Genomic DNA, 63,743 nt, shown 5'->3' on the forward strand with positions numbered 1-63,743 from the left:
TAACTTCAATCAGTGCATACAGCAAGCTGAATATGAATTTCAGGCAATGGCAACACGTCAAGATACACGAATAATAGGGAAGCTCAGAGCAAATTCAGGCATCGTTTTGCCCTCTTGATAGACCAGGAAGTTCAAATGAAGTTTCTTTTTTACGATTCTGTTTACTTATTTATTTTTTGAGACAGAGTGTCACTCTGGCCCGGCTGGGGTGCAGTGGTGCCATCTCAGCTTACTGCAATGTCTGCCTCATGGGTTCAAGTGATTCTCCTGCCTCAGCCTCCTGAACATCTGGGATTGCAGGCGTCCACCACCATGCCAGGATAATTTTTGTATTTTTAGTAGAGACAGGATTTCGCCATGTTGGCCAGGCTGGTCTCGAACTCCTGACCTCAAGTGATCCAACCACCATGGCCTCCCAAAGTGCTGGGATTACAGGCATGAGCCACCGCTCCTGGCCCGTCTTTTTTACTATTCTTTATAGTTTCTGAGAAAAGTCTTTGGTTCCCGTTCATTATTTTTTAAATGGGTACATGAAACATTTTATGTCTCCTTCTTCCAAAAAGAAAATAATTAATTAAGTTGCTCTTTATATATGATTATTAGAGGGGAGCATCAGGGCCTTTACTAAAAACAAAACATAAAACCTTACCTGTCCCTGCTGAAGGGGTTCCCTGCTGTACACCAGACATTCGCATGATCACGGAGCTCACCTCAAGGCTCTCCTAATTCCCAGCATCTCTGATGGCCTCGACTGCCTCTCTTCTTGTTCTGATCATAAACATCTCCAGCTCTTGGATTACGTCGGGCAACATAACAGGAGGCACTGAATTCTCTCTGCTTTTTAGAACCTAGCCCAAAGCAAGCTTTTTTGTGGTTAAGCCAAAAGCGAAACTGGAGAGGGAAAGCTGAGGGTACAATAAGAGGATTAAAGATTAGCTATGACACATGGCTTGGAAATTAACCTTTAACCAAACATCTTATAAATAACGCCAGCGCAGCTTCTCCTGTGAATGTGAAGAGATCCTGGGGTCTTGGAGAGGCAGAAGTCACAGCCAGCCAAAAAGTTTGAAAAAGCAAAGGCAGAAACGGCATCAGGAGAGACAGAGATGTGAAGGAGGGAAGGAGCAGGAGAGCAGGAAGGAAACGCAGGAGGAGGGAGCAGCAGCTCCTTTGAACACAGAGGAGCATCTGTTTGCTGTTAAAATCAGTCTCCCTCGGCACCCTGAACGATGGATATAATATTTGGCAGGAATAGGAAAGAACAGCTGGAGCCTGTGAGGGCCAAAGTGACAGGTGAGCATTCTGATAAACACTGGGCTCTTTCTTCTGTTTATTTTATTTTATTTATTATTTTTTTGAGGCAGAGTCTCGCTCTGTCACCCAGGCTGGAGTCCAGTGGGGTGGTCTTGGCCCACTGCAACCTCTGCCTCCCGAGTTCAAACCATCCTCCCACTTCAGCCTCCCAAGTAGCTGAGATCACAAGCGCCCACCACCAAGCCCAGCTAATCTGTGTATTTTTAGTAGAGACGGGGTTTCAGCATGTTGGCCAGGCTGGTCTCGAACTCCTGGCCTCAAGTGATCCGCCTCTCTCCGCCTCCCTCCGCCTCCGAAAGTGCTAGGATTACAGGGGTGAGCCACTGCACCTGGCTTCTTCCTTATGTCTAGATGGACACTTTTTTTCCTGATTATATAATACTAATTGTAAATTACTTTTGGAAAGTCCAGAAAACCCTACAGAGAGGGGATACATTTTCTGTGAAAATGGTGTGCTTTTACACATTATAACTCTGTTTCCAAAGGGAGGAGAGTCAGTCTCACTGTTTCCAGGAAAAAAGCTTTGGAATGCCCCAGTGGGTGCATATACAACGGGATTAATCTGCGAACTGCTGCCTGTCTCAGATGCATGATGTATTTGTGCAAATGTATGCATTCTAAATTAGTTTCAAAATGCTTAGAGGGGCGTACATGAGCTCCCACGCGTGCACATCCACCATGCACACTTGCAGGGGATTGCAGTCTGATGTGATTTTCTGTCAGAACTCACAGGTGTCAGCACCTGTAGAGCCTATAGGAGTAGGACTTTCTATCCTTTAGAGGCCCTGTGTCTCACTTCATCTTTTGTATCTCTTGCTTTTTCCTCCTCGAACCATCTTGTTTGTTCTCTAAAGGACAGTTCCTGGTTCTGGACTCCCAGGTCCCCAGAGTGGTACTCGCTCAGTTTTTTTTTTGTTTTTTTTTTTTTTGAGACGGAGTCTCGATCTGCCGCCCAGGCTGGAGTGCAGTGGCCGGATCTCAGCTCACTGCAAGCTCCGCCTCCCGGGTTCACGCCATTCTCCTGCCTCAGCCTCCTGAGTAGCTGAGACTACAGGCGCCCGCCACCTCGCCCGGCTAGGGTTTTTTTGTAATTTTTAGTAGAGATGGGGTTTCACCGTGTTAGCCAGGATGGTCTGGATCTCCTGACCTCGTGATCCGCCCGTCTCGGCCTCCCAAAGTGCTGGGATTACAGGCTTGAGCCACCGCGCCTGGCCTCGCTCAGTTTTAAGAACAGCTGAGTCAGCTCAGGCCCGCAGACATTTTCATCTGCTAGATGGACTTCAGTTGCTCATAAGGAGAGGACAACTGTGAGTGATTTTTGTGAGAACACCAGATTGAAGCTTTTCAACTGAGCAATTGCCTTGGGAGTCTTTTGAAAGAAAAGAAACAGCTTTTATGTATATTTTTTCCTGTTTACAAAGGTAAGGCACAATCTATAGCTATCAATCTGTATATACATATATAGCTGTATGTATATTATATATAAATTAATTAGGAGTGCAATTGAAAACATGGAAGGAAATAAAATCAGTTGTATTTCCAATCTCTTAAACACTATTAATATTTGGGTATATTTCCTTTAACTTTTTAAAACATAGCTAGATGAATCGATAGATAACTTTACTATATTTGTAAATACTTTTTGCAAAAGCAAATGTATACCGTTAAATTTATTTTTCTCAGTCTGACTTTCATCTGTACATTTTTTATGTTTTAAAAGGACACCCAAGGCCAGGCGCAGTGGCTCATGCCTGTAGTCCCAGTACTCTGGGAGGCCAAGGAGGGTGGATCGCTTGAAACCAGGAGTTTGAGACCAGCCTGGCTAATATGGCGAAACTCCTCTCTACTAAAAACACACAAATTAGCAAGGCATGGTGGCACGCACCTGTAGTCCCAGCTACTCAGGAGGTTGAGGCAGAATGGCTTGAACCCCAGAGGCAGAGGTTGCAATGAGCTGAGATAGTGCCACAGCACTCTGGTCTTGGCAAAAGAGTGAGACCCTGTCTCAAAAAAATACGTAAATAAATAAAAAACAGGCACCCCAACCTGGCCAACCTGGTATGGTAAAACCCTGTCTCTACTATTTGGTTGGTGCACAAATAATCACGGTTTTTGCCATTACTTTCAATGTATTTTATTTGAAATGTTGTTTTAAATAAAAACACAAGAATTAGCCAGGCGTGGTGGTGCATATCTGTAAACCCAGCTCCTCAGGAGACTGGGCTTGAGAATCGCTTGAACCCAGGAGGCGGAGGTTGCAGTGAGTCAAGATCGCGCCACCGCACTCCAGCCTGAGTGACAGAGTGAGACTTTGTCTCAAAAAAAAAAAAAAAAAAGGCACCTATGATACCTACCTTTTCCTGCCCTGGAATGTTATGAATATTTTGTACCTTTTACACCTCATGTTTAATGACTGTATGAAATCATTGGAAATGTTAGAAAACACGAATTCTAGAACATGAGAGGCTGAATGAGCCCCAAAGATCAGCAGCAGTTCTCAAAGGGGTGTCCCCGGACCTGCAGCGTAAGCACCACCTGGACACTGGGTAGAAATAATCATCCTTGGGCCCCACCCAGACCCATGGCATCAGACACTCTGGGGGTGGAGCTCAGCAAGCTGTGTGTTCACAAGCCTTCTGTGATTCCAAGGGTGAGAACCATTCCTCCACATCAAGCCTCCCTATTGACAGATGAGAAACTGAGGCAGAAGAACAGTGACTTGCCAAGGCCAGGCAGCTTACAGAGAACAGACCGCCTCACCCTCCGTCCAGGCCTGGGTTGAGCCTAATCAGTTGGTAACATCCAGGGGCAGACAGCTAGCTAAAAACTGTGCCTGGGTTGACGCATCCATGCAGGGAACACATGCAAAGGTTCTGGCTTTGTAACTGGCTGTGCCAGCACACATGTGTTCTGAGACCTCTTTGGCAACTTAAGCATTTCCTGCCTCAGTGTTCTTTTCTGTCTGATGAATGTAGCCTGGCACCTCCCACACAGGGTTGCTGCAATGATTAAGTGGTTTAATCCACCTAGAACACAGTGGCTGGTGTGTGAATGTGTATAAATTTTCTTGTCCTATCTAGGGCTTTAATTATATTCTCAGATGCCTCTCTCCCTGCTCTGTCTCAAGCCTGCCCCCTCTCCTGTGCCCTGGGTGCCTGTGCCTGGCGCCACGATTATGTAGGTGCCCAAGGCAAGAGACTTGACTGTCCTTTTTTTTTTTTTTTTTTGAGACGGAGTTTCACTCTTGTCGCCCAGGTTGGAGTGCAATGGCACAATCTCAGCTCACTGCAATCTCCACCTCCTGGGTTCAAGCGATTCTCCTGCCTCAGCCTCCCAAGTAGTTGGGATTACAGGTGCCCACCACCACGCCCAGCTAATTTTCGTATTTTTAGTAGAGACGGGGTTTCACCATGTTGGCCAGGCTAGTCTCAAACTCCTGACCTCAAGTGATACACCCGCCTTGGCCTCCCCCTCGTGCTGGGATTACAGGCGTGAGCCACCGCGCTGGCCTCAGCTGTCATTTTTCAGTGTTCCACTCCACATCCTCCCATACTTAATCAAATAGAGGCCCATCAGTTCTGTGTCTTCCATTTATCTTTGTTCATCCATTTCTCTCCATCCCTGTGGAATCCCCGGGTCCTCTCTCTAGTCTTCCTGCCTCTCTCAGGGAATTTCCCAGTCCACACCACGGGCAGAGAGAACCTTCGAAGCTCCAAGATCCTATTCCATTTATATCAGGGGTCCCCGACCCTCGAGCCGTGGACCAGTACCAGTCTGTAGCCTGTTAGGAACCGGGCCGCACATTATTACCACCTGAGTTCTGCCTCCTCTCAGTTCGGTGGCATTAGATTCTCATAGAAGTGAAAACCCTACTGTGAGCGTGAACCCGGTTGTGAACGCGCATGTGAGGGATCTAGGTTGTGCGCTCCTATGAGAATTGACCCCCCAACCCCACCGTCCATGGAAAAATTACCTTCCACAAAACCAGTCCCTGGGGCCAAAAAGTCTGGGGACTGCTGATCTATATGGAATCCAGAACAGGCAAATCCATAGGGAAATAGATGGGTGCCTGCCAGGGGCTGGGGGTAAGGGCAGAAGAGGTATAGCTAATGCATAAGGGGGATGTCTTTTTGGAGTGATGGAATGTTCTGGAATTAGGTGATGGTTGCACAACATTGTGAATTCACTAGAACTCCCTGAGCTGTACACTTTAAAATGATGTTTTATCTCAATTTTTTTTAATTGCAGAAAAAATCTGGTCCTGTCCTTCCCTATTATAACCATCAAATGTGCCCCATTCTTCTGAGGATTAGACCAGGACCCTTAGCGTGATCCTGCTGACCTTTGTCCTCTGGACCCTGTTATTTCTGCAGTTTCATTGCTCACAATTTTCTTGCTTGAAAATGATGGTCCAGTCTTACTAAACAGCTTGCCCGTCTCCTGGTCTTGATCATTCATTCATTCATTCATTCGTTTATTTATGAGATGGAGGTTTGCTCTGTCACCCAGGCTGGAGTGCAGTGGCGTGATCTCAGCTCACTGCAACCTTCCACTTCCGGGTTTCAGCAATTCTCCTGCCTCAGCCTCCAGAGTGGTTGGGATTACAGGCACCTGTCATCACACCTGGCTAATTTTTGTATTTTTGGTGTGGGCGGGGTTCCAGACCTCAGCCTCACCTCCCAAAGTACTGGGATTACAGGCATGCCTCACAGTGCCCGGCCTCCTGGTTTTGATCTTCTTGTTCTGGGTTCCTCCAGAGGCAAGAATTCAAGACTAAGTGGTTTATTTGGCACGTGATCCCAAGAAACATCAGGAGGAACTCAGGGAAAAAGAGAGAAGGAAACCAATAAATGGGGCATTGTTGAGCCATTGGCTGCTGAGGCCATTGGAGCTAAATCCCCTGGGCGTGGTGTAAAACACGCCTCTCATGTTCCCAACTGAGGGCAAGGCAATGGTGGGATTTGTCCCCAAATTCTGCATCCATCACTGGGTGAGAGCAGCTTCCAGGGCATTACCTCTCCGAGGTGCTTCCCGCTCTTCCTGCCTGTAGGCAAAGCCTGGCCCACCCGCAGTCAGAACCAAGAACTCAGGCAGGGAGCTGCAGGCATTTGCAGAAAGCCGCCTGCAGGAAGAGAGGAACTCTGAGGAGACTTGGGTGTAGGCACCAACAGCTTCAGCTGCAGCACCCTGTCTCTACAGCAGGGCTGTACCCTAGAAAGAGAACCCATGCCACACCTGCACTTTAAAATTTTCTAGTAGAAACATTGGAAAAAGTCAAAAGAAACAGGTGAAATTATTTCAATGGTATATTTTATTTAACACAACAAATCCAAGATATTATCAGTTCAACATGAAATCAATATTTTAAAAATTGCTAATGAGATGGTTCACTTTTGTTCGTACTAAGTCTTTGAAATCTGGTGTATATTTCATTCTTATAGCACATGTCATTTCAGACCAACCACATTTCAAGTGCTGATAGATATCATATTGGACAGTACAGCTCTAGAATGTTCTTTCCTTTTGCCTTTGTGAGGCAAATACCTACTCTTCCTCAAGACTTAGCCAGGTTGCCTCCTCCAGGAAGCCGACCACACCCTCCTGCTCTTAGCCCACCCCAGGGTGGGATTCTGTTTCACACAGAACCTTTTGCTATGTCTGTAGCATTGCCCTTTTTTTTTTTTTTTTTTTTTTTTTTAATTTTTTGAGACAAGGTCTTGCTCTGTTGTCCAGGCTGGAGTGGAGTGATGTGATCACTGCAGCCTCGAGCTCCCAGGCTCAAGCGATCCTCCCACTCAACCTCCCAAGCAGCTGGAACTACAGGCGTATGCCACCACAATGAGTTATGGTTTTTTTTGTTTTTTGTTTTTTGTTTTTTGGTGTGGGGAGGGGGGCGTTTTTTGTTTTTTTTTTTTTTTTGAGATAGAGTTTCGATCTTGTTGCCCAGGTTGGAGTGCAGTGGCACAATCTCAGCTCACTGTAACCTCTGCCTCCCGGGTTCAAGTGATTCTCCTGCTTCAGCCTCCTGAGTAGCTAGGATTATAGGCACCCACCATGATGCCCAGCTAATTTTTTGAATTTTTAGTAGAGGTGGGATTTCATCATGTTGGCCAGGCTGGTCTTGAACTCCTGACCTCAGGTGATCCACCCACCTCGGCCTCTCAAAGTGCTGGGATTATACGCGTGAGCCACCGCGCCTAGCCTGTTTTTACCCTAAATCCACACATTTATTCTTTATTATTTTTTGAGGCAGAGTTTCACTCTTGTTGTCCAGGCTGGAGTGCAATGGCACAATCTCAGCTTACTGCAACCTCCACCTCCTGGGTTCAAGCGATTCTCCTGCCTCAGCCTGCCGAGTAGCTGGGATTACAGGCGCCTGCCACCACACCTGGCTAACTTTTTGTGGTTTTAGTAGAAATGGGGTTTCACCATGTTAGCCAGGCTGATCTTGAACTCCTGACCTCAGGTGATCTACCCACCTAGGCCTCCCAAAGTGCTGGGATTACAGGCGTGAGCCACCGCACCCGACTCTGAGCTACATTTTTTATTTTTTGTAGAGACAGTGTCTCACTTTGTTGCACAGGCTAGTCTTGAGCCCCTGGCTTCAAGTGATACTCCTATCTCAGCCTCCCAAGGTGCAGGGATTACAGGTGTGAGCCAACGCACAACCAGCATTGCCTCGACCACAGTGGATCTTGGGTGTCTGTTTATTCATCTGTCTCCTTAATGGTCAGTGGGCAATTTGAGGACAGGGACATTGTCTCCATCCGCCCAACATATTATACATTTTCTGGAAACGACTGTAGAGTAAACGAACAGATGCAAGGAGTGGTACTGGGACTACAAGTCTCCAATTCCTTTCCTTGAACATTTCTTCCAGTATTTTGGTTTGCAGGTGGAAACAGGAAACTAAACATTCTCTCTTTTCACAGGCAAGATTCCAGCATGGCTGCAGGGAACCCTGCTCCGCAATGGGCCTGGGATGCACACGGTGGGGGAGTCCAGATACAACCATTGGTTCGACGGCCTTGCCCTGCTTCACAGCTTCACCATCAGAGACGGTGAGAACACCCAGGAGTGTGCTGCCACTGCTGCAGCAAAGGACCCCAAATGCAGTGCCTTAAAACAGCACACATTTATTCTTTTAGGGATTGGAGGTCAGAAGTCTAAATTGGGTCTCACTGAACTGAAATCAAGGTGTTCACAGGGCCACATTCAGTCCTGGAGGCTCTAGGAAAAAAATCCATGTTCTTCCCTTTTCTATCTTCTAGAAGCTGCATTCCTTGGCTTGTGGCTCCATCTCTGTCTTTTTTTTTTTTTTTTTTTTCCTGAGATGGTGTTTTGTGCTCTTGCTGCCCAAGCTGGAGTGCAATGGTACAATCTCGACTCACTGCAACCTCCATCTCCTGGGTTCAAGTGATTCTCCTGCCTCAGTCTCCTGAATAGCTGGGATTACAGGCATGTGCCACCACATCCAGCTAATTTTTGTATTTTTAGTAGAGACGGGATTTCGCCATGTTGGCCAGGCTGGTCTTGAACTCCTGACATCAGATGATCTGCCCACCTCGGCCTCCCAAAGTTCTGGGATTACAGGCATGAGCCACTGCGCCCGGCCTCCATCTCTATCTTTCAAGTAGCAGCAGAGCATCTTGTCTTGCAATTTCTCTGACTCTTTCCATCCTCACACCTCCTCCTCTGACTGACTTTCCTTCCTCCCTCTTATAAGGACCTTTGTGATTACATTGAATCCACTCATAATCTCTGGATAATCTCCCATCTCAAAATCCTTAATCACATCTACAAAGTCCATTTTGCTACGTCAAGTCACATATTCAACGGGTTGTAGGGATTTGGATGTGGAGATCTTTGTGACGGGTACATTATTCAGCCAACCACAAGCACAGACTTTCCTAAAAAGGAGGCCAAGGTTCTCTTTCAAATAGTTAATCTTGCAAAATAATATACATCCTCAATCAGGTAGGCAAGAGCAGGTGGAATAGTACAGGAATCAGACATGCCTAAAGTTGACACAGGAAATGGACAGAGCTGGTGGCCCGGCGCGGTGGCTCATGCCTGTAATTCCAGCACTTTGGGAGGCTGAGGCAGGCAGATCACTCAAGGTCAGGAGTTTCAGACCAACCTGGCCAACATAGCGAAATCCCATCTGTACTAAAAATACAAAAATTAGCTGGTCATAGTGGCACACATCTGTAATCCCAGCTACTAGGGAGGCTGAGGCCCGAGAATCGCTTGTCATCCCATCTACTAGGGAGCAGAGGTTGCAGTGAGCTGAAATTGTGCCACTGCACTCCAGCCTGGGAGACAGAGTCAGACTTTGTCTCAAAAAAAAAAAAAAGAAAAGAAGAGTACAGAGCTGGAAAGAGCAAAGCTTCATATATCGCCCATTAAGCAAGAGAGAGCCAGACCCCTTATACAACAAGCCGAGGGGTCTCCCCGAGTGGAAAGGGAAATGGCTAAATACAGGCATCACATACGGCAAATTCTGAGTTCAGGTGTCTGGCTCATGAGGTGGAATGTAAATTCTTTGCTGTTGACCACTGAGCCAGTTTATGCCATAAAATCATGAACTGAGTTCTTACAGAGGTCCAGGATGGATTTAGAGGGCTCTGGGTCACACAGTGGACAGATTTGTGTCCAAACACTCCAGACTTTGCAAAATTTTTCTTTAATTTCTGTGTTCTGATATGGGCAAACTGTGATCATGTTAAGTCTCTCAGCCTCAGTTTCTTCATCAGTAAAATGAGCTTGTTCATCCTTCCTTGGAGAACTGTTGGGATCATTGAAAGTACTGGACGTTCTAGCAAGGGCCTGACACCTGGTAGATGCTTAATAGATTAAAAACCACCATTGACCAGGCACAGTGGCTCATGCCTGTAATACCAACACCTTGAGAGGCGGAGGCAGGAGTGTCGCTTGAGCCCAGGAGTTCCAGACCAATCTGTGCAACCTAATGAGACCCCATTTCTATTTTATTTTATTTTTTATTTTTATTTTTATTTATGTTTTTCAGACAAGAGTTTCGCTCTTGTTGCCCAGGCTGGTGTGCAATGGTGCAATCTCTGCTCACCACAGCCTCCACCTCCTGGATTCAAGCAATTCTCCTGCCTAAGCCTCCCAAGTAGCTGGGATTACAGGGATGCGCCACCACACCCAGCTAATTTTGTATTTTTAGTAGAGACAGGGTTTCTCCATGTTGGTCAGGCTGTTCTCAAACTTCCAACCTCAGGTGATCCGCCCACCTTGGCCTCCCAAAGTTCTGGAGTTACAGGCATGAGCCACTGCACCCTTCCGATCCCATTTCTATTTTAATTTATAAAAAAAGAATAATCAATTAAACATAAAAATAAAACCCACCATCACCATCTCTGGGTTTGAATCCCAGCTCCACCATCCTAGCTAACATGCATCTAAACTGTATAACTTTGGCCAAGGTAATGACCCTGTCTGTGTCTCAGTCTCCTCCTCTGTAAAATGGACATATTGGTAGTATTCCTCATAGAGTTGCTATGAGATCTAAATGAATGTGTAAAGAGCTCTGTGTTATGTCTCGCACACAGTACCTGCTCAATAAGCATTTGCTCTTAATTTCATATAGCTATTGGCCAGGCACGATGGCTCACACCTGTACTCCCAGCACTTTGGGAGGCCGAGGCGGGTGGATCACCTGAGGTCAGGAATTCGAGACCAGCCCGGCCAACATGGTGAAACCCCGTCTCTACTAAAAATACAAAAAATTAGCTGAGTGTGGTGGTGAGTGCCTGTAATCCCAGCTACTCCGGAGGCTGAGACAGGAGAATCACTTGAACTTGGGAGGCAGAGGGTGCAGTGAGCTGAGATCGTGCCATTGCACTCCAGCCTGGGCAACAAGAGTGAGGCTTCCTCTCAAAAAAAAAAAAAAATTATATAACTATTAATTTATTTTGAGCTAGTCAGCAATTATTTTTTGAATGCGTATTCTATGCCAGTGAGTTGCTCTAACATTTACACATGAATAGAGACACCATGGATGAAAGGCGCGCGCGCTCCAAGTTTGCAATACCTTGCAGATTTTACTGTGACTCAGCTACAGAATGGGTGGTTCCATATTTTGCTGATAGCACTAAACCTTAACGATTCGTTTCTTTTCTAAACAGAAGTTCCCGATGATTCTTGGAAATAAATAGTGTTCTGGATGAGGAACACAGAAGGTAAATGCACCAGTGGTGCCCGGGCGCGGTGGCTCATGCCTGGAATCCCAGCACTTTGGGAGGCCGAGGTGGGCAGATCACCTGAAGTCAGGAGTTCAAGACCAGCCTGGCCAACGTGGTGAAACCTTATCTCTACTAAAAATATATAAATTAGCCAGATGTGGTGGCAGGTACCTGTAATCCCAGCTGCTCGGGAGGCTGAGACAGGATAGTTGTTTGAACTCGGGAGGCAGAGGCTGCGATGAGCTGAGTTCACGCCACCGCACTCCAGCGTGGGTGACACAGTGAGACTCCGTCTCAAAAAACAAAGCACCAGTGGCTTTCCTTCCATGAGGCATTGCTTCTCCAGGCTGCCAGCTCCTCCATGGTCTCTTTCTTTCTTTCCTTTTTTTTTTTTTTTTTGAGACAGAGTCTTGCTCTGTCACCCAGGCTGGAGTGCAGTGGCACGATCTCAGCTCACTGCAACCTCCACCTCCCGGGTTCACGCCATTCTCCTGCCTCAGCCTCCCGAGTAGCTGGGACTACAGGCACCCACCACCACACCCAGCTAATTTTTTTGATTTTTAGTAGAGATGGGTTTTCACCGCGTTAGCCAGGATCGTCTCGATCTCCTGACCTCGTGATCTGCCCGCTTTGGCCTCCCAAAGTGCTGGGATTACAGGCATGAGCCACTGCATCAGGCCCCGGCTAGGTTTTTTTGTATTTTCACTAGAGACAGGGTTTCATCATGTTGGCCAGGCTGGTCTCGAACTCCTAACCTCAGGTGATTCACCAGCCTGGGCCTCCCAAAGTGCTGGGATTACAGGCGTGAGTCACCACTGCACCAGGCCGAGTCAGTTTTATTAATAATCTGGAATTAGCTGGGAAACCCAGGAATTACGCCCAATGATTTGCTTTCCCTCCATCTTTCTCTTAGACCTAAGCTGGCGTCTGAGGGTTCATGCCCCGTTCTGCTTGGCAAGCATCATTTTGCCAATCTCTGGCATAGGGTGGGAAGGCCCAGAGTCTGGGGAGCCTGCCTGAATTGTTGTAGCTTCATCATCTAGCATGGGGCCTGGCCCAGAGGGGCACTTAGAAACTGTATATGGAGCTGAGATGGTACAGCGAGGCAGTCGTTGTTTTTGCAGACAGAGGCAATACTTTCCCAATAAAACTCTTCAATATTTACTACAAAGAGGGTTTGCTGGGCCCTGCCGCAAGTGTTTCATGCCCATCCACAACTCAGCCCTCCCTGTCACTCCTGAGGAGCAGAGCCTGGGGACTACCACAATTTTAGAGATGAGGAACTAAGTCCCAGAGAGGCCAAGTCACTTACCCAGAAGCACACAGCTAAGAGTTGGTAAAGATCAGATATAAACGCAATACTCTCTAGCTTCAGAATCCCAAGTCCTAACCATTGTGCAATTCAGCCCTGTTCCCCCTTCCCACTAGCTCCTGCCTCCCCGTCTCTCCAGCCCAATCCTCTCAGCGCTGCCAGCTTGCCAATGCTAGTGTGGCACAGCCTGGCCTCATCTAACCTCTCCTCTAGGACTGTCCGTGGCACCCCATGGTCTAACAGTGGGAAGATACACCAGAAATGTTCAGTTCCATTCTAGCGGATTCAGAAGAGAACACATGGGGAAGTTGGGGTCCCTGATATGCTGAAAACACAAAGCCAATAACTCTCAAAAGTTGGTTTGTGTGCCTCCTTTCTCAATGAAGCTTTTTGTTTTTGCTTTCATTTTTTTTTTTTTTTTAGATGGAGTCTCACTCTGTTGCCTAGGCTGGAGTGCAGTGGCACGATCTCAGCTCACTGCAGTCTCTGCCTCCCAGGTTCAAGTGATTCTCATGCCTCAGCCTCCCGAGTAGCTGGGATTACAGGCATGAGCCACCATGCCCGGCTAATTTTTGTGTTTTTAGTAGAGATAGGGTCTTGCTATGTTCTCCAGGTCGGTCTCGAACTCCTGACCTCAGGTGATCCACTCGCCTGGGCCTTCAGAAGTGCCGGGATGACAAGTGTGAACCACCGCACCCGGCCTTTCAGTAAAGCTTTGAATCCTGAAAGCTGCACAGGGCTTGAGTGCGTCATAGTCCTAAAAGATAGAGACAGTGTTGGTGTTTGTAACACTCTTCCCAGGTGACCCCGAGCCCGCTGAGGTTTGACAATCCCTCTGCAATGAGCCTCCAGCCTGGCTGCCCAGGCCTAACCAAGACCATGTTATTAATACTCATAATCAAAAGAACCATGGGCTAGTGAACAGCCTTTGGTAATTTTTTTAAAGCACCCAGGTGATTCCAGTGTAGACGCGGGTTAGGTGCTTAAGACCAAACATCTAACTTAGAGAAAAGACTTTGGAGCAAGAAACAAAAAGACAGAAAATAGCTTGTGGCCTTCAGCAGAGGCCACCAGAAGTGAATGCTCTAAAAAAAAAAAAAACAACAAAGAGGGGACCAGAGGTTGTGGTTCACGCCTATAATCCCAGCACTTTGGGAGGCTGAGGTGGGAGGATCCCTTGAGCCGAGGAGTTTAAGACAAGCCTGGGTAATATAGTGAGACCTGGTCTCTACCTAAAAATAAAAAAATTGGCCAGGCATGGCGGTGCACACCTATAGTCCCAGCATCTCAGGAGACTGAGGCAGGAGGATCATTTGAGCCTTGGAGGCAGAGGCTGCAGTGAGCTGAGATCACACCACTGCACTGCATCCTGGGTGACAGAGTGAGAACTTATCTAAAAAAAATTTTTAAATAAAAACATTTCAAAAATATCGAAGATGTGAGCCAAAAAAGCAGAGTACAGAGGGAGAAGCTGGGTGAAGGGTACAAGAACACTCCTTTCTGTACATCTAAAATTATTTCAAAAAAAAATTTTTATAAAGCAGGCATAGAGATTTATAAAGCAGGCATAGAGTGATTTCAAGTCTCCCTCATTTATGATATTTGTTAATTTTCCAATAAAATTAATGGGCAAAGTAATTGTCCCACCAGGATTGGAACATTGGAAAGTTTGCTTTTATATACACACACACACACACGTGTGTGTGCGTGTGCGTGTGTGTATGTATATATATATCTTCCCTTCTTCCCCAAAATGTCAAACTTGACCTAGTTCTAGAAGATCCCAGGCAGGAACACGTCTGTTTGCGTATGTCCCTTCAGAAGGAATGTGGCTAATTGGGCTCTCCCGAAAGCAGGCTGCTAGGGAATGCATGCAGGCTCCTTCTTTAATCTCAACCTCAAAGTCCAGGGTCAGCCTTGAGTAATGCCAGACACACATTTTCCTGTGGTCACCAGGCACTCCATGCTCTGGGGCTGGCTGTTTATAGGAAATGGGCAGCCTGTCCACCAACCAGCCTGGGTGTTTTTTCTTTTCTTTCTTCTTTCTTCTTTCTCTTTCCTTCCTTCCTTCCCTCCCTCCTTCCTTCCTTCTTTCTTTCTATTTTTTTTGAGATGAAGTCTCGCTCTGTCACCCAGGCTGGATTGCAGTGGTGTGATCTCAGCTCACTGCATCCTCTACCTCCCAGGCTCAGTTCTCCTGCCTCAGCCTCCCAAGTGGCTGGGATTGCAGACGCTCGCCACCATGCCTAGCTAATTTTTATATTTTCAGTAGAGACGGGGTTTCACCATGTTGGTCAGTCTGGTCTTGAACTCCTGACCTTAGGTGATTCACCTGCCTCGGCCTCCCAAAGTGCTGGGGTTATAGGCATGAGCCACAGCACCCAGTCAATATTTCAAGTGAACAGAATTCAACATTTTGGGTCAAGCACCTTAGCCAATGCCTTGTGGGTGGTGACTCCCAGCAAGAGTAACCAGTGAAAGGCAGGCTGGCTCAAGGGGGAGATCAGGGTAGCCTTAAGTGGGCCTCTGTCTCCGTGCAGCATGTAGCTGAGGACCAGTGAGCATGTGTGGCCTTGCTCACCCGCAGGTGAGTCCGCCTGCCACCCGGATTTTCTTGGACAATGCAGTTTCAACAGCCTTTGTTTACCAAGTGCATGCTGTGAGTCAATGCACAGAACACCTTACATCACCTCATCTCATTTAAAACTGCCCACCTCACCACTTGAGGTCAGGAGTTCAAGACCCTCCTGCCCAACATGGTGGAACTCCCTCTCTACTAAACATACAAATATTAGGCAGGCATGGTAGCAGGCACCTGTAATCCCAGCTACTGAGGATACTGAGGCAGGAGAATTGCTTGAACCCAGGAGGTAGAGGTTGCAGTCAGCCAAGATCGCACTACTGCACTCCAGCCTGGGTGACGGAGCAAGATGTCGTCTCAAAAATAAAAAATAAAAATGAAAAACTGCCCACCTAGAAGGGGAGGACTACGTGATTCCCAACTTCCAGTCAAGGGGACTGTGGCTCAATGAGATTAAGAGACCTGTCCAAGGTCACCCAACCTGGATGAGATGAAATGTAGAGCCGAAGCCTTGATCACTCTGTCTACTGCATCTCAATACTCTACACAGCTTTTCTTGAGCACCTACCCTGTGTACAGTGCTTTGCAAGCCTCAAATGTCACATGACTCTGCAAGGAATGTGTCACGATCCTCATGTCACAGTGCAGGGGACAGATTCTTGACTCTGACCAAGGTCAAGTGCATGGTTGGTACATGATGAAGCCAGGATTCATATCCATGTGGAGATTGAGCCTCCTCAGCAGCAGGAATCCTGGCCGTTTTGCTCATTGTTATATTTTCACTCTTGGCCCATCAGGGCACTTAATAAGTAATGGCTAAAAGTATGAACTCAGGGTCTGGTCAGCCGCAAAGCTCAAGCTCCTAACCGTTCCTCCATATTTCTTTCTGCTGCCCAGGAATAAATCTCCCCCTACAGAAATATCTCAGTGAGGCTGGGCACGGTGCCTTACGCTTGTAATCCCAGCACTTCGGGATGCCAAGGCAGGAGGATCACTTGAGTCCAGCAGTTCAAGACCAGCCTGGGCAATATAGCAAGATCCCATCTCTACAAAAAATAAAAAATTAGCCAGGCATGGAAGCACATGCCTGCAGTCCCAGTTACCTGGGAAACTGAGGTGGAAGGCTCACTCGAGCCTGGGAGATTGAGGCTACAGTTATCTGTAATTGCGCCACTGCACTTAGCCTGGTGACAGAGCAAGACCCTGTCTCACAAAGAAAGAAGAAAGAAATATCTCAGTAACAATTATTCACACAGTAACCACCCCTGGAAAGATGTCTGCATAAAGGGTAGATGATTATCTGTCTCTTAGGAACACAAATAACCTCCTGAAGACTGGAGGAGGAACTAGCAGGTCTTTCATGATGTCCCTCAATTTATTTTATTGTATTTTTTTTTCCTTCTTTGAGATGGAGTCTCCCTCTGTCACCCCGGCAGTAGTGCAATGGTGCAATCTTGGCTCACTACAACCACTGCCTCCAGGGTTCAAGCAATTCTCCTGTCTCAGCCTCCCAAGTAGCTGGGACTACAGGTGTGTGCCACCACGTCCAGCTAATTTTTTCTTTTTTTTGTATTTTTAGTAGAGACAGGGTTTTGCTATGTTGACCAGGCTGGTCTTGAACCCCTGACCTCAGGTAATCCGCCCGTCTTGGCCTCCCAAAGTGCTGGGATTACAGGCATGGGCCACCACACCCAGCATTTTTTTTTTAATAGATGAGGGCTTCCTACATTGCCCAGGCTGGTTTCAAACACCTAGCCTCACCTTCTTATGTGCCAGGACAACAGGCCTGAGCCACCATGCCTCCCCTCAACTTTCTTATAATTAGTGTTACTATTATTGTCATTGTGTCCATCCAAGTGCACAGGTGGGAGTCATTGCCACTGGAATGTACATTCAAATCCTTTGGCAATGGACATGGAAACACAACCCCAAGAACAAAACAAATTGAAACTCTTTAAAGCCAAGATAGCAGTTACCCTGCAGAGGGAAGAGGTTAGTGACCAGGTGGATATATGAGGCTAGCGTTCAGGGGCCTGCTGTGGTCCTGTTTCTTTTCTTGAGGCAGGGTCTTGCCCTGTTGCCCAGGCTGAAGTACAGTGGTGCAATCTTGGCTTACTGTAGCCTTGACCTCCCAGGCTAAGTGATCCTCCCGCCCCAGCCTCCTGAGCAGCTGGGACTACCACGCCCCGCTGATTTTTGTATTGTTTGTAGAGATAGGGTCTCGCCATGCTGCCCAAGTTAGTCTTGAACTCCTGGGCTCAAGTGATCCTCCCCCCGGGCCTCTCAGACTGCTGGGATTACAGGCATGAGCCACTGCACCTGGCCCTGGGTCCTGTTTCTTGATCAGGATGTAGTTTGGGTGGGTAGGTCCCTTTTGTGAAACAGCAGCAGGCTGGACCTCATCAAGCTGGACATTTCTGTAGGGGTGATTTCAATTGCAAGGTGCCGACAGAATAGTCAAACTGATTGTTCTTGCTGTGTTAGGATCTTGGTTAAGAGGGCCAGCTTTAGATGCTCATTTCTGGCCTTCGAATCCAGATTACTATTCGCTAGCTGTGTGGCTAAAGACAAGCTGCTTAACCTCTCTGTGCCTCAATTTTATTAGCTGGGAAATGAGTCTGCAGGGCTGTGAGTACCCAAGCCCTTTGTACTTCATTTGGTAAAAAAGTTGGAACCTGTAAGCACTGTTTAGATCTTGCTTTATTTTGCTGCTAATTAACAAATGACTTTATGTTATTTATTTATTTATTTAATTTTATTTTTATTTTTTTTTGAGATGGAGTCTCACTGTCGCCCAGGCTGGAGTGCAGTGGCGTGATCTCAGCTCATTGCAACCTCTGCCTCCTGGGTTTGAGCGATTCTCCTGCCTCAGCCTCCCAAGTAGCTTGTAGCTGGGACTACAGGTGCCCGCCACCATGCCCGGCTAATTTTTGTATTTTTAGTAGAGACAGGGTTTCACCATATGGGCCAGGCTGGTCTCGAACTCCTGACCTTGTGATCTGCCTGCCTCAGACTCCCAGGGTGCTGGGATTACAGGATTTATTAAATAAATAAGTAAAGGCTGAACCACCATGCCTTTATTTATTTATTTATTTATCTTTGAGACTGAGTCTCACCCTGTTGCCCAGGCTGGAGTTCAGTGGCATGATCTTGGCTCACTGCAAACTCCGTCTCCCAGGTTCAAGCCATTGTCCTGCCTCAGCCTCCTGAGTAGCTGGGACCACAGGTGCCCACTGCCCTAGCTAATTTTTTTTGTATTTTCAGCAGAGATGGAGTTTCCCCATGTTGGCCAGGCTGGTCTTGAACTCCTGACTTCAAGTGATCCACCTGTCTCTACCTCCCAAATTGCTAGGATTACAGGCATGAGGCACTGCGCATGGTCGATTTTTTTTTTTTCCCCAGCAAATGCATTTCTAGTTGGATTATTCTACTTGCTTCCAGTGTTGAGTATGAAACCAGATAACACACATAAAGTGCCCAGCAGTGTCTAGCATACCGGTGTTCGACCAATGGGGGCTCTTAGTACTCGTTTCCTTTTCCTAAAATATCAAAAGGCACTGGGCGAGAATTTCTTGGAAACATGTTGTTTCCTCTAAACCCATCCTGTGGCAGTCAATATATGATGCATATTTCTGAGGTCAACTTTTTGCTGATTGGAAGGCAATGTCACTATGTCCCAGCCTTGGCTTTTCCGTGTGTTATAATTATACCAACACTGGAAGCACATATTACACCACGAGAAAGAAATGTGTTCTGTAAAAGGAAAGAATCATAATGTCATTTGCTAATTAACAGCAAAAGACAATAAAACACTCCCTCCTTTGGACCCCACCCTGAGGTTTCAAATTGCCCACCAAAAAAGTTCTCAGGGCTGGTGCGGTGGTTCATGCCTGTAATCCCAGCACTTTGGGAGGCCGAGGCGGGCAGTTCACCTGAGCTCAGGAGTTCGAGACCAGCCCGGCCAACAGGGTGAAACCCCCGTCTCTACTAAAAATATAAAAATTAGTTGGGCATGGTGGCACGTGCCTGTAGTCCCAGCTACTCGGGAGGCTGAGGCAGCAGAATCACTCGAACCTGAGAGGTGGAGGTTACAGTGAGCCAAGATCGTACCACTGTACTCCAGCCTGGGCAACAGAGTGACTCATCTCAAAAAAGAAAAAAAGAAAAAGTTATCAGGCCTGCAAACCCAGTAGGACCCCCCAACCCATTTCCCAATTTCATTTCACTCCTGTCCTCCAAATCCCTCTCTAATGTTACAGCCCAGCTGGACTCAGTGCCTGCAAGAAGGAATCTGCATTTTCCCGACTCTGGGCCTTTGCTTACGGACCTCTTAGTGGGTGAACGGGACAGCTCTGCCCTCTCTCCCCAGCATATTGCAGTCAAATTCTACGCATCCTTTAAGAGCTATTTCATGCACCACCTCCTCCCTGAAACTTCTCCTGACTTATTCCCAGCTGGGAAGGACCTCGTCTCACCCCTGCCCCAGGAGGAATCCACGGATGTGGGTTTGTTGTTGTTGTTGTTGTTGTTTTTGAGATGGGGTTTCTCTGTGTCATCCAGGCTGTAGTGCAGTGGTGCGATCTCCGCTCACTGCAGCCCCTGCCTCTTGGGTTCAGGCAATTCTCCTGCCTCAGCCTCCTGAGTAGCTGGGATTACAAGGGTGTGCCACCGTGCCCAGCTAATTTTTGCATTTATAGTAGAGATGGGGTTTCATCATGTTGGCCAGGCTGGTCTCAAGCTCCTGACCTCAGGTGATCCACCTGCCTCGGCCTCCTACAGTGGTGGGATTACAGGCGTGAGCCATCGCACCCGGCCTAGATGTGTTATTTTACATAGCAAAAGAAACTTTGCAGGCCAGGCAAACACCTGTAATCCCAGCACTTTGGGAGGCCGAGGCAGGTGGGTCACCTAAGGTCAGGAGTTCGAGACCAGCCTGACCAACATGGCAAAACCCTGTCTCTACTAAAAATATTTTTTGAATTAGCTAGGCGTTGTGGCACATGCCTATAATACCAGCAACTCAGGGAGGCTGAGGCAGGAGAATCACTTGAATCAGAGAGGCTGAGCTTACAGTGAGCCGAGATTCCACCATTGCACTCCAGCCTGGGTAACAGAGTGAGACTCCATCTCAAAAAAAAAAAAAAAAGAGAGAGAGAGAGATACTTCGCAGATGTGATTAGGTGAAGCATCTTGAGATGATGGAGGTGATCTGACATTAGGAATGGACCCGATGTAATCCCAAGAGAGAAGCAGGAGGGTCAGCCTCAGAGGAGATGTGATACTGGGACAGGGGACAGGGGTCACAGTGATGCAGCCATGAGCCAGGGAAGGCAACAGCTTCTCAAAGCTAGAAAAAGTGAGGTACAGACCTCTCCTGGAGCCTCCAGAAGGAACTAGCCCTGTGGACATCTTGATTTTAGCTCTGTAATTCTCATTTCAGACTTTCTTCCAAACTCTGAGATAACGAATATGTGTTGTATAAAGCCACCAGGTGAGGGGTAAGTCATTACGGTAGCAACAGAAAACTAACACAGGTCTAGAACCATCTGGTATATTTTCAGATTGGTCTCAATGGACTGGTCAAGAGATTTATGCCATGAGTTAGACTCTCGGAAGAATCTGGATGAATTACACAGTGAACACAGGTCTGACCCTCTATTGGTATGCAGGACTGGGCATTAGGTCACCTCCTGGTTGCCTTCACTATCAAACGTTACTCTAGAGAGACTGAAATGATAAACTAGGCTTCTGGAGGCAGGGCTCTCAGGACTGAACGGGGCCCTGGGGAAACCCACCCCACATACGCAGCCTTCTAGATTAGTCCTCCAGCTCTGCCCCTTCCCTGGAGGGACACAAACAGGGTGGAAGGGATGAATGATTCCTGGTCAGCACTCTCTGACGGGTGACCCTGGGCAAGGCGATAGAATGTTTCCGAGCCTCAGTTCCCTCCTATGGAAACTGGAACTAAGAACAGGCATATTTTGCATTAGCACATTTTGCATTGCTATAAAGAAATACCTGAGACTGGGTAATTTATAAAGGAAAGAGGTTTATTTGGCTCGCGGTTCTGCAGGTTGTATAGGAAACAAGGCACCAGCCTCTGTTTGGCTTCCGGCAAGGGTCTCAAGAAGCTTTGGTTCATGGTGGAAGGCAGAGGGGGAGCAGGCATGTCACATGGTGAAAGAGAAAGAGAGAGAGGAGGGAAGGATCTTTTAAACAACCAGATCTTCCATGAACTAATAGAGTGAGAACTCACTTATCACCACGACAACACTAAGTCATTCATGAGGGACCCACCCCATCACCCAAACACCTCCCCCTAGGCCCACCTTCAACATCAGAGGCTTCAACATGAGATTTGGAAGGAACAAAACATCAAAACCGTAACACTTACCTATCCGGCCATACTGTTGTGAGTCAGGAGTGAGAAAATGTGTGTCTAAAATTATATTCCAGGCCGGGCACGGTGGCTCATGCTTGTAATCTCAGCACTTTGGGAGGCTGAGGTGGGCAGATCACCTGAGGTCACGAGTTCGAGACTAACCTGGCCAACATGGTGAAACCCCATCTCTACTAAAAATACAAACATTTACTGGGTGTGGTGGCACGTGCCTGTAATCCCAACTACTTGGGAGGCTGAGTCAGGAGAATCACTTGAACCCGGGGGGTGGAGGTTGCAGTGTGCCGAGATTGCACTATTGTACTCCAGCCTGGACGACAAGAGCAAAACTCAAATAATAATAATAATAATAATTAAATTTAAAAAATTATATTTCAAATGCTAATTGTATCAGCCCTGTGTACTAAGTGAGCTTGTCCTGGTGAAATAACCACCTCCTTCCCCCAATAAAACCCCTAACTGACATTGATTTCAAAGCCCTGTAAAGCTGTCAGCCTGAGAATATTCTGGTTCTTCTCTTGCAGGTGAAATCTATTACAGGAGCAAATACCTGAGAAGCGATACCTACAATGACAATATTGAGGCAAACAGGATTGTGGTGTCTGAGTTTGGAACAATGGCCTATCCAGACCCCTGCAAAAACATATTTTCCAAGTAACTGCCTGTTTTAAATCTGAGCAAATTTCATGCCTTTTGCTCTCCTTGATGGCTGAAATAACCAGCATTTCCTCCTCTAACAATTCTCGTTAGGGTGTACGAAAACTCCACATGACTGCCCTTTAACCAGAGGTGCTACACAGTTGTTGATCACTGACTGCCAGAGAGGCTAAGAGCATTTGACAGATTATTAGAAGCCCTCCCACATGGCTGGTGGGAAAGGAATTTGTAATCATCTGTCAATTACAAAGGCACATTCCCTTCAGCCTAGAGATCTATTGCTTGCATACAAAATGACACATGCAGCAGGTATTTGTCATTTATGGCTGCATCATTTGTTACAACAAGCAGCTGAAAACAACCCAAATGTTCATTAAAAGAGGAGTGGTTAAATCCATAACAGTAAAACTGTACAAGAAAATGCCATGTAGAAGTAAAAAGGAATGGGAATGTTCTCTTTGTGCTCTGCGGAAACATTTCCGAGATAGACTAAGTGGAAAAAAAAAAAAAAAAAAGGAAGGTGTAGAAAGAGCATGTTATAAGATGTACTTTGTGTGAAAAAGCAGGAAGAAAGCTAGATTAAATTTTGCTTGTACATGCATAAAGAAACTACAAAAGGATGCGTAGGGGACGTGGGGCAGATGGGTGATGAGGAGAGGGAGAGATTTTTTGCTGTATAAATTTTATTTCATTTCATTTCATTCATTTATTTATTTATTTAAGATGGAGTTTCACTCTTGTTGTCCAAGCTGGAGTGCAATGGTGCAATCTCAGTTCACCATCACCTCCGCCCCCCCTGGTTCAAGCGATTCTCCTGCCTCAGCCTTCCAAACAGCTGGGATTATAGGCACCCACCACCACGCCCAGCTAATTTTTATATTTTCAGTAGAGATGGGGTTTCACCATGTTGATCAGGCTGCTCTTGAACTCCTGATCTTAGGTGATCCACCCACCTTGGCCTCCCAAAGTGCTGGGATTACAGGCATGAGCCACTGTACCTGGCCACTGCATACATTTTAAATAATCTGGGTTAGGATCCGTAAGAATGTGTTACATATTTGACAATTAAATTATTGGCCAGGGAATCAGGCCTGCCATCAGTATCTTCTTTCTGAAACTCTCTAGACATAGAAGAGTTACGAAAGAGTTGAAGGGTAGACTGGCCCAGAGATGGAAGATTGCTTCTGCTTTTTAGAGAACTGAAGCCATCTCTCCCATTCCAGTATCCAGCTCTAGGGCTGGCTCAGAGCAAGCACTGAATTCACATTTGCAAATAGGAGGTGTGGGGCAGGAGCCAGTGGGAAAGGAGGAGGAAGGAGCAAACGAATTTCAAACAACCATACTTACCTGGTAGGGGAGATACCACAATCACTCATTTAAAACCAGGACCTGGAGGTCATAGAACCAGTCCTCCTTGTTGTTCCAGTATTTGCCGGTAGGAGGAGCACTCCCCAGTAAACGGATCCAGGATTTGCCAATTTCAGCACCGATAAACCCCTCTGGTTTTTCTTTCTTCTTGCTTTGAGTGTACCTTCTGAGCAAATGAGCTATGTGTTCTTAACTCATAATTAGTTTGTTTTCCTTTTTAAATTAAAAACTAATTTCCTGGATAAATTCGAGATAACCAGTGTGGACTCACGTTCCTGGCAAAGCCGATATCAGCTGCCTTGTTAGGCTTTGGGAGCCGTTATGGGTTCATGTATGATTTCCGTAGAGCTTCTTGACATACTTTGGAACAGTATGTCTTGCTGGCTCTGATATCGGAGACCTTTGGGTTTCAGGGAGCCCAAGAGGGATCAGCGGGTGACCATGGCATTCTGGCTGACTCACTTCTTAGCTGACTCAACCTGGGGGTGTCTTTGGGGAACTTGATATCTGAGTTCTTAGGATTCCTCAAGTGACCCATTGGAACCCAGTTGCTTTTTCTTTCTTAGTTGAAGTAAAGCATTTTTACGTTTTAGGAAAACTAAAGCCATCAAGGACAGACTTCTCTGGCTGGGTGGACACAGCCACTGACTCTGTTGATTTGCTTTTCTCCCCAGAGCTTTCACCTACTTGTCTCACACCATCCCCGATTTCACAGACAACTGCCTGATCAACATCATGAAGTGCGGAGAAGACTTCTATGCGACCTCAGAGACCAATTACATCAGGAAAATCAACCCACAGACTCTGGAAACCCTGGAGAAGGTATCAACACATAAGTAACCCAGCATCACTTCCTGAGTCAAGAAAGGGAGGGTCGGGGACGGCCGGGGTGAGGTCGCTCAGCCTGCAAGGAGCTCACCAGACGGGTCCCTCCTCTAACACCGTTGGATCCCATGCCCTAGTGCCACACTTAGTGCTAGATGCTAGGCAGGGACTGTGTTGTTTTTATATTTGTGTCTGTTTCAGTTTCCTGGGGCTGCTGTAACCAAGTCCTACAAAAAAGTTTGCTTTAAACAACAGAGATTGGCCGGGCGTGGTGACCTACGCCTGTAATCCCAGTACTTTGGGAGGCCAAAATGGGCGGAGCACCTGAGGTCAGTTCAAGACCAGCTTGGCCAACATGGTGAAACTCCGTCTCTACCAAAAATACAAAAATTAGCCAGGCATGGTGGCATGTGCCTGCAATCCCAGCTACTCTGAGGCTGAGGCAGGAGAATCGCTTGAACTCGGGAGGCAGAGGTTGCAGTGAGCCCAGATTGCACCACTGCACTCCAGCCTGCATGACAGAGTGAGATTGTCCCAAAACAAAAACAAAAGCAAACAAACAACAACAACCAAAAAAACCCAGAAATTTGCTGTGCCACAATTCTGAAGGCTAAAAGTCTGAAACCAAGATGTCAGCAGGCCATGCTCTCTCTGAAGGCTGTAGAGGAGGATTCTCCCTGGCCCCTTCCTGGTTTCTCGTGGTTGCCAGCAACCCCTGGTGTTCCTCAGCTTGTAGATGCATTCCTCCAGCCTCTGCCTCAGTCTTCATACTGCCTCTCCTTACAGGTCTATGTGTCCAAATGTTCTGCCTTTTCTTTTTTTTTTTTTTTTTTTGGTGGGGGGACAGTGTCTCACTCTGTCGCCCAGGCTGGAGTGCAATGGCGCGATCTCAGCTCACTGCAACCTCCTTCTCCCAGGTTCAAGTGATTCTCCTGCCTCAGCCTCCTGAGTAGCTGGGACTACAGGCACCCACCACCACACTCAGCTAATTTTTTGGATTTTTGGTAGACACGGGGTTTCACCGTGTTAGCCAGGATAGTCTTAATCTCCTTACCTCATGATCAGCCTGCCTTGGCCTCCCAAAGTGCTGGGATTACAGGTGTGAGCCACTGTGCCCAACCATGTTCTGCCTTTTATAGAGACACAAGTCATTGCTTTAGGGCCTACCCCACTGCAGTATGACCTCATCTTAACTTAATGACATCTATAAAGACCTTATTTCCAAGTAAGGTCACATTCGCAGATACCTGGGGTGAGGACTTCAACCTGTCTTTTTGCAAGACACGATTCAACCCATAACTGTGTTCATAATTCTTGGTACTGAGGGAGTTCAGTGAGAATTTGAATGAACGACTCTGTTGAAACACCTGCGATTCTCAGTGAAATCCTACCTTCTATTGACCTGAAGAGGGAGGCATTAGGCAAAAAGCTAGGGCACAAAAATAAGTGCCCAAGCACATACGTTTCCTGGGAAGAATCAAGTCAACATTTTGGTGAAAATCAATAGACCCACTTTCAATTTTCTCCAACTGGCTGTTCAAAAGTCCGATGTCTCCGCAATACGTTTTAACGATCTGTTAAAGAGATGAGGCTTTTCTTAGCCGTGAAATTATGTCCAGCTGCTTTTAAGCTAGATGGCATCAGTCCAACTGATGACACTTTCCACAAGGCTACAGAGAGGAAATGCTGGAAGAGAATGGAGTTATCTGACTCTGGGCTGGAGGTTGTGTTTTTCTAGGGAAGGAAGGGCAGACGGTTGGTCTGCAGCCACTCCATCATTCTGCAGCTGTGGATTGCAGAGTGAGGGTGATTATTCAGCTTGTTCATCGAGCTTCACTTTGACCAAGTGTTTTTGTAACCTTTCCATTCCCAGAATAATCCTCTAAGAGAGGCCTAGAGATTTATGCTTCTATGCAATGCAAAACAGCAGAATTTAAGCCAGAATGACAGAGCTGTGGCCAAGATTAGCTCGAAGGCTACCTCTCTGCCCAGGTCATTGCTCAGATCTTTCTGCAGTGAGGAATCTTGTTTCCATGTTGAGGATTCCAGTAAGGTCAAGCAGCAGGATTGGAATGATAGCCCCAGAAGCTTACCAGCTCCCTAACTCCCCTGCAACCTGTTAGCTGTCTGAGCCCCTCAAATCCCCATGTGAAGTCGTATCAGGTCACGAGAGTGAAAGTCTTTAAAAGCAAATTCTGTATCGTTTTCAGATGTGCAAAAATATCCCTCATCTCTCTGAAGCTAGAATCAGTCACGTTTTCACAGGATTTCAACCTTTCTCCTTTGAAAAACCAGTTGGTGTCATATCTTGCAGATTGATTATCATAAACACTTAAAAAAAATAGGAGGTGTCATATCTTGCAGGTTGATTATCGTAAATACGTGGCGGTAAATCTGGCAACGTCACATCCCCATTATGATGAGGCTGGAAATGTTCTCAACATGGGCACATCCATTGTGGAAAAGGGGAAGACAAAATATGTGATTTTTAAGATCCCTGCCACAGTACCAGGTAGGACACTCTGGGGAATCGAATAAAACACAAACAGCCAAGGGTGGCTCCTTCTGAAGAGTTCCATTTTTCGTTGATGACACAAGACTCAGTGTGGTACTTTCTCCCATGGATTATTCAGATAACCATGATCTCAGTACTTTCCTTTAGAAGAAAAGAGGAGTTGCTGGGATTCCTCTTGGAAGAAAGAAATCCCTTTACTATTCTAATTTCCTTTTGTTTAGGCTCCAGGTTATTATTTTATTAGTTTATCCACCCACCTACCATCCATCCATTCATCCATCGTCTACTTACCATCTAATCATTAATTCATCTACCATCCATCCATTCATTCATCTACTCACCATCCATCTATCCATCGTTCATTCATCTACTCACTATCCATCCACCCATCTACCCACCATTCATCCACCTATCCATCACGTATCCACCATCCATCCACCCCACCCATCCACCACTTATCTAGCCAGCCACCCACCATCCATCACCTATCCACCACCCATCCATCCATCCACCCACATCCACCCACCATCCATCTACCCACCCAAATGCCCACCCATCATGAATCCATTTATCCATCTACCCATTCTCCCATCCATCCCCCCATCTACTTACCCATCATCCATCCATCCATTGAGCTACCCACCCACCCACCCTTCCATCCATCATCCATCCTCCATCCATCCACCACCTATTCACCATCCATCCATTCATCCATCCACCCACACACCATCTACCCATCCATCCATTCACCCACTATCCATCCACCATCCATTTACCCACCCATTCACCCACCCACCATGAATCCATTCATCCATCTACCCATTCTCCCATCCATCGACCCATCCACTTACCCACCGTCCATCCATTTAGCCATCCACCTGCCCATCCATCCATCATTCATCCATCTACCCACCATCCATCCATCTATCCATCCACCATCCATCCATCCACCCACCCAACATCCATCTACCATCTGCATCTACCCATCTATTCACTCACCATCCTTCCATCCACCACCTATCCATCCACCCACCATCCATCCATCTATCTAGTATCCACCCATTCATGCACCCACCTACCCACTTACCGATTCATCCATCCATCCATTCAGTTTTTCAGTCTCCTGATAAACCTTTCTATGGTAAGGTTATGCTACCTACTTTCATTCCCAGCCCCTGCAGCCAGGGTTCCAGGGCTGTTTAGGGAGCTCAGCCCTGCTGGGATCCACTCCAGATCTCTGTCCTATTCTCCAGGCCTTCTGGACCTCTTCCATGTGGGGCTGGGACCTTGGAGCAAAGCCCAGACTGACTGTGATTGCATGATCCTGAGGGGGAGGAGGCGGAGGTTCTTAGCCCATGTTTGTCCAGGACCCTCCTGGGAACCACACCCAGGAGACTTAGGCCTGTGAAGACAGCTGACAGGACTCAGGAGACAGTGCAGAACTACAACAGTGCTTCCTCTGACCTTCTAGTTTAGGAAAAACTAGTTTCTGCCTGTGATCCTTGCTGCTCTCCCATCCCCCATAGTCTTGTAGAGCCCCCTGAGCAAATTACCAGGCTCTGCCTGGAGAGGTGAGCTTCTGAGGTCAAAAGGTACACGGAGTGTACTTGTTAAATAGAACTCTCATTAATTAGGCCGGTAAAGGGATACAGGGGTCAAGCTCAGAATCCTAGAATGCCATACCTGGGGATTGTCTAGGCATTTGCATTTGCCACCTTGTATTACAGAGAAGGACTGTGAGGCTCAGGGGATCAGGTGACACACCCCAGTCACATAGCTCCCAGGAGCCACTGACATCCTGCAAGCAGAGATCCTCTGAGCACCTGCTCCATGCTGGCGGTGGCGCTGGGACTCATGCCGCAACCCGCTCCTCCCAGGCCACAGTGCTTTTCGTTTCAGTTTGCACTGTGTTCCATTTGTTTTATAAAGAAAATAACTATCCCACAACCCCACAGCATCCCTCCCACCAGCCAGCTGTTTACAGGGTGCACAGGTGGCCACAAGAGAGGTGGGGAAGTTTGCAGATAACTCATTATAAGCCAGCCGCAGGCCTGGGTGGGGAGGCCTTTTGACCAGCGAGTGACTCATGCTTGCAGAGGAATAAGAAAACTGAACATGTATTGAGCACCTTCCGTGTTTGGGTGCAGGGTGAGGCACATGGATGACTGCTTTATTTTATTCTGTTCTCTACCTTCACTCTATGAGAGTCATAATCCCTGATAAAAGAAGAGGAAGGTGAAGGGAGCTGTGTTTTCTTGGCTTAACCCTGTGACTCTGACCATAATGATAGCCCATTCCACTAAGCCTAAGTTTCTCATCTATAAAATGGCCATCCCACAGCCTAGCTTGACTATCTGCATTTATATAAAACCCCTAATCATGGCTGGGCGCAGTGGCTCACACATGTAATCCCAGCACTAATCCCCAAGGCGGGCAGATCACCTGAGGTCAGGAGTTCCAGACCAGCCTGGCCAACATGGCGAAACCCTGTCTCTACTAAAAATGCAAAAATTAGCCAAGCGTGGTGGCGTGAGCCTGCAATACCAGCTATTCAGGAGGCTGAGGCAGGAGAATCACTTGAACCTGGGAGGCAGAGATTGAATTGAGCTGAGATTGTGCCACTGCACTCCAGTCTGCGCAACAGAGGGAGACTCTATCTAAAACAAACAAACAGGTGGAGGCAGGATTTAGCCCCCAAGCTATAGTTGAAGACCCCTGACCTGGAGGACTCCCTCTTGGTTCGGTGGTTTTCAGATTGTATATGGGGTGGGTGCTGAGTGGAAGGTCTCAGCCTTGTCCTCTGCAGCAGCTGCAGCAACAACCTCACTATCTGTCTACGTGTTGCTGTTTAATGTAAAGGTTCTTTTCAGCAATCAAGTCAGTTTGTAGGTGATGGTGGTGTGGTCTTAGGGGGCCAGCCATATCCTGCACAATTCCTGAGGCTTGCTTTTTGTCTTGCTAGAGGGCAAGAAGCAAGGGAAGAGTCCCTGGAAGCACACGGAGGTGTTCTGCTCCATCCCGTCCCGCTCCCTGCTCTCCCCAAGCTACTACCACAGCTTTGGAGTCACCGAGAACTATGTCATCTTCCTTGAGCAGCCTTTCAGGTTGGATATTCTCAAGATGGCAACCGCGTACATCCGGAGAATGAGCTGGGCCTCCTGCCTGGCTTTCCACAGGGAGGAGAAGGTGAGGTCTGGCTGGACTCTAGCCCAGTGGGTGCTGGCTGCCCGTGGAGGGAGGCCGGTCTGCAGGAGGGTGAAGGTTAAGGGAAGGAAGTGGCATGGAAAAGGGAGGAGGCTACCTGAGGCGTCTACCCACCTTCCAGCGAGTTCTGAAGCTGGATGGTCCTTCAGAATGACCCCCAGGCCTTTGTACCCCCACGGTGATGAGTCATTGATGCGGTGATGAGTCCTGATGGAGAACTGGGCTCCTCCCAGCCTCCGCCCCACCGTAGCGTTAGGGTGGTAGCTGCCAGAGGTTTAGATATTGTAATGACAGTATGTTCCACCAGACGGTTCAGTAGAAACCTCTCCTTCCATTCAGGTACACCTGAGTGCTCAAAGTATGTATGCATGTATTGCATGCTTGTATATGCAACGTATGCGTGTATATGTGTACATGTATATGTGCATGTATGCGCATATGTGTATGAATATATGTATATATGCATGTGTGTATGTATGTATTACCAGTATTTATTTATTTGTTAGGTATTTTTTGAGGGGGGTTGTTTTTGAGACAGAGTCTTGCTCTGTCACCCAGGCTGTAGTGCAGTGGTACGATCACAGCTCACTGCAGCCTCAACCTCCCAGGCTCAAGCAATCCTCCCACCTCAGCCCCCCAAGTAGCTGGAACCAGAGGCACATGTCTCTATGCCTGGCTAATTTTTCATTGATTTGTAGAGACTGGGGTCTTGTTATGTTGCCCAGGTTAGCCTCAAACTCTGGGCTCAAGTGATCCTCCTCCCTTCCCCTCCCAAAGTGCTGGGATTACATGTGTGAACCATTGCACCTGGACTTTTTTCTTTTTATTCTTTCTCTTTTTTTTTTTTTTTTTTTTTTGCTGTTGTCACTTCACTTTTGTAAAATATCCAGTAGTTCTCTGTGTTGCCTATTCGAACAATATACAAGTATAGAAAGCCATGTATAAAATCCTCCCTAACTCACTTCCCCCTACCCCGCCTCCTGTCCACCCCCATGTCTGAAGGGAGCCACCACTACCTACTGGCACAGTGTTACTCCACCTTCTCTGCCTTCACGTGCACTTTTAGTTTTTCTTTTCTTTTTTCTTTTTTTTTTTTGAGGTAGAGTCTCACTTTGTCACCCAGGCTGGAGTGCAATGGTGCGGTATCAGTTCACTGCAGCCTCCACCTCCTGGTTCAAGCTTTTCTCTTTTCTCAGCCTCCTGAGTACTTGGGATTATAGGCACGCGCCACAATGTCTGGCGAATTTTTTTTTGAGACGGAGTTCTGCTCTTGTCGCCTAGGCTGGAGTGCAATGGCACATTCTCGGCTCACTGCAGCCTCCACTTTCTGGGCTCTAGCGATTCTCCTGCCTCTGCCTCCTGAGTAACTGGGATTACAGGCACGCGCCATCGTGCCTGGCTAATTTTTTGTGTTTTTAGCAGAGATGGGGTTTTGCCATGTTGGCCAGGCTAGTCTCGAACTCCTGGCCTCAAGTGATCTGCCCGCACAGCCTCCCAAAGTGCTGGGATTACAGCATGAGCCACTGTACCCTGCCAAGGCTCCAGTCTTAGATGGGACCTGGCACCTGGCAGATTCTCCCCAACTTGGTCATTGCCAGGGAGCTGGGATGTCAGCACAATGGAACAAGGGGACCATGCATGCTGGAGAGTCTCTCCAAACACTGTCCTCCTAGTGACTGCAAAGACTCTGGCAGCAAAGCGTCCCTCCTCTCCATGTGAAAGATACACACATGGAAATACAATCAACAGCTCTCATTCTGGGGGGCACTTTTGCCTGTCTGGTGTTGTGGAGTAGACACAGAACGCAGAATGGGGACACAGTCCCGAGCCTAGCGCCTGGTGGAGCTGGGTTTTGTTCAGTCCCCAGATGCCACAGTGCCGGGCTGAGAGAGGGTGAGCTGAGTCCTTGGTGTGCGTCCTTTTTCAGACTTATATCCACATCATCGACCAAAGGACCAGGCAGCCTGTGCAGACCAAGTTTTACACAGATGCCATGGTGGTCTTCCATCATGTCAACGCCTATGAAGAGGACAGCTGCATCGTGTTTGACGTTATTGCCTACGAGGACAACAGCCTCTACCAGCTCTTCTACCTGGCCAACCTGAACCAGGACTTCAAGGAGAACACCAGGCTCACCTCGGTCCCCACCCTCAGGAGGTTTGCCGTGCCCCTCCACGCGGACAAGGTAATGGCTTCCAAGGAGGTCCCTTTCCTTTCTAGAGAGATGTGGGCCCAGGTGGGAAGTTACTTTGGCTCTTATTTGATTGACATTGAAATCGAAAAGGAACTGTTCTTGAAAAAGAAAAAAAAAAGGTTTCCTTGTTTTTCCCAAAGTAGTACCGATTCATAATAAAAACTTTAAAAAATATAGATAAGTAAAAAGGAAAAAAAAAATCCCTGTAAACCCGCCACCTGAGATGATCATTGTGGATATGTATGTTTATCTCCCAGTCTCTCTCTCTGTCTCTGTGTGTGCGTGTGTGTGTGTGTGTATGACTCTTCCTTTTAATCATATTGTACATAATTTTTAACAGCTTTATTGAGATGTAATTGACACAGCATACTATTTGTCCTTTTATTTATTTATTTATTTATTTATTTTTTTTTTTTTTGAGACAGAGTCTCACTCTGTAGCCCAGGCTGCAGTGCACTGGCATGATCTAAGCTCACTGCAACCTCCACCTTCAGGGTTCAAGCGATTCTCCTGCCTCAGCCTCCCAAGTAGCTGGGATTACATAGGTGCCTGCCACCACGCCCAGCTATTTTTGTATTTTTAGAAGAGACGGAGTTTCACCATGTTGGTCAGGTTGGATTCGAACTCCTGACCTCAGGTGATCCACCCACCTTGGCCTCCCAAAGTGCTGAGATTACAGTCGTGAGCCACCGTGCCCGGCCTAATTTGCCCATTTAAACTGTTTGACGGCTTTTGGTATATTTTCAGAGTTGTGTATCCACCACCACAATAAATTTTAGAACATTTTCATCACCTCCAAAACACACCCCATACCCCTTAGCCATCACCTCCTAGTCCTCCCCTCCCCATCCCAGGCAATCTGTCATCTCCTCTCTGTCTCTGCTGACTTGCCCTTTCTAGACATCACGTATAAATGGAGTCTTAGAATACATGGTCTTTTGTGTCTGACTTCTTTCACATAGCACAGCGTTGTCAAGGCTCACCTGTGTTGGAGTCCATATCAGTGTTTCATTTCTTTTTGTTGTGGTGGTGGTTTTTGCTTGTTTGTTTTGAGACAGAGTCTCACTCTGCCACCCAGGTTGGAGTGCAGTGGTGTAATCTCAGCTCACTGCAACCTCTGCCACCGAGGTTCAAGCAATTCTTGTGCCTCAGCCTCCCAAGTAGCTGGGATTACAGGTGGCTGCCACCATGCTTGACTACGTTTTTGTATTTTTAGTAGCGATAAAGCTTCACCATGTTGCCCAGGCCGGTCTTGAATTCCTGAGCTCAGGCAATCTGCCTGCCTCCGTCTCCCAAAGTGCTGGGATTACAGGTGTGAGCCACTGCACCCATCTAGTACTTCATTTCTTTTTATTGCTGAATAGGTACATACTATCTTACAGACTGCTTTTCTTTCTTTCTTCCTTCCTTCCTTCCTCCCTCCCTCCCTCCCTCCCTCCCTCCCTCTCTCTCTCTCTCTCTCTTCTCTCTTTCTCTCTTTCTTTCTTTCTTTCTGATGGAGTCTCACTCTGTTGCCCAGGCTGGAGTGCAGTGGCACAGTCTTGGCTCACTGCAAGCTCTGCCTCCTGAGTTCACGCCATTCTCTGGCCTCAGCCTCCCAAGTAGCTGGGACTACAGGCATCCACCACCACGCCTGGCTAATTTTTTGTATTTTTAGTAGAGATGGGGGAATTCACCGTGTTAGACAGGATGCTCCTGACCTCATGATCCGCCTGCCTCAGCCTCCCAAAGTGCTGGGATTACAGGCGTGAGCCACCGCGCCCGGCCCAGACTGCTTTTCTATCTATTTTTTTTTTTTTTTTTTTTGAGACGGAGTCTCGCTCTGTCGCCCAGGCTGGAGTGCAGTGGCCGGATCTCAGCTCACTGCAAGCTCCGCCTCCCGGGTTTACGCCATTCTCCGGCCTCAGCCTCCGGAGTAGCTGGGACTACAGGCGCCCGCCACCTCGCCCGGCTCGTTTTTTGTAGTTTTTAGTAGAGACAGGGTTTCACCGTGTTAGCCAGGATGGTCTCGAACTCCTGACCTCGTGATCCGCCCGTCTCGGCCTCCCAAAGTGCTGGGATTACAGGCTTGAGCCACCGTGCCCGGTCTTTTCTATCTATTTATGTATGTAAACATCTCTCCATGACATTAAATATTCTTTGAAACATCATTCTAAACATTTGCCTAATTGTTCATGGCAGGGATTCATCACCATTTGCTTACACAATTCCCTGATGTTGAAAAGCTCCATTCTTGTGCTAAGAATGACCACCAGGCCAGACATTATCCCCAATTAGGGTGATGTGGCCAAGGCTCTGGGCTTGACTTACAGAGACTTACAAAGGCTTCTGGCTCCAGAACTCACTGACTTCACGACTTAATTAATTTAAATGAAACCAAATTCAATTCAATTAAATGTTGATGGCTTACATTGACTAAATACACATTACGTGCCAGGTACTTTGCTAAGCATTTTTTTTTCTTCTCTCACTTATGATTCAAAACAACCTGTGGGAAACGTTCCTGTAGAAGCCTCATTTTGGCGACGGACAAACTGAGGCTCAGAGAAGTTAAGAAATGTGGGCAAGGTCACACAGCCCAGAGTGGCAGAGCCAAGACTGGAACCTGCCGTCCCCTGTCTCTAAACCCCCTTTTCTTTTTTGAGATGGAGTCTTGCTCTATCACCTAGGCTGGAGTGCAGTTATTTAATCTTGGCTCACTGCAACCTCCGCCTCCCAGGTTCAAGTGATTCTCCTGTCTCAGTTTCCCAAGAAGCTGGGATTACGGGCATGTGCCAGCACACCCAGCTAATTTTTTGTTTGTTTATATTTTTAGTAGAGATGAGGTTTCACCATGTTGGCCAGGCTGGTCTTGAACTCCTGACCTCAAGTGATCCACCCACCTCGGTCTTCCAAAGTGCTGGGATTACAGGCATGAGCCACCGTGGCCAGCCCTAAACCCCTGTTTGTAACTACAAAGGAGTAGGAACTCTGCTATTCTCCCCAGTAGCTCTAACTCCTAGGCAAGAGCCTCAGATGGTGCACACTTGGGGCTCTGCAGGCCTGGCAGATGGTCCTACAGTATCCAGGGAGCCTTCTCCCACCCTTATGACCCAGTTTCCCAGGGCAGGAATTCAGCCACCCTCCCAGCCAGCAGGCAGGGGAGCTGGCGTTTGAACGTAGGTTTGTCTGACTCCAGAGCTGGGGTCCTCCCCCATCTCTCCAGCGTTTTCCCACCCATAGCCATTTGTGTATCTCTGCCATGGTTTTTATCATATTTTATATCACTTCTACTTAACATTTAAAAATCCATTTTTTTATTTCAATCAATTCACTCTCTACTTAACTCATTTGAAAAGAAACACATCACTACCCAGTAGAAAGCTGGCAATGCTTGCTGCACAGAGAAGACAAGCATGAGAATAAAATAATGGAAATAAAGCAGAGGTCTTGAGCTCCAGCCAGAGGGCTGTGGCTTGCCAAGACCTGATCTCTCTGTGAAAAAGCAAAGTTTTAAAAGTATTAGGCATTAAAGACATCGTGGCACCTCACTGAGACTCTCCTTGACCTAGTCAGAATGACTGGAAGAGAAAATGGCATTGATTTTCTCCCCCATGTGACTCAGGGCTATTGGATAAACAGCCATGTCCCATGAAATCAGCACACGAGCCCAGGCCCCCTGCACCGCTTGCTCCCCGAAGCACCACAATGCAGCCCCTCAGACTGTCTCCTGGTTCCAGGAAGTACTGAGGGATAACAAGGCACAAAGGTAGTAAGTCTCAAGGCTGACCTCAGCCCAGGGATGGTACACAGAGAGGAACACGCTCCCTCCCACTGCCACACCCTGCAAGATTTTATAACCTTTTATCACACTCGAGAGTGCTTTGCTTCCTTGGAACCAAGCTAAGAATGTTAGCTTGTGTATCTTTAAAAGCCATCATGTGGTCAGGCACAGTGGCTCATGCCTGTAATCCCAACACTTTGGGAGGTCCAGGCAGGTGATCACCTGAGGTCAGGAGTTTAACACCAGCCTGGCCAACAAGACGAAACCCTGTCTCTGCTAAAAATGCAAAAATTAGCCAGGCGTGGTGGCCCCTGCCTATAATCTTAGCTACTCGGGAGGCTGAGGCAGGAGAATCACTTGAATCCAGGAGGTGGAGGCTGCATTGAGCTGAGATCCCACCACTGCACTCCAGCCAGGGTGACAGAGTGAGACTCCATCTCAAAAAAAAAAAGCTGTCGTGTGAACCATCTGCTGCTTTGAAACTAGCAAAGGAAAGCAAGCCCCGGGATGGGTAGCTCCTGCCACGCTTTTTAATTGCTACTTATTGTCCCTTAAATATGTCTTCTTACTGCACTTTCAAGTGGCTCCGCCTGCATATTGAAATCAGAAAGTCAAGCAGGTGGACTGTGCCTTACATGCTCTGATCCAGCGGCTCTGGCTCCATCCCATCCAAAGGTCTATTGGAGAAGCAACTTCAGGAAGATGCTGCCTTTACGCAGATGCCCTCTGGGCCTGAGGTCTTTGCAGGACATTGCTGTCCTCTCTGTCTGCAACTCTGTCCTCCTGGGCTGACACTCCTGCTCCCCCTGGCTGGCTGCACATTGGGATCCCCTGGAGAGCCCTGAGATCCCCATGTCTGGGCCTTGGCTTTGGCCCAGACCAAGGAAGCCCAGGCCCGGGTGCGGTCTCAGAAATCCCCGGTTCTGCCATGCAGCCATGGGAGAGAACCTCCAAGGTCAGGGCTCGGCAGCATGACCCGGCAGCTGAGTCCGTATCCTCTAACTGTGCCTTGTAGCTCTTTGTCAACATTTATCTCAAGTGTAAGTAACTTGTTCATTTCCCTCTTCCTGTTCAAGCCTAAGTTCTGGGAGGACAGGGATTCTGTCTCATCAGCAGCTCATCCGCTGCATTCAGAGGATGCTCTTAAATACTTGAAATGAATGAATGAATGATGAATACATGAAAAATGAGAAGCAAGGTCTCCAAAAGGGCGCAGCATCTTCCTTTAGCCTTTGGAACCCGTCCCAAGTGAAAAGTATTTCCCACATAGAACAGGCAATAGCAAATTCTATTTAAAAGGCCAGGAGGTCCTGAATGTCCCAGATTCTCTTGCTTTGGGGCCAGCTGGGGTCAAAGGAAGGTGGGGCTGGCAGGGCCTGTGGGCACCGTGGGCCTGTTTACACAGGGAGGTGTGGGGGTGCCTGAGGCAGGGCTCAGCAGTGATGGGGAGTGGCTGGGAGGGGTGTGGGCAGGGCGGGTCGTCTGGACCTTGGCCCTGCCCTGGTCCTGAAGAGCACTGTGTGAGGCCCTAGGTTCGTGTGCACCCACGCCTAAGGGGCATTCACAGGAGGAAACACTTTGGACCTGGAAGGGGTAGCTTTGACGACTGGATCAGTGGGTTTGATTTCTGTCTCCAAATGCACAAATGCAGACACTCAAACAAGAGAAGCCACCATTCATGGAGGACTCGCTAGGTGCCAGGCTCTGTGTTCAATGCCTTTTCTGCTCTTAGATCCTGGCAAGAGGGGCCCCTGCTCTGGGTTTGGCACTTAGGAGGTCTGTGGGCCAGCCTTTCTTTCTCCAGCAGGACTCCTACTCCACATGGTGAGTTCACAGGGCCAAACCATTCTGCCTACCCAGAGGGGTGCCTCCACCCCCACCCCAACCATACGCTGGACACCTGGGATCCCAGAAGCCCCTGAAGGTCCTAGCCTTGCTTCCAATACCCGTCTTCCGAAGGGCAGATTGTGCCACTCTGCTGTTCCTGCCGCAGGCCCACGAGGTGGCCAGGGCTGACTGTTGCCTTGGTTGTGCTGGCTAGGGTACCCATGCAGTGAGGGATGGAGCCTGGGATAAGGCAGGAAGGAGCCAGGGGCCAGAGACTGCCTCATTCCAGCTCAGAACTCTAAGGAGTCCTGGGTTCTCAATTCATAGTCATCCTTTCAGACCAGCACGGTGCATTGCTGGGACATTCTGTCTGTCCAGCACAGTAGCTACTAACCACGAGTTGTTATTGTACACTTGAAATGTGGCAGGCGCAGCTAAGGAATTGAATTTTTAATTTTACTTAAGCTTATTTTAAAATTAAATTTAAGGCTTGGCACAGTGGTTCACACCTGTAATCCCAGCAATTTGGGAGGCTAAGCCAGGCGGTGGATCACTTAAGGTCAGGAGTTCAAGACCAGCTTGGCCAACATGATGAAACCCTATCTCTACTAAAAATACAAAAATCAGCCAGGCATTGTAGTGCATGCCTGTAATCGCAGCTACTCAGGAGGCTGAGGCAGGGGAATTGCTTGAACCCAGGAGGCAGAGGTTGCAGTGAGCCGAGATCGTGCCACTGTACTCCAGCCTGGACGACAGAGCGAGACTCAGTCTCAGAAAAAAAAAAAGTAAAATTAAATTAAATTTAAATCGCTACATATGGCTAGTGGTTGCCATTTGGGACAGCCAGCTCCACACCATCACGAAGGGCTGTGTGTCAAGACAGGGAGAGAGATGGTGTTTGACTTAATTTGCTTGGTGTATTTAGACAGAAGGTTGGCGGGCCTCCACTTGTACGCTCCTCCTGGCTCCTGCGAAATTTAGGGGCTGTTAAATGCTTTGCTAATCTGCATCACAACGTTCTAAGTTATTTATGATCCCCCACATCTACAGATGAGAAAGTAACTTGCCCAACTTTGTAGAATTATCCCTGGGATTTGAGCTGCAACTGGAATGTATGTCCGTCTGGCTGCACGACGTGTCTGGCCCTGAACCAGCCTGTTTTTCACAACCATTATTTAATTTAATCCTAACATCATGCTCAGATGCAGGTGGAAGCCACCTCACTTATACCCAGCACCACTCTAAAATATGAACCACTACCCCGATTTTACACAGATGAGGAAGCTGGCTCTGAGGAAAAGAGGTCTGCTCGAATCTGCATGGAAAACCACAGCGTTGAATTTCGCAGGGCAGACAGCATTCTAGGGGATGATGGTGATGGCTGCTTCTCGTGGGATTTCCCTTAAGTGTAGGGATCTCAGTGCAAGCTTGCAAGATGGTGCTGAATTCTGGCTGGAAAGCGATGTCTTCCTAAAACCGAGCATGCTGGCCACCGAAAGCAGCCAAGTCATGTTTGTTATTGCTGTGGATGGAAAAATTCACGGTTTATTCCTTAACCAGTCCGACCAGTTTGGGGCTGGAGTTATAAGATGTCTGTGCAGACCAACTCCCTAAGAATCAAGGCTGGAACGTGCCCAGAGGCCTGTTGCCGTCACATGCTTAGCAAGGTACCAGAAAGGGCCTCCCACCAGCTTGCAGAGCCATGCAGGTAGGGGCATTGAATGTTTTTTTTTTTTTTTTTTTGAGACAGAGTCTCGCTCTGTCGCCCAGGCTGGAGTGCAGTGACGCGATCTCGGCTCACTGCAACCTCGGCCTCCCAAGTTCAAGTGATTCTCCTGCCTCAGTCTCCCGAGTAGGTGGGACTACAGGCACGTGCCACCACGCCCAGAAAATTTTTATATTTTTAGTAGAGACGGGGTTTCACCATGTTAGCCAGGGTGGTCTCGAACTCCTGACCTCAGGTGATCCACCCACCTCGGCCTCCCAAAATGCTAGGATTACAGGCATGAGCCACTGCGCTCAGCCAAATGTTTCTAAGATGCCACCAATGGGCCAGGTGCTGGGCTCCTTTGTCCCTGCATTTCTTCTCATTTGATGCTTACAGTCACCCTGCGAAACACATGTCTTGCCCCTTGACAGCCCAAAGAAAAGCTGACTGAGTTGTGCATTCACTCATTAATTCAGCAATTACTTCGTGGGCACAAGGTGCCAGGCACTGAGCAAAATCTGGTCCCTGGCTTCATGGGGCAGACAAGCTAAAAGAAGGAAAAGAGTTTCATAAAGGAGATAATTACAGCTTAGGGCCAGTGCCTTGGAGACACTGCAGATTCCGATGGGGTTGTTAGGGAAGGGGTATTTCTTCCTAGACCTTCGGGGATGGGGAAGAGCCAGCCTCAGGGCCTTTGCACTGCCTTCACCCTCTACCAGCAATGCTCTTGCTTCTGGGCCAAAGAATCAATGCACAGGCCCCAGGCATAGGCTCTGCTTCTCTCCCTGTGACTTTGGACCAGTCCCTTTCCTTCTCTAGGCCTCAGTTATTTCTACAAATCGAAACTGAATTAAACTAATTTCTGAGGACCCTTGCGGTTCAGCTGCTAAGTTGCAGTGAACTTCTCATGCTCTCCAACACAAATGCTGCTATCCCTAAAATAGGTTGGTTTTAATTATAAAAGCCATTTTGAGCCAGGTGTACTGGCTCATGCCTGTCATCCCAGCACTTTGGGAGATCAAGAGCGGAGGATCACTTGAGCCCAGGAGTTCCAGACCAAGTTGGGCAACATAGTGAGACCCTGTCTCTATAAAAAACACAACAATTAACCAAGGATGGTGACACATGCCTGTAGTCCCCCAGCTACTCAGGAGGCTGAGATGGAAGGATCACTTGAGCCTGGGAGTTTAAGGCTACAGTGAGCTATAATCACACTACTGTACTCAGCCTGGGTGACAGAGCAAGACCCTGTCCCAAAATAAAATAGAAGCCATCTTGGAAAATGCAGAAAGTAGAGAAAAGTTTAAATGAGAAGTCAGCCATAACAATAATCTTCCGTTGTCTCATTCCTCAATATCTTCTAGAGCCTAACCTGTACTCACCTCCAGTAGTGGTGGCAGCAATATAATAATAATAAGTGATAGTAGTAGTAGTATGGTAATGATAGTAATAACAATATAACAACAACAATGTCATCGACAGAAGCAGCTGACATTTACCTAGCACTTACTGTTAAGCAGGCATTCTTGTGAATCATTGGTACAGATGATGTCATTTAATCTGCACAATAACTCAAAAGATGCATATGCTATTAATATACACATAAGGAAACAGAACTATAGAGAGGCCACGTGACTTGCTCAAGGTCCACGGTTAGTACATGAGGGAAGCAGGGAGTAGTAGATGCTTGATAAATATTTAATCATGCTAAATCCCTCTCCTCGCTTATACTGATAACAGCAAGATACTGAACACAGCAACATCTGACTGTAAATTGAGACCAAGAAATGTCCTTGAAGGCTGTTTTCCCACCGAATAATTTTTATTGCATGTTTGTTTTCATTTCTGCAGTGGTAACTTTTCCTAGGAGAAAATACTGAAAATACAGAGAGGCATACAAAAAAGGAACTGAAGTCCCCCATAATCCCATCATCTGTTGTATTTTTAATATTTGGTATATTTCAGGCCGGGCATGGTGGCTCACGCCTGAAATCCCAGCACTTTGGGAGGCTGAGCGGGGGTGGATCACTGGAGGTCAGGAGTTTGAGACCAGCCTGGCCAACATGATGAAACCCCGTCTCCACTAAAAAACACAAAAAATTAGCCAGGCATGGTGGCATGCGCCTGTAATCCCAGCTACTTGGGAGGCTGAGGCAGGCGAATCGCTTGAACCTAGGAGGCAGAGATTGCAGTGAGCCGAGATCATACCACTGCACTCCAGACTCCAGTCTGGGCAACAGAGCAAGACTCCATCTCAAAAAAAAATATTATACTCACACACACACAGACACACACACACATACTTAGTATATTTCTCTGCCTCTTCTCAATGTAACTTTTTTAATGCGGTTGAGCTCAGACTGCATATGCAATTTGTCCTGATGCTGCTTTTACTCAGTGTTGTGTGATAAGCATTTCCCATGTTGTTGTAAAGTCTTTAGAAGCATCCTTTTAATGACTGCTGCAGCTTTATATAGGTGAATCATCTAGTACTTTAAAAGTGAGAACTTACTCTTAGAAGCACATTAATTTTCCCTGTGAGGCTCAGAGTAAGAGAAAAGAGTCCCATCACCTACCAGGTATGTGACCTTGGAGGAGTCACCTTAAATGGCCTATCCTCATTTTTTAAACTGAGACTAAGAATAACAACAGGAAAAGAGCTGCTTCCTATGATTAATGTGAGGCTAAACCAAGATGACATATATTCAAGCATTTTTTAAAATATATACACTAAAGCAAATGTTTGCTCTGGATTACACGTTTTTATTTTATTCTTTGAAAACTGAATTTTTTCAGAATGCAGAAGTGGGCTCAAATTTAATCAAAGTGGCATCTACAACAGCCACGGCCCTGAAGGAAGAAGATGGCCAAGTCTACTGCCAGCCGGAATTTCTTTATGAAGGTAAAATGCATCCTCTTGTCCTGAGATTAGGAAAGGGGCAGATTTTCGTGGGGACCCCAGAGGCCTCTTTACATAATACTTCCCTCCTGTGCACGTACAAGGGCCAAAAAGGAAAGGCTCTTGGAATGCCCCGATGAGAAGCATCTGGGGACATTTCTCTTTCCTTTATCTTCAATGCTTCCTAGGAAGGCAATGGGTAAGGCCAGCCATGCTGGCTCATACTTGTAGTCTCAGCACTTTGGGAAGCTGAGGCAGGCAGATCACTTGAGGCCAGGAGTTCGAGACCAGCCTGAGCAACATGGTGAAACCCCATCTCTACTAAAAATACAAAAATGAGCTGGGTATGGTGGCACATGCCTGTGGTCCCAGCTACTCAAGAGGCTGAGGCATGAGAATTGCTTGAGTTCAGGAGGCAGAGATTGCAGTAAGCTGAGATTGTGCTATTGCACTCCAGCCTGGGCAGCAGAGCAAGACACTGTCTCAAAAAAATAAAAATAAAAATAGGAAGGCAGTGGGTGGTTGTTGGACCAGATAACTTCTGCAAATGCTGTCCCTTACTGAACACAGGCTTATTGAACAGGCATAATACCTTTCCATTTCTACCTCTCAACATCCACAATATCCTGCAAAATAGCTGTTATCAGCTCCATAATATGAAGGAGAAAACTACGCCTGAGAGACCTTGAGCTACACCCAGAACGCAGACCCTCTAGAATAGGAGTCACACCCATGGAGCAGGGCTCCTCAGTCTGGGCACTGTCGCCATCTGGGGCTGGGTCATTCTTTGCAGTGGGTGCTGTCCAGGGAATTGTAAGATGTTTAGCAACATTCCTGGCTTCCACCCACTGGAAGCCCGGAAGACCCCTATCCTGAATTGGAGCAGCCAAACATGTCTCCAGACATTGCAGCATCCCATGGGGGCACCATTGCCATGATGGAGAACCACTGCCCCAGAATATAAACCCATGAGGTGAGGATTGTGTTGCTGTGCTCACAGGGTATCAGCAGCACATGACACAAAGGCTGGCATACAGAGGTCTGTGTTCAATACGTCAAAGTACAGAATGAATGGACTTGTCCAAGGAGACTCAGCTAGAGAGTGGCGCGGTGTGCATTTAAACTGAGCGCATTGGCTGGGTGCGGTAGCTCGCGCCTGTAATCCCAGCACTTTGGGAGGCCAAGGTGGCCTGATCACTTGAGGCCAGGAGTTTGAGACCAGCCTGGCCAAGTTGGCGAAACCACATCTCTACCGAAAATACAAAAATTAGCTGGCATGGTGGTGCATGCCTGTAATCCATAATCCAAGCTACTCGGGAGGCTGAGGCAGGAGAATTGCTTGAACCCTGAAGGCAGAGCAGTAAGCTGAGATTTCGCCACTGCACTCCAGCCTGGGCAACAGAGACTTTGCCTAAAAAAAAAAAAAAGACTGGGAGCCTTGTTCCATCAGCTGCCCCATGCCAGGAAGTTTGAGTATCTGGAAGAGCACATAGACTTGGGGACTCTTTTAGGATGACGTCATGCTTGGATTTGACCTAAGAATCCACTTCTGTAAAAGGCATCCCATACATCCCATAATGAGTTCTGTGAGGGAACTCATACCCTTGGAGTCTTTAGAAATGAATTAATAGGTGATGCCAGGTCTGAAGGCATCAACCCCCATCCCTGCTCACCCACCACATCACATTTTTTTTCTTTCCTGAGAAGACCATGCTTATTTATTGTTGCAATACTGTGCACACTAAAAAGTGTAACAATAAACAAACTACCCATAATCCCTGCACCTGTGACAGCCCTTTGGGATACGCATCCAGTCCTCCCATCATGCGTGGATTATGTGACATAGGCTGGGTCCCTTCTGGCGAGTTCTCAGACTGCTCTCATTTCATCCCAGCAGTGTCATTCTGTTATTGTTGACATTAGATTTGTTCATGCACATCAAGGCCTTAGTGTGGGGTCTGGCCTATAGGGAGAGTCCGGCCAATGGCAGCAATATTAGAACAGCCCGAAGAAGCAGGTTCAGACAAACGCAAAATTTGCCAAAAGGCAGGCAGCAGAGCCAGGTTGTGACCCCAGCCTTTTCTTATCCCAAAGCCCATTGCCTCTGTATTTGTACTTTTGCAAAATACATTCCATATCATCTAGAATGTTCTGAAGCTGCCTCTTGCACTTAATGAATGTAACCTGAGTATTTTCCCACATCGTGAAGATTCTTCAAAGGACATGGCTGTTAAGGAGCGGGCACGGTGGCTCACGCCTATAATCCCAGCACTTTGGGAGGCCGAGCCTTAATTTCATGTAACTACTGGCCAGGCGCAATGGCAATTACAGGCATTACTCATTCCTGTAATCCCAGCACTTTGGGAAGCTGAGGCGGGTGGAGCACCTGAGGTCAGGAGTTTGAGACCAGCCTGGATAACATGGCAAAACCCCATCTCTATTTTTAAAAAAATACAAAAATTAGCTGGGGGTAGTGGGGCACACCTGTAGTCCTAGCTACTTGGGAGGCTGAGGCAGGAGAATCGCTGGTTTGAGAGGGGCCCAGGAACATCTTGGAAATCTCAGGCCTACTTTGAGGTCAAGGGCAGACAACTTCTTCTTATTTAAGTATGGGAGTGTTCCGTCTGCCTCACCTTCATCTGGGCCTGTCCCCTTGGAAGTTTCACGCTTTCTCATATGTGGGATTGGACATGTCCTTCCCACCTCAATAGTTCATTCCCCTTCCTGCCCCACTGAACCTAATCAGCATTTATCCATGGATGTATCTCTGCTTCCTCTTCTCTTGGACATTATATCTTCACCAGCAGCTGGTGGCAACCACCAGGAATATTTCCTAAGAGTTAAACATGCATTTCAGTATTCAGACTTAGAAATTCAATTTGATGCAATAGGCATATATACATATATACACATTTATGGCCAAGCGCGGTGGTTCACGTCTGTAATCCCAGCACTTTGGGAGGCCGAGGCAGGCGGATCACGAGGTCAGGAGATCGAGACCATCCTGGCTCACACAGTGAAACCCTGTCTCTACTAAAAATACAAAAAAAAAAAAAAAAAAAATTTGCCGGATGTGGTGGCAGGCACCTGTAGTCCTAGCTACTCAGGAGGCTGAGGTCGGAGAATCGCTTGAACCCAGGAGGCGGCGGTTGCAGTGAGCTGAGATGGCGCCACTGCACTCCAGTCCAGGCGACAGAGCGAGACTCCATCTCAAAAAACAACGAAAAAAAAAACCCATATATATATACACACACACAAACACACACACACACATACATACACACACACACAGAAAAAAATAAGATTTTTGATTATGTAAAAACAACATGATGAAAATTTCACATAATGAGAAACTTAGATTCTATCATAGAAAATGTAAACTATAAGGCAGTTACAACCCCAGCAATGCTTCCAAATTTTTTCTCTTCATTTGTAACCTAGTGGAGATACAGTAATTTTATAATCAGCATTTTACACTTAACCTTATGGTATGGACACTTGCCCATGTTATTAAAATCATTATTAAACGTTATTTTTCCATAATGTTATTATATAATTCACCAGATTTAATTAACTATTCTCCGTTGACACCCTTTTCCACAGCTTCCCATTCTGTTTTAGTTTTTAGTTTTTAATTTTAGAGATAGGGTTCTTGCCATGTTGAGCAGGTTGGTCTTGAACTCCTGGCGTCAAGCGATCCTCCCATCTCAGCTTCCCAAAGAGCTGGGATTACAGGCATGAGCCACCATGCCTGGCACAGCTTCCTATTTCTCTTTTTTTTTTCTTTTTGTTTCTTTTCTTTTTTCTTTCTTTCTGTTTTTTTTTTTTTTTTTGGACAGAGTCTCACTCTGTGGCCCAGGCTGGAGTGTAGTGGCGTGATCTCGGCTCACTGCAACCTCTGCCTCCTGGGTTCACGTGATTCTCCTGCCTCAGCCTCCCGAGTTGCTGGAATTACAGGCATGCATCACCATGCCTGGCTAATTTTCTTTGTACTTTTAGTAGACGCAGGGTTTTGCCATGTTGGCCAGGCTGGTCTCAAACTCCTGACCTCAAATGATCTGCCCGCCTCAGCCTCCCAAAGTGCTGCGATTATAGGCATGAGCCACTGCGCCCAGCCAGCTTCCCATTTCTCATCACACATATGCACATGCATGCACACATACACACATCAGCACTTTTTTGAAAAGAGCTTTAAGAAATTGCAGTAGCCTCTGATTTTAATCATGCAATTCTCTTTGATTTCTATCTTGGATAATTAAAGATGTTTATACACTTAAAACCTAGGTCTGTGGTACGTTGCTCCAGGCCTTTCTGATAGAGCTGGGGTAATTATCAGAGGCTCCGTCCCCTGCCTTTGACCACCTTTGATCCAATCCAGGCTCTAAATCAAGCTCAGGGATCTTGGTGTGGGAACGAATTCTGAGGAAAGGCTACCCAGTCTGACAGGAAGGGTGGATGCTCCCAGTCCCCAGTGACGGGGGCTTCATCCGCCTTCTAATTTCCTTGTAGGCTTAGAGCTTCCACGGGTCAATTATGCTCACAATGGAAAGCAATACCGATATGTCTTTGCTGCAGGAGTTCAATGGAGTCCAGTCCCAACCAAGGTACTGGTCTCTGTGTATTCACAGGCTTTTCCTACAGTGATTGTGTCTATATGCAAAGCTGAATTCTAAGGTTCTGAGACATTGATTAGAGAAGAGGAGGTCAGAAGGAGGTAAGTATAGGATAAAATTAATTTGAAGGAAGGATGGACAGCTGGGAGAGGGAATTATGGGCTAAGGTTCAGGTAAGAGGTTATGGCTGGAGTTTATTCACTGATTTCTTTATTCAATACATATTTATTGAGCACCAACTATGGGCTACAATGTGGTAGGCACTGAGGGTAAGGAAGTCGGCAGAGGGATGCCCAATCCCTGACCTAAGGAACTCACCCTCTCCAGCAGAGAGGGTGTAGCTGAAACTTAGAGGATTTATTTTGCTTCTTTTTTTTGTTTTGATTTGTTTTTTCTTTTTTATTTAAAAAAATATACAGAAAGAGACAGGGTCTCATTGTGTTGTTCATGCTGGTCTTGAACTCCTAGGTTCGAGGGATCCTCCTGCCTCAGCCACCAAAAGTGCTGGATTACAGCCATGAGCCATGATGCTTGGCCCATTGTGCTTCTTTTTTTTTTTTTTTCTTTGAGACGGAGTCTCGCTCTGCCACCCAGGCTGGAGTGCAGTGGCCGGATCTCAGCTCACTGCAAGCTCCGCCTCCCGGGTTTACGCCATTCTCCTGCCTCAGCCTCCCGAGTAGCTGGGACTACAGGCGCCCACCATGTTGCCCGGCTAGTTTTTTGTATTTTTTAGTAGAGACAGGGTTTCACTGTGTTAGCCAGGATGGTCTTGATCTCCTGACCTCGTGATCCACCCGTCTCGGCCTCCCAAAGTGCTGGGATTACAGGCTTCAGCCACCGCGCCCGGCCCCATTGTGCTTCTTAAGCTACCATTTGTGAAACACTTACTGTGTGCTGGTCACTGTGCTAAGTGCTGTGCAGGGATCACTTTTTTTAAACATCTTCATTTTTCATAATAAAATGGAAAATCTTTTTTTTATTACAAACAGAGCAGAAATGTCCACAGCCAAAAATTAAGCCTCCACCCCTCCATACCCCAAGTCACTCTCCACTAATACCAAACCTAGAGGGAAATAGGTCTGTTGGGAGATTAAGAGAGATTCAGGGAATTGCACTCTTAAAGCAACAAAGGGGTTGTATTATACTTTAAATGTTTGCATTGAAGGTATTCATTTATTTAACTCATATAAAATTGCAGTGCAATGCCAAATATAAGATATAGCCAATATTTTAATTTTCAGAAGGGGTATGGTGCCTCACACCTGTAATCCTAGCACTTTGGGAGGCTGAGGATTGCTTGAGGCCAGGAGTTCGAGACCAGCTTGGTCAACAATAGCAAGACACTGTCTCTATATTAAAAAATAATAATAAATTTAAAAATATTTTAATTTTTAAAAGAATTCCTTGTGCAGTATCAGCTACATGGTGGCCAGAGGACCCATGTTTAAAACTGGGGGAGGAGGCTGGGTGCGGTGGCTCATGCCTGTAATCCCAGCATTCTGGGAGGCCGAGGTAGGCAGATCACCTGAGGTCAGGAGTTCAAGACCAACCTGGCCATGGTGAAACCCCACCTCTACTAAAAATACAAAAAATTTGCCAGGTGTGGTGGTACATGCCTGTAATCCCAGGTACTCGAGAGGCTGAGGCAGGAGAATTGCGTGAACCCAGGAGGTGGAGCTTGCAGTGAGATAAGATCACACCATTGCACTCCAGCCTGGGTGACAAGAGTGAAACTCCATCAAAAAAAAAAACAAAACAACAAAAAACAAACAACAACAAAAAAAACCTCGGGGAGGACAGTTAGCTCCTGTCCTTTCTTGGCTGTGCTCACCAGAGGTAGCTGTCATTGGGTGATTATGTCAAAAGTCTATATCCGATGGGCTTCATTTCTGTGTTTCTCCTCATTGGATGTACAGATAATAAAATATGACATTCTCACAAAGTCATCCTTGAAATGGAGAGAGGACGACTGCTGGCCAGCGGAACCTCTGTTTGTGCCCGCACCAGGTGCCAAGGATGAGGATGACGGTAAGACTCTAAGAAGCCAAGCCTAGTTGCTGCATGCTGCTGATGATCCCCCTCCCACAGAGACACCATCTAGGGGCAGCTGACCCCCCAGCTCATAAAGGGGGTGGACTGGTGCTTTGAAGTCTACATCTGTCTGGGTCAAAGCTAAAAGGTTAGGGAGTCCCCAAGGCTACCTTTACTTCTTATACCAATTGCAAAGTTTGAGGGTCCCCAAGATACCCTTCGGTTTCCATAATTCATTAGAATCACCAACCCTCACTGCAAGCGCTTATGCTCACAGTTCTGGTTTGCAGCAGTGAACAGATACAGACTAAAATTAGCAAAGGGAAGAGGTGCACAAGACAGAGCCCAGCAGGGACCCGCAGGAGCTTCCAGCTGCACTCTCCCAGAAGAGTCACAGATAGCACTGACTTCTCCTGACAATGCTGTGTGACAATGCTCACAGAATACTATTGCCAGCCAGGAAGCTCCCGAGACTCGGTATGGAGAGTTTATACTGGGGCTCAGTCATGTAAACATGGTTGCCCGCCTGTGTGTCTGACCTTTATTTAGTCTTCAGTCCTCCTGGAGATCAAGCTCATACCACGTGGCCCAAGGCCCCACCATAAATTCCACTGTAAGGGTAGACTGCCTGGTGTGGCCCAAGGCCCCCACATATACAAAGATACTTGTATCAAGCAGGACATTCCACCGGTATAGAGGTGACCTCCCAGAACTGAAGACAAAAGCCAGCCTCCTCTTTAGACAAGTTTAAGTTTTTTACTGCACAAAGTCCATCTCCTTTCCAGTCAGTGACACTAAGCTCTCTCAGAAGGCAGAATCTTGGTTTTAAAATTGATTACAGTGGCTGGCTCCAAAAGAAATGTTTTTAAGAAAAGAAGTCTTGCTCTGTTGCCCAGGCTGGAGTGTAGTGGCATGATTGTAGCTCACTACAGCCTCAAACTCCTGGGTTCACGTGATCCTCCTGCCTCAGCCTACCAAGTAGCTGGAGCTACAGGGGCACGCCACCATACCTAGCTCATTCTTTGTATTTGTTGTAGAGAAAGGGTCTCACTGTGTTTCCCAGGCTGGTCTCTATCTCCTGGGCTCAAGCGATCCTCCCATGTTGGCCTCCCAAAGTGCTGGGATTACAGGTGTCAGCCACTGCACCTGGCCTGGATCCAAAATTTTAACAATGCATAAGCACATGAATGTTTCACGGCACCCCTGGAAATGTGTATTTGTGGCCCACCTCTATTTTCTAGGTTTCCACTTGACTGAATGATCCTTCCCCTCTTTCATTCTCAGAAATGCTTCAGAAATGCCCTGCCCACAGCCCTGAGGAGGCTAAGGAGGGTAATTAGAACCATAGGTGGGGGTGTCACCTGGCCACGCTGGCAATGGGGCTGCCACACCTGCAAGGAGGGCAAGCTGCCCCACTTGAGCCTGCCAGCTTCTTCCCTCAGGTGACAAGGGAGTGGTTTTCCACCTGGGACTTGTCTTCCTACCGATCATGGCATGGCACGTCAGGCCAGCAACCCTGTGTCACTGTCATCTCCGAGGCAGGGGACCACTGGCATTGCCTCCTGCTCAGGCCGTTCTCCCACTCAGCGGTGTGGACACTTTCTTTACATTCTCTGTGAGGAGGGAGTATCATTGTCTTCATTTTACCAATGGGATGCTCAGAGAGTGACCTTGTTGCCCAAGGTCACACACCCCATACATTCAGAGGTGAGATTTAAATCCAGGCCAATCTGACTTCAACGATGCTCAACTGCTCTTCAACCTGGGACCCTCTGGGGGCATTGAGAGTATTTGCAGGAAGTTGATATGCCTTATTTCGTTTAACTCTCTACCCCTTGAGAGTGAGTATTGAGAGTGTTTCCATTTTACAGAGGGGAAGGGTGAGTTTACTAGCATTGCTACGTGTACAAGAGATGAATTAGGCCCGTTGAAATGCCATTCTTCGAGCCAGGTGTGGTGGTTCCTGCCTGTAATCCTAGCACTTAGGAGGTCAAGGTGGGCAGATCGCTTGAGCCCAGGAGTTCAAGACCAGCATGGGCAATATAGGGACACCGCATCTGACAAAAAACACAAAAATAAGCCAGATGTCATGTAATGTGCCTGTAGTCCCAGCTACTTGGAGGGCTGAGGTGGGAGGATAGCTTGAGCCCAAGAGATCGAGATTGCAGTGAGCTGTGATCACACCACTGCACTCTAGTCTGGGCAACAGAGTAAGAACCCATCTCAAAAAAGCAAAACAAACAAAAAATCGAATGCCATTCTTCAATGCCTGCAATAATTTACAATGTGCTTTCAAAATCCATCATGCAGGAGATACTCTCAGCAACCCTATGAGTGTAGGTGAGATTATCCCATCTCTGCTAATGAAGAGACTGAGGCTCTGAGAGGTCAAGGGACTGGCCCAGCCAGGGCTAGAACCAGGTTTTCTGGTTTGTTTGTTTGTTTGTTTTGAGATGGTGTTTCACTCCGTCACCCAGGCTGGAGTGCAATGGTGCGATCTTGGCTCACTGCAAACTCCACTCCCAGGTTCAAGTGATTCTCTTGCTTCAGTCTCCTGAGTAGCTGAGATTACAAGCACCCACCACCACACCCAGCTAATTTTTGTATTTTTAGTAGAGACGGGGTTTCACCATGTTGGCCATGCTGGTCTCGAACTCCTGATCAGAAGTGATCTGCCCACCTCTGCTCCCAAAGTGCTGGGATTACAGGCGTGAGCCATTGTGCCTGGCCTACAGCCAGATTTTCTGATTCCTAGTTCCCAGACCTTTCCCTTCTGTTACAGTGTCTCAAATTCACTTCCCTACTGTTTCGGTTAGATACATATGTCTAAAGTGGGCAGAGAGACATGCTGAGAAATTCATCCCTCCGACTGAAGGCTGCACTTTTACAAAGTGTTTCTGTTTCCCCAAAGGAGTAATCCTGTCAGCCATTGTCTCTACGGATCCCCAAAAGCCACCTTTTCTGCTCATTCTGGATGCCAAAAGCTTTACAGAATTGGCCCGTGCCTCCGTTGATGTCGATATGCACATGGATCTCCATGGATTATTCATCGCAGACATGGACGGGGACGCAAAAAAGCAGGCCGCTTCTGAGGAACAGCGGGACAGGGCTTCCGACTGCCACGGGGCTCCTCCGACCTGATGATGTTGAGGTTTGGACAGGGGAGGGAAGCTTGGCTATCAGAACCCCATGGATACACTTCTTTGGATAGTGGAGAGGGCCTTGGTTACCTTTTGTACTTATTCTTTCTGTGGGTGCTTTCACAAGGTCATGGCAAGAGAGCTTGTCAGTATCATTTCTTTCATTTTATTTTGGCCGTAAAAATTTTGTTTGGAAGTCAAATATGTGAAGATCAAATATATATTGATTAGATCCAGTTCTTCTAAGAAAGCTCCTTTCCTTTAACATAAAGACCTTGATCATGAATCAGAAATTATATTCTTTTTTTTTTTTTTAGACGGAGTCTTGCTCTGTCGCCCAGGCTGGAGAGCAGTGGCCGGATCTCAGCTCACTGCAAGTTCCGCCTCCCGGGTTTACGCCATTCTTCTGCCTCAGCCTTCGGAGTAGCTGGGACTACAGGCGTCCGCCACTTTGTCCGGCTAGTTTTTTGTATTTTTAGTAGAGATGGGGTTTCACCATGTTAGCCAGGATGGTCTCGAGCTCCTGACCTCGTGATCCGCCCATCTCGGCCTCCCAAAGTGCTGGGATTACAGGCTTGAGCCACCGCGCCCGGCCAGAAATTATATTCAATGACATTATCGTCATTTTTAGAATCAGCCATTAACCTGTTATAGCAGATAGTTATATATCATTGTGCCTTCCTCTGTCTCTTTCTCTTTCCTTTGCTCCCTCCCGTCTTTCTGGTGGACTAAATTGTATCTGGGAGTTCTCACTTTCTAGCCAGGCCTGATGAGTTATGTGACCAGGAAGGCATGCCACTTTGTGGTCATTCCATGCAAGTCATGGCGTAATATAAAATAATAAAAACTTTCCTCAGACTTTATTTTTTCTTGGCTTCTCCCCCTGAAAGTCTTCTAAGGCAATAAAATAGTTGCAGAGCTTGACGGTTTACAGCCAGCACGATGCCTCATTGTACAGTCAATGGGACTAACAGTTTGGTGTGGGACTCCTCTTTACAGGAAGGGATTAATAGGTACTGGACATTGACCTGACTAGCCACAGCCAAGGGGCTCGAACCCAAGATTGAGTCCCAGGGCCTGGGCTGGCATGAGAGTTCTTCCCTACTGCTGAGAACTAGAGCAGTGAGCCATGCCCATGTGCATAGGTAAAAGGAGTTTCTCCAGGCTTGTACGTGCTGCCGAGATAAACCAGGCATTTGGGGCAGCGTGGAAGGAGGCTGAAGGCCCCTGAGCCAGGTAGTGATGGGGATGGAGAAAGTTGGGAACAAGACAAGTGGGATGCCACACCACTACCGGGAGCCCCAGAGACATCTGAGTCTACAGTCAAGTGGGTGCCTGATGCATGGTTTAAAGAAACAAAGGCAGGCTGGATAATTCCCAGATCATGGGATCGGGGGAGCTGGGCTTCACAGCCTTATTCCGCACTTACCTCCTCTCCTGAATCTGGATTTCATTCAGTCACCAATGGGGGTTCGATGACATATCTGGAGGATGGGAAGGTCTCTCTAGTGGCACTGCATGGAATCCCCCAGAGGGGCAGCTCCCTCCAGGATGGTCTTAGCTTTTGCCCTGCAACCACCATGAAGCCATACTTAGCTTCTACCAAAATGTAGGCTCCATGAGGCCAGGGAGTTAGGCTTTTACTTTTCTTTCTTTCTTTCTTTTCTTTTATTTTCTTTTTCCTTCCTTCCTTCCTTCCTTCCTTTCTCTTTCTTTCCTTCTTTCTTTCTTTTCTTTTTTCTTTCTTCCTTCCTTCCTTCTTTCTTTCATTTCTTTCTCTCTCTCTCTCTCTCTCTCTCATTCTCTCTCTGTCTCTCTCTCTTTCTCTCTCTCTCTCTCTTTTTTTTTTTTTGACAGGGTCTCACTCTGTCACCCCAGCTAGAATGCAGTGGTACAATCTTGGCTCACTGTAGCCTCAACCTCCCAGGCTTAAGTGACCCTCCCGCCTCAGCCTCCCGAGTAGTGGGGACTACAGCCATGTCCCACCACATCCAGCTAAGTTTTGTATTTTTTGTAGAGACAGGGTTTCATCATGTTGCCCAGGCTAGTCTCGAACTCCTGGGCTCAAGTGATCCTCCCGCCTTGGCCTTTCAAAGGGCTAGGATTACAGGCACGTCCCACCTTGCCCAGTCTTTTTTTTCTTTTTTTCTTTTTTTTAAATTTTTTTTTGAGACAGAGTCTTACTCTGTCACCCAGGCTGGAGTACAGTGGCACAATCTCGGTTTACTGCAACCTCCGTCTCTGGGATTCAAGCTATTCTCCTGCCTCAGTCTCCCTAGTAGCTGGGAATATAAGTACGTGCCACCACACCCGGTAATCTTTGTTTTTTTTTTAGTAAAGATGGGGTTTCACCATGTTGGCCAGGCTGGTCTTGAACTCCTGACCTCAGGTGATCTGCCACCTCAGCCTCCCAAAGTGCTGGGATTACAGGCGTGAGCTACCATGCCCAGCCAAGCCCTTTTTTTTCCTTCATTGAAGTTTTTATTGAGCTAATTGTACATGCACATTCAGTGTTGAGAAAGTATACAGAAAGATCTCATGCAGACTTTACCCAGTTTCCCCATTTGTAACATTTTGCAAATGTATATAGTACAGTATCACAACCAGGATATTAATATTATCCACCAATCTTATTTAGATTTCCCAGTTTTACTTGTACTCATTTGTGTGTACGTGTATATAGTTGTAGACAAATTCTAGACTGCATCCACCATGACAGGCAAGATACCAAATAGCATGTCAGCATGAGGATCCCTCATGTCACTTTTTTATCAGCAAACCTACCTCCTGCCCTCCTCAACAACCATCTCTAACCCCTGGCAACCACCATAAAATGGTGCCCTTTCAAAAATGTTATGTAAATGGGATGATGCGGTATTAACCTTTTGGGATTGGCTTTTCTCACACAGCAGAATTCCTTGAAGATTCATCCAGTCATAGTGGGTATTCATCCAAGTCATTAGGCATTGGGTGTGTCTGACTCACTATTTTATCCTCAACACTTGTAACACTGCCGCGTGAAATGTAGGCGCTCGATACATACTTGTTGAATGAACGAATGCACCAGTTCTCCCAACAGATTCAACTCGTCAATGCGTCAACAAGAAATGGATGTCTTACAGGAGAGCTCTTGGGAGATGGGGAAGCGAGTCCACATGGAGCCCAATGACAACACACACAGTTCCCTGCTAAGGTTCCTCACTCCTGCTATCCCTGATCACTCCCCTCTCTCCTCTCCTCCCTGTTGGTCCTGCAAAACCCCTCCTATTGTTCTCAGCATTTTCATTTTTGCCCTAAGCTTACATACCCTATTCAACAAAAACGCAAGCCATGGAAATGGCAGGACAAAAACCATCTGCTCTTCCTCAGAATCACCTTTGGGAACCTCACTACCTCCAGCCTTGATAAAATGGACAAAGGGGGACCAGGCATGGTGGCCCACATTTGTAATCCCAGCAAGCTGGGAGGCCAGTGCAGGCAGATCACGAGGTCAGGAGTTTGAGACTAGTCTGGCCAACATGGTGAAACCTCATCTCTACTAAAAATATAAAAATTAGGCCGGGCGCGGTGGCTCAAGCCTGTAATCCCAGCACTTTGGGAGGCCGAGACGAGCGGATCACGAGGTCAGGAGATCGAGACCATCCTGGCTAACACGGTGAAACTCCGTCTCTACTAAAAAAATACAAAAAACTAGCCGGGCGAGGTGGCGGGCGCCTGTAGTCCCACCTACTCGGGAGGCTGAGGCAGGAGAATGGCGTAAACCCGGGAGGCGGAGCTTGCAGTGAGCTGAGATCCGGCCACTGTACTCCAGCCCGGGCGATAGAGCGAGACTCCGTCTCAAAAAAAAAAAAAAAAAAAAAAAAAAAAAAATTAGCTGAGCATGGTGGTAGGCACCTGTAATCCCAGCTACTTGGGAGGTTGAGACAGGAGAATCACTTGAACACAGGAGATGGAGGTTGCAGTGAGCTAAGATCGTGCCACTGTACTCCAGCCTGGGTGACAGAGTGAGACTCTGTCTCAAAATAATAATAAAATAAGTAATATAAAATAAAATAAAACAAAACAAAATGGACAAAGGGGAAATGCCAACTCTAGTGACCTGACAAAAACCTGATTAAGGGCTGCGTTTGGGTGGCAGGAATGGAAAAGAATTGAAAAATGTGACAAGCCCTCACCCACTCATTCTTCCACTTTAAATATTTGAGAAAAGGGTAGAATTAAAAAATGCTTCCCCACCTCCTTTCTACTAGATTCCTATTGCCTAACAGTACCCAGAACTAGTCATGAAAAAGGGTGCAGTTCTGCGGGGAAGAAAAATATGTCCGTTTGTTTATCTTGTTGAAGATGACAGGTAGAATACCAGACTGATGAGGGAGGCTGGCACACCAAATCTTTCTTTCTCGGTTTCAAAAACACCCAAGGTTGATGCCAAGATATTCAATTTATCTGGGTCCTTAATTCTGACACATTTCATATACAGACCAGGGTAATTAGCTCAAAACTCCACAAGAGCTATGATGCATGCTCCATCCTTGAGGGACCCACAAGACACTCCATCTTCCCCTTAGCCTTCCTTGTTATGCTTCATGTGGGTGGAATATATGACCAGGAAGTTCTGCAGGAAAAATCACTCTGGATTTCTTTATTGCTTTGATAAAGCCACAGCATTTCTCAAGTGCTCTGTGCTGCAAGCGTCAGGTACACAGTAGGAAACCCGAATGTTTGCTGACCCACTAACTTTTTCCACCAAAGTTTTCTCTAATTTAATCCCAATTCTGGAATAAGCTGGATAGACACTTGGGCAATCAACTCACAAAAAATCTAAGTGTGTTGGCGCGACGTCTACAATATTTGCTCAAACACTTACTCCAGAACAAAGTTCAGCCTGACTCCTTTAAGAAGGTTGCTGGTCCAAGTTAAGTATAAACACCTTTGATGGCTTCTTAAAAACTCTTTAAAAGACTGAGTGGTTTTTAAATGGCCAGGAGATGTCTTTCTCATGACAAATCAGGACATGCAGACCAAAAAGTCATCACCACCATTCTCAACATCCAACAATGACGAGATGTGTGGCCTCAGTACTTGAACTTCTTCCAGTGAGTTTAGACTCAGAGATCCTGCCCAGAAAAACAGCACCGACTGCCCCAGCTCCTGTGCCACATCAAAAAGCATCCTTTGCGGTCCAGTCCCAGCTAAGAGGCAGATTTTCTTGGACGCAACCAGCAAAGAGAGATGTGGCGGCACCGTATTCAGCCAGAGTGGGGAAGAGGACAGTTTCTTTCTTTCTCATAATTAAGAAAGGCTTTCCCAAGGCCGGGCGCGGTGGCTCACGCCTGTAATCCCAGCACTTTGAGAGGATGAGGTGGGCGGATCATGAGGTCAGGAGATCGAGACCATCCTGGCTAACACAGTAAAACCCCGTCTCTACTAAAAATACAAAAAATTATATTGTATTTTTATACAATATAATTTTTGGGGGGCATGGTGGCGGGCGCCTGTAGTCCCAGCTACTCAGGAGGCTGAGGCAGGAGAAGGGTGTGAATCTGGGAGGCAGAGCTTGCAGCGAGCTGAGATCGCGCCACTGTACTCCAGGCTGGGCGACAGAGTAAGACAACGTCTCAAACAAAAAAAAAAAAAGAAAGAAAAGAAAAAAAAAAGGCTTCCTGATGGGCTGGGACTTGAGGACCTGCCTGAGTGGCCAGAGGGAACTGGCAAGGGGCTGGTCCTGCCAGGCTGGGAGTGCAGGGCAAGGATTTGGAGACAGACATGGTTGCCTGAACAAAGCAGGTGCAGAGAGTCTTTCCCAAGAAAGAGCAGTGGAAAGAGTCAGGCTTAGGGTTTTTTGTTTTTTGTTTTTCTTGTGTTAAGTCTTATCTGTTCACTGTAGAACACCTGGATAAATTAAAGAAATAAATGAGAAAGACACCACAGTTACATTACCAAAAGGAAACCACTGAAATCATTTTGATATGTTTTTCTCCAGGTGTTTTTGAGTGCGTGTGTGTGGGCAGCGTTTACATATTAGTGATCACCAGTTTATAACCTACTCCTTTTCACTTAACATATGATGCAAGCATTTTCCCAGGTCATTAAATTCTTTTAATGGGTGCATATTATTCCTTCTTGGGGGCATGGCATAATGTAGACTACCCTACTGTTGGACATTTAGGTTATTTCCAATTTTTGACTATTATAGATAAGGCCCTGATAAGTAATGTCCTGCATAAAATTCTAGAGTTCATCCCCTACCCTGTATTTGGGTGGCTGTTACTGTCATTTTCTTCAGCTAGATTCCTGATTCAAAATTTCTGAGCCAAAGAGTAGAAAAACAAGGTAACGGGTGTTTTCTTGAAAGGTCAAAGGTTTGGCTTGATTCATAAGACTGAAACTGAGAAGACAATCTTGGATATTTGAGGCTCAAATGGTCAAAATGGTGGTAGGGCTGAGAGAACCCATCTCTGAGGAAACTGAGAAAACATGGGTACAGGGTAATATCATTTTAGTTCAAATCCTCCCTCCTTCCTTTTCCCTAGTCTTTCCAATTCTCCATATTCTTCCACTCCATACAAATGCATGGTTTTTGTTTGGTTGGTTGGCTTTTGAGACGGAGTCTCACTTTGTCACCCAGGCTGGAGTGCAGTGGCACGATCTCGGCTCACTGCAACCTCCGACTCCTGGGCTCAGGCGATCCTCCTGCCTCAGCCTCCCAAGTAGCTGGGACTACAGGCATGTGCCACCACACCTGGCTAATATTTTGTATTTTTAGTAGAGATGGAATTTCACCATGTTGGCCAGGCTGATCTCGAACTCCTGACCTCAGGTGATCCACCTGCCTCGACCTCCCAAAATCCTGGGATTACAGGCGTGAGTCACTGTGCCTGGCCACAAATACACATTCTTTTTCAGGTATACATTCACACATTTGTTCACTTATTCAGTGATAAGGCTGTGCTCGCAGATAGTGCTGGAAAAAACCAGTGCCTCAGTGTGCTCAGGGAGTGTATGGCTTTGTGAAAAACCAACACAATACAATGGAATGGAGGTGAAAAATGGGTGTACCCTCTGCAGCCTTAGCCAGGGATGGCCACAAGGGGAAGGATGGTAGCAGCTGGCAAGGTGAAACAGGTGATCCAAATTTAAAAAGGAGCGTGTGCCTGGCCCTGGAGTCAGGGAAGCATATGAGAATCTTGAAAACCTGAAGTATTGGGCAGAAGGCGGGGGCCACAGCAAAAGACAGCCTCAAGCAGACCCCCACTTTATCTGCACTCAGGTCAGAAATGAAACTGGCATTAACTAAAGGGAATTTTCCAAAGGTGGCTTCAAGGACAATCAAGGACTGACAATCATTTATATATATATATAGCTTTTTAGAGATCTAAGTCACATACCAAAAAACTCACTTAAAATGTACAACTCAGCAGGGCGTGGTGGTTCATGTTTGTAATCCCAGCACTTTGGGAGGCCGAGCTGGGAGTATCGCTTGAGCCCAGGAGTTCGAGACCAGCCGGGCATACATATATAATGTACAACTCAATGATTTTAGTTTAGTATATTGTGAGTTGTGTAACTATCGCTACTACCTAATTTTAGAACATTTTTATCACTCCAAAAAAAACCCCCTATATTCACTGGAATTACTCCTCATTCTGCACCCCCCAGTCCTAGGCAACCACAAATCTACCTTCTGTTTCTGTGGATTTGCTTATTCTGGACATTTCATATAAATGGAATTACATGTGGGCTTTTTGTGACCCTCCTTTTACTAATTCTGTTTCAAGGTTCATCTACGTCATTGCACAAATTGCGACTACTTTGTACTGCTGAATAACATTCATTGTACAAATACAGTACAGTTTGCTTATCCATTTATCAATTGGTAAGCATTTAGGTTGTTTCTTTTCTTTCTTTTCCTTTTTTTTTTTTGAGACAGGGTCTCACTCTGTCGCCCAGGCTGGAGTGTGGAGGCACAATCATGGCTCACTACAACCTCCGCTCCCCATCTGTTGGGATACTCCTGACTCAGCCTCCCAAGTAGCTGGGACTACAGGCGCCCACCACATGCAGCCAATTTTTTTTTTTTTTTTTTTTTTGAGACGGAGTCTCGCTCTGTCGCCCAGGCTGGAGTGCAGTGGCCGATCTCAGCTCACTGCAAGCTCTGCCTCCCGGGTTTACGCCATTCTCCTGCCTCAGCCTCCCGAGTAGCTGGAACTACAGGCGCCCGCCACGTCGCCCGGCTAGTTTTTGTATTTTAGTAGAGACGGGGTTTCACCGTGTTTGCCAGGATGGTCTCGATCTCCTGACCTCGTGATCCGCCCGTCTCGGCCTCCCAAAGTGCTGGGATTACAGGCTTGAGCCACCGCGCCCGGCCGAATTTTTTTTTTTTTTTGGTACAGACAGGGTCTCACTATGTTGCCCAGGGTGATCTCAAACACCTGGTCTCAAGCAATCCTCCCATCTCAGCCTACCAAAGTGCTGGGATTACAGGTATGAGCCAGCATGCCCGGCTGTTTCTTCTTTTTGGCTGTCATGAACAGTGTTGCTATGAACATTTATGTACAAGTTGTTGTGTGGACATGTTTTCATTCTCTTGAGTATATACCTAGGAGTGGAATTGCTGGGTCACATGGTGACTCTATGTTTAACATTTTGATGAACTGCCTGTTTTACAAAGTCGTTGTGACATTTTACAATCCCACCAGCAATGTATGACAGTTCAGTATGTCCACATTCTCCCTAACATTTGGCATTGTCTGCTTTTCCTAGTTTAGCCAGCGCAGTGGGACTGAAGTGACATCTCACTGTGGTTTCCATTTGCACTTCCCTCATGACTAATGATGCTGAGCATCTTTGCATGTGTTTATTGGCCATTGTATATCTTCTTTGGAGAAATGTCTACTGAAATCCTTTTTTTTTTTTTTTTTTTTGAGATGGAGTCTCGCTCTGTCCCTCAGGCTATAGTGCAGTAGTGTGATCTCAGCTCACTGCAACCTCCACCTCCTGAGTTCAAGTGATTTTCCTCCCTCAGCCTCCCGAGTAGCTGGGACTACAGGCGTGCGCCACCACGCCTGGCTAATTTTTGTATTTTAGTAGAGATTTTGTCATGTTGCCCAGGCTGGTCTTGAACTCCCGATCTCAACTGATCCATCCGCCTCACTCTCCCAAAGTGTTGGGATTACAGGTGTGAGCCACCGCGCCTGGCCTCAAATCCTTTTTTAATCAGGGTACTTGTCATTTTATTGTTGAGTTGCAAGAGTTCTTTATATCTGATATATGTAAACCTTCTATCAAACATGATTTTCATGTATCTTCTCCCATTCTGTAGCTAGTCTTTTCACTTTCTTGATGAAGTACAAAAGTTTTTAAGTTTTGATGAAGTGCAATTTATCTAATTTTTCTTTGATCACTTGCACTTCCGGTGTCGCATCTAGGAAATGGTCATAAAGAATTACTCCTAAGTTGTTTTCTTCAAATAATTTTACAGTTTTGGCACTTACAATTATGTCTATGATCCATTCTGAGTTAATCTTTGCATGCAGTGTGAGGTGGGGGTCCAACTTTGTTCTTGTATACATGGATATCTACTTGTGCCAACAAAAAAGTCACCATTTGGGGATGAAACATCTTCCAGATAGGGCAAAAAAAAAGTTGCCCCTTTCCCTCCTACATTTCCTCGATTTTTCCTTCATTCCAAGAGAAGCAGTTTTAGGGCAGCTCTCTGCTGGCCCCAGCAAGGCTTAGTTCAAGACCAGAAAACCCAGATGGATGCGTCAGTGGTGGGTCCCACAGCTCTTTCTGCAGGGGAGATTTAAACGACTTCCTCTGTCTTCATCGCAGGGTCCTGGTGAGGTTCAGGTTAGTCCAGCATATCTGTGCTCCATTCAGAGTCACATGTCCTGGCGCGATTCACCAGTATTTTCTTTTTTTTTTTTTTTTTTTTTGAGACGGAGTCTCGCTCTAGCCCGGGCTGGAGTGCAGTGGCCGGATCTCAGCTCACTGCAAGCTCCGCCTCCCGGGTTTACGCCATTCTCCTGCCTCAGCCTCCCGAGTAGCTGGGACTACAGGCGCCCGCCACCTCGCCCGGCTAGTTTTTTTGTATTTTTTAGTAGAGACGGGGTTTCACCGTGTTAGCCAGGATGGTCTCGATCTCCTGACCTCGTGATCCGCCCTTCTCGGCCTCCCAAAGTACTGGGATTACAGGCTTGAGCCACCGCGCCCGGCCTCACCAGTATTTTCTTTAGGTGAGTACATCCACTGTGTTCCAGAAGACTGAAGGGGACTGATGTCCTGGAGTAGGTGGGAAAGCTTGGGGAGCGGCTTTGGGATTGGTGGAAGGCCTGGATCGCCTGAAGGTTACCTTGGCATTGTGACTTTGTCTTCAGTCTGCCATCTGGTTGGGGAAAGCAAGAAGCCATGGTCTAGTTCAGGGTTCTTTGCATTACCATTGGAATTAGTGTAAGAGGGACAGTGATGTCCATGTTGTTTGTGCATCCTCTCTAGGTAAGGGCAGGAACTGAGCTTGTTTATTACAATAATTACAACACCAATAACCGCTAAAGTCTACTGACAGTTCATGTTGGCCTGAGCACTATGCTTCAGCACTTCACACATGAACACAAGTCTCCTATTGATGCAAAAAATTACTGCAAACTTGGTAATGCCTTAAAACAACATCAATTGATTTTCTTACACTTCTGGGGGTCAGAAATCCACAATGAGTCTCACAAGGATGAAAACCCAGGTCTTAGCAGGGCTATCTCTTCTGGAGCCTCTAAGGGTGAATCCATTTCCTTGACTTTTCCAGCTTCCTCCGTTTTTAGCTTGTGGCCCCATTACTTCACCCTCTCTCCCCCTGCTTCTATGGTCACACCCAGATAATCCAGGAGACTCTTCCCATATCAAGATCCTTACCGTGACTACATCTGCAAAGTCCCTTTTGCCATATAAAGCAACATTCACAGGTTCCAGGGATTAGGACCTGGGTATCTTTGGGAGCCACTATTTAGATGACCACAAGCACCCAGTTCTTAATGCACTCAATAAATATTTGTTGAGTGCATGAATGAATTTTAACTGTTTAGCATTGTTGTTGGCAGTCTCTTGGCTCAGTCCTTTCAGGAATGTGTGTTCTCCCTTCCATCAAGTTTGTTCGAATCTCTTCAGTGAGGATTTCCTGACCGTAAT

The 63,743-nt window shown here is 47.0% G+C and overlaps 1 protein-coding gene across 1 annotated transcript; it reads left to right on the plus strand.

Moving 5' to 3' along the window:
* Window positions 1–903: 903 nt before the first annotated feature.
* Window positions 904–52,746, plus strand: BCO1 (beta-carotene oxygenase 1). Its single transcript, XM_033219123.1, has 11 exons — window positions 904–1,293; window positions 8,247–8,375; window positions 22,343–22,472; window positions 24,518–24,665; window positions 27,033–27,180; window positions 30,146–30,369; window positions 32,315–32,572; window positions 42,676–42,781; window positions 47,288–47,382; window positions 49,308–49,419; window positions 52,334–52,746. The coding sequence occupies exons 1-11, from the start codon at window positions 1,230–1,232 to the stop codon at window positions 52,561–52,563; spliced, it is 1,644 nt and encodes a 547-aa protein (XP_033075014.1). The 5' UTR covers window positions 904–1,229; the 3' UTR covers window positions 52,564–52,746.
* Window positions 52,747–63,743: the final 10,997 nt, after the last annotated feature.

This window comes from Trachypithecus francoisi, unplaced genomic scaffold (assembly GCF_009764315.1).
Source record: "Trachypithecus francoisi isolate TF-2019V2 unplaced genomic scaffold, Tfra_2.0 Lachesis_group10, whole genome shotgun sequence".
Lineage (NCBI taxonomy): Eukaryota > Metazoa > Chordata > Mammalia > Primates > Cercopithecidae > Trachypithecus > Trachypithecus francoisi.

Bases quoted from the DNA above. Each gene is read 5' to 3' on its own strand.
- BCO1 (XM_033219123.1), top strand. From the start codon at position 1,230: ATGGATATAATATTTGGCAGGAATAGGAAAGAACAGCTGGAGCCTGTG. The intron at 8,376-22,342 runs GTGAGAACACCC...CTTCTCTTGCAG, and splicing joins CAGCTTCACCATCAGAGACG to GTGAAATCTATTACAGGAGC. The intron at 22,473-24,517 runs GTAACTGCCTGT...TTTTCTCCCCAG, and splicing joins TGCAAAAACATATTTTCCAA to AGCTTTCACCTACTTGTCTC.